This window comes from Dendrobates tinctorius, unplaced genomic scaffold, assembly GCF_039654945.1.
Source record: "Dendrobates tinctorius isolate UK_male_01 unplaced genomic scaffold, ASM3965494v1 ptg000069l, whole genome shotgun sequence".
NCBI classification, from domain to species: domain Eukaryota; kingdom Metazoa; phylum Chordata; class Amphibia; order Anura; family Dendrobatidae; genus Dendrobates; species Dendrobates tinctorius.
The window spans coordinates 31,419,839-31,491,927 of record NW_027361737.1 but is presented as its reverse complement, the minus strand read 5'-3'; the positions used below and the strand labels follow the sequence as shown (position 1 = coordinate 31,491,927).

Genomic DNA, 72,089 nt, shown 5'->3' with positions numbered 1-72,089 from the left:
ACATATTTTCTATTATGGAAGTGATATCACAGCTGAGATCAATTGGTGAAGATATTAAGGAAAGCCATGTAGCAGCAATATTATTGGGCAGTTTACTGGATTCATATACTGCTTTAATAAATGCACTGGAGACAAGACCTGAAGCAGACATTACATTAGAATTTGTGAAGACCATACTCATAAATGAATATCAAAGAAGGTAAGAACAAACAAATGATTCTTCTACTGATAAAGATAATGAGAAAGCTCTTAAAGCTACAGAATCAAAAAGACCATATAATAAAGAGACAAGAGAATGTTTCAGATGTAAGAAAAAAGGACATTTAAAGAATGACTGTACTATATGGAAAGCAGAACAACAGAAATTACACCATAAGGAGAATACACAGAAGGTGAAAAACACAATTTCTGATTCATGTGAAAATAATTGGAATGGCTCATTTAAAGTAAGTGATAAGAAATCATCATTTGGTTGGTTTATTGATTCAGGAGCAACAAGTCACATGACAAGTAATACAAATTTCTTTACTGAACTTGATTTAAATAAGAAGGAAGCCATTTATCTTGCAGATGGAAGCAAAATAACTGCAGAAGGTGTTGGACAAGGAATGCTAAACTGTTCTAACAAATTTGGGCATGATTCAAAAATACTTGTACCGGATATGTTATACGTTCCAAGATTAGAAGGAGGATTGTTATCTGTAAAACGTCAAAGCAAAGAGCTAAAGGACTTACTGTAAAATACAAAGACAATGAGTGTGCAATCCTAGCAGGAAATAAGGTAATAATCAATGTCAAGGCAGATAAACAATTATATCACATTATAGGAACAGATGAAGCTGTGTACACATGATCACAAGAATTGTATTCACATGTGGCATAGATGTCTAGGACACTGGCATCCTGAAAGTATAATGGAGCTACACAGGAATGAACTGACAAGGGATCTTTTGATATCTCATTGCTCAATTACTGTAAGATGTGAATGTTGTATAAAATCTAAAGCCACAAGGATATCTATTCCTAAAGAAAGTGAAACAAAAAGCACAAGACCACTTGATTTGGTGCATACTGACGTATGTGGACCCATGAAAGTGACTACATCAGGAGGCAATAGATATATGTTGACTTTTATGGATGACTACTCAAGATACACAGTCACATACTTAATCAAGAGCAAAAGCAAAGTTTTCAATAAACTAGTAGACTACGTGACAAAGTAGAATAACAAGTTTCAGAGGAAGCCAATTGTCATTAGAAGTGATAATGGAATTGAATTTACAGGACACGAAATAGAAAACTACTTAAGACAAAATGGTATAGAACATCAAAAGACTGTTCCATATACACCTGAACAAAATGGAGTAGCAAAAAGGAAAATCATAACTCTGACTGAAATGATAAGGTGTATGCTGACAGATTCCAAACTACCAGAGAAATATTGGGGTGAAGCAGCAATGACAGCTACATAGCTACAAAACCTTAATATTAACACAGGATATCATACCTATAATTAGTGTTGAGCTTTCCGATACTGCAAGTATCGGGTATTGGCCGATATTAGCTGTATCGGAATTCCGATACTGACTTCCGATACTTTTTTTGTATCGCATACCTTAATCGGAAGTTCCTATAAAGCTATCAGCCTGCTCGATTTGATTCAGCCAATGGGAATCCTCAGAAGTGTGGGCACATCCTGTTAGGCATGTTAACTATTGGCATGGCTGTGATTGGCTGCTGAAATGATGTCATCATGATGCGTGGTCTGTGCGCATCATGATGCGCGGTCTGTGCCGACTGCGGGGGGTCTGTGCCGACTGTCATGGGTCTGTACGGGCCTGCCGGGTGCCTGTGCCGGCTGCCGGTGGTCTGTGCAGGCCTCTCGGGGGTCTGTGCCGACTGCCGGGTGCCTGTGCTGGCTGCCGGTGGTCTGTGCGGGCCTGCCTGGGGTCTTGTGTGTGTGCAGGCATCGTCCGATGGGACTACAAGTCCCATCGGGCGATGCCTGCTACACTGACAGTGATTGACACATTAGCCAATGATGGGACAGTAATAGTCCCATCATCCGGCTAATGTGTTGAATGTAAAAAAAAAACCATACTACATACATACATACTACATACATACAGTCATGGCCAAAAGTTTTGAGAATGACACAAATATTAATTTTTACAAAGTCTACTGCTTCATTTTTTCTAATGGCAATTTGCATATACTCCAGAATGTTATAAAGAGTGATCAGCTTAACAGCAATTACTTGCAAAGTCAATATTTGCCTAGAAAATGAACTTTATCCCCCAAAACACATTTCAACATCATTGCAGCCCTGCCTTAAAAGGACCAGCTAACATCGTTTCAGTGATTGCTCCATTAACACAGGTGTGGGTGTTGATGAGGACAGGGCTGGAGATCAATCTGTCATGATTAAGTAAGAATGACACCACTGGACACCTTAAAAGGAGGCTGTTGCTTGGCATCATTCTTTCTCTTCTGTTAACCATGGTTATCTCTAAAGAAACACGTGCAGTCATCATTGCACTGCACAAAAATGGCCTAACAGGGAAGAGTATCGCAGCTAGAAAGATTGCACCTCAGTCAACAATCTATCGCATCATCAAGAACTTCAAGGAGAGAGGTTCCCTTGTTGCCAAAAAGGCTCCAGGGCGCCCAAGAAAGACCAGCAAGTGCCAGGACCGTCTCTTAAAAGCTGCGGGATCGGGCTACCAGCAGTGCAGAGCTTGCTCAGGAATGGCAGCAGGCAGGTGTGAGTGCATCTGCACGCACTGTGAGGCGGAGACTCTTGGAGCAAGGCCTGGTCTCAAGGAGGGCAGCAAAGAAGCCACTTCTCTCCAGGAAAAACATCATGGACAGACTGATATTCTGCAAGAGGTACAGGGAGTGGACTGCTGAGGACTGGGGTAAAGTCATTTTCTCTGATGAATCCCCTTTTCGATTGTTTGTGACGTCTGGAAAATGGCTTATTCAGAGAAGACCAGGTGAGCTCTACCACCAGTCTTGTCTCATGCCAACTGTCAAGCATCCTGAAACCATTCATGTGTGGGGTTGATTCTCAGCCAAGGGAATGGGCTCTCTCTCAGTCTTGCCTAAAAACACAGCCATGAATAAAGAATGGTACCAGAATGTCCTCCAAGAGCAACTTCTCCCAACCGTCCAAGAGCAGTTTGGCGATCAACAATGCCTTTTTCAACATGATGGAGCACCTTGCCATAAAGCGAAGGTGATAACTAAATGGCTCATGGAACAAAATATAGAGATTTTGGGACCATGGCCTGGAAACTCCCCAGATCTTAATCCCATTGAGAACTTGTGGTCAATCATCAAGAGACGGGTGGACAAACAAAAACCTTCAAATTCAGACAAAATAAAAGCATTGATTTTGCAAGAATGGACTGCTATCAGTCAGTATTTCATCCAGAAGTTGATTGAGAGCATGCCAGGGAGAATTACTGAGGTCCTGAAGAAGAAGGGTCAACACTGCAAATATTGTCTTGCTGCATTAACTCATTCTAACTGTCAATATAACCTTTTGCTACTCATAATATGATTGCAATTATATTTCTGTATGTGATAAAAGCATCTGACAAACACACATAAAAACCAGAGGGCAGCAGATCATGTGAAAAAATAATATTTGTGTCATTCTCAAAACTTTTGGCCATGACTGTACAACATACATATATACTACATACATACTACATACATGCTACATACATGCTACATATATACATACTACATACATACTATATACATACTACATACATACTACATTCATACAACATACATATATACTACATACATACTACATACATGCTACATACATACTACATATATACAACATTTATACAACATACTTACATACATGCTACATATATACAGCATACATATATACTACATACTACATACATGCTACATACAGTCATATGTAAAAGTTTGGGCACCCCTATTAATGTTAACCTTTTTTCTTTATAACAATTTTGGTTTTTGCAACTGTTATTTCAGTTTCATATATCTAATAACTGATGGACTCCGTTATATTTCTGGATTCAAATGAGGTTTATTGTACTAACAGAAAATGTGCAATCTGCATTTAAACAAAATTTCACCGGTGCAAAAGTATGGGCACCCTTATCATTTTCTTGATTTGAACACTCCTAACTACTTTTTACTGACTTCCTGAAGCACTAAATTGGTTTTGTAACCTCATTGAGCTTTGATCTTCATAGCCAGGTGTATTAAATCATGAGAAAAGGTATTTAAAGTGGCCACTTGCAAGTAGTTCTCCTATTTGATTCTCCTATGAAGAGTGGCATCATGGGCTCCTCAAAACAACTCTCAAATGATCTGAAAACACAGATTATTCAACATAGCTTTTCAGGGGAAGGATACAAAAAGTTGTCTCAGAGATTTAACCTGTCAGTTTCCACTGTGAGGAACATAGTAAGGAAATGGAAGAACACAGGTACAGTTCTTGTTAAGCCCAGAAGTGGCAGGCCAAGAAAAATATCAGAAAGGCAGAGAAGAAGAATGGTGAGAACAGTCAAGGACAATCCACAGACCACCTCCAAAGACCTGCAGCATCATCTTGCTGCAGATGGTGTCACTGTGCATCGGTCAACAATACAGCGCACTTTGCACAAGGAGAAGCTGTATCGGAGAGTGATGCGAAAGAAGCCGTTTCTGCAAGCACGCCACAAACAGAGTCGCCTGAGGTATGCAAAAGCACATTTGGACAAGCCAGTTACATTTTGGAAGAAGGTCCTGTGGACTGATGAAACAAAGATTGAGTTGTTTGGTCATACAAAAAGGCGTTATGCATGCGCTGTATTGTTGACCGATGCACAGTGACACCATCTGCAGCAAGATGATGCTGCAGGTCTTTGGAGGTGGTCTGTGGATTGTCCTTGACTGTTCTCACCATTCTTCTTCTCTGCCTTTCTGATATTTTTCTTGGCCTGCCACTTCTGGGCTTAACAAGAACTGTACCTGTGTTCTTCCATTTCCTTACTATGTTCCTCACAGTGGAAACTGACAGGTTAAATCTCTGAGACAACTTTTTGTATCCTTCCCCTGAAAAGCTATGTTGAATAATCTTTGTTTTCAGATCATTTGAGAGTTGTTTTGAGGAGCCCATGATGCCACTCTTCATAGGAGAATCAAATAGGAGAACTACTTGCAAGTGGCCACTTTAAATACCTTTTCTCATGATTTGATACACCTGGCTATGAAGTTCAAAGCTCAATGAGGTTACAAAACCAATTTAGTGCTTCAGGAAGTCAGTAAAAAGTAGTTAGGAGTGTTCAAATCAAGAAAATGATAAGGGTGCCCATACTTTTGCACCGGTCAAATTTTGTTTAAATGCAGATTGCACATTTTCTGTTAGTACAATAAACCTCATTTGAATCCAGAAATATAACTGAGTCCATCAGTTATTAGATATATAAAACTGAAATAGCTGTTGCAAAAACCAAAATTGTTATAAAGAAAAAAGGTTAACATTAATAGGGGTGCCCAAACTTTTACATATGACTGTATATACTACATTCATACAACATACATATATACTACATGCTACATATATACTACATACAACATACATACTACATACATGCTTCATATATACTACATTCATACAATATACATATATACTACATGCCACATACATGCTTCATATATACTACATTCATACAACATACATATTGCATACAACATACATACATAGTACATACATACTACATACATACTACATACACTCACTGGCCACTTTATTAGGTACACCTGTCCAACTGTGTGTTAAGACTTAATTTCTAATCAGCCAATCACATGGCGGCAACTCAGTGCATTTAGGCATGTAGACATGGTCAAGACAATCTCCTGCAGTTCAAACCGAGCATCAGTATGGGGAAGAAAGGTGATTTGAGTGCCTTTGAACGTGGCATGATTGTTGGTGCCAGAAGGGCTGGTCTGAGAATTTCAGAAACTGCTGATCTTCTGGGATTTTCACGCACAACCATCTCTAGGGTTTACAGAGAATGGTCCGAAAAAGAAAAAAAAACCAGTGAGCGGCAGTTCTGTGGCCGGAAATGCCTTGTTGATGCCAGAGGTCAGAGGAGAATGGGCAGACTGGTTCGAGCTGATAGAAAGGCAACAGTGACTCAAATTGCCACCCGTTACAACCAAGGTAGGCAGAAGAGCATCTCTGAACGCACAGTGCGTCGAACTTTGAGGCAGATGGGCTACAGCAGCAGAAGACCACACTGGGTACCACTCCTCTCAGCTAAGAACAGGAAACTGAGGCTACAATTTGCACAAGCTCATCGAAATTGGACAGTAGAAGATTGGAAAAACGTTGCCTGGTCTGATGAGTCTCGATTTCTGCTGCGACATTCGGATGGTAGGGTCAGAATTTGGCGTAAACAACATGAAAGCATGGATCCATCCTGCCTTGTATCAACGGTTCAGGCTGGTGGTGGTGTCATGGTGTGGGGAATTTTTTCTTGGCACTCTTTGGGCCCCTTGGTACCAATTGAGCATCGTTGCAACGCCACAGCCTACCTGAGTATTGTTGCTGACCATGTCCATCCCTTTATGACCACAATGTACCCAACATCTGATGGCTACTTTCAGCAGGATAATGCGCCATGTCATAAAGCTCGAATCATCTCAGATTGGTTTCTTGAACATGACAATGAGTTCACTGTACTCAAATGGCCTCCTCAGTCACCAGATCTCAATCCAATAGAGCATCTTTGGGATGAGGTGGAACGGGAGATTCGCATCAGGGATGTGCAGCCGACAAATCTGCGCCAACTGTGTGATGCCATCATGTCAATATGGTCCAAAATCTCTGAGGAATGCTTCCAGCACCTTGTTGAATCTCTGCCACGAAGAATTGAGGCAGTTCTGAAGGCAAAAGGGGGTCCAACCCCTTACTAGCATGGTGTACCTAATAAAGTGGCCAGTGAGTGTACATGCTGCATATATACTACATTCATACAACATACATACATACTACATATATACTACATTCATACATACATACTACATACATGCTACATATTTACTACATTCATGCAACATACATACATACTACATACATGCTACATATATACTACATTCATGCAACATACATAGATGCTACATACATACTACATATATACTACATTCATACAACATACATACATACTACATACATACAACATGCTACAGACATACAACATACATACATACTACATACTGCATACATACAACATACATACATTCATACAATACATGCATACTACATACAATACATTCATACATTCATACAATACATACATAGACATACAGTACATATAACACAGAGTACATACTCACCAATACTTGTCACATTGTTCCCCGAAGCCAGTGTCATCTAAGGAAAAATATGAAAATAACAAACAAGCCATATACTCCCTGATCCACAGAAATCCACGCGTGTCCCACGCCGATCTCCCGTGGAGAGCAGCAGCATTAGCTGATGCGACCGCTCTCTAGGGGCTCAAGGAATCCAGTGTTGGGAGGTAGGTATCCTTCCGCACTGTATTCCTCCGCAACTGTAAAAAAATAGTCCCTAGTCTCACTTTTGGCATTGCTGTGTGAAAAAGTTCTCACGCAGCATTTGCCATAAAGTGAGACGAGGGACTATTTTTTTACAGTGGCGGAGGAATGCAGTGCGGAAGGATACCTACCTCCTGACACTGGATTCTTGAGCCCTGTAGAGAGCGGTCGCATCAGCTGATGCTGCTGCTTTCCATGGAAGATCGGCGTGGGACACTCACTCGTGGATTTCTGCGGATCAGGGAGTATTTGGTGGTTTGTTATTTTCATATTTTTCCTTAGATGACACTGGCTTTGGGGATCAAAGTGACAAGTAATGGTGAGTATGTACTGTATGTCTATATGTATGTATTGTATGAATGTACTGTATGTAGTATGTATGTTGTATGTCTGTAGCATGTTGTATGCATGTAGTATATATGTATATTGTATGAATGTAGTATATATGTAACATGTATGTAGTATGTATGTATGTACTATGTATGTATGTATGTTGTATGTAGTATGTATGTTGTATGTATGTAGTATATATGTATGTTGTATGAAAGTAGTATATATGTAGTATGTATGTAGTATGTATGCAGTATGTATATATGTAGTATGTATGTAGTATGTATATATGTAGTATGTACAGTGGGGCAAAAAAGTATTTAGTCAGTCAGCAATAGTGCAAGTTCCACCACTTAAAAAGATGAGAGGCATCTGTAATTTACATCATAGGTAGACCTCAACTATGGGAGACAAACTGAGAAAAAAAATCCAGAAAATCACATTGTCTGTTTTTTTTCATTTTATTTGCATATTATGGTGGAAAATAAGTATTTGGTCAGAAACAAAATTTCATCTCAATACTTTGTGATATATCCTTTGTTGGCAATGACAGAGGTCAAACGTTTTCTGTAAGTCTTCACAAGGTTGCCACACACTGTTGTTGGTATGTTGGCCCATTCCTCCATGCAGATCTCCTCTAGAGCAGTGATGTTTTTGGCTTTTCGCTTGGCAACACGGACTTTCAACTCCCTCCAAAGGTTTTCTATAGGGTTGAGATCTGGAGACTGGCTAGGCCACTCCAGGACCTTGAAATGCTTCTTACGAAGCCACTCCTTCGTTGCCCTGGCGGTGTGCTTTGGATCATTGTCATGTTGAAAGACCCAGCCACGTTTCATCTTCAATGCCCTTGCTGATGGAAGGAGGTTTGCACTCAAAATCTCACGATACATGGCCCCATTCATTCTTTCATGTACCCGGATCAGTCGTCCTGGCCCCTTTGCAGAGAAACAGCCCCAAAGCATGATGTTTCCACCACCATGCTTTACAGTAGGTATGGTGTTTGATGGATGCAACTCAGTATTCTTTTTCCTCCAAACACGACAAGTTGTGTTTCTACCAAACAGTTCCAGTTTGGTTTCATCAGACCATAGGACATTCTCCCAAAACTCCTCTGGATCATCCAAATGCTCTCTAGCAAACTTCAGACGGGCCCGGACATGTACAGGCTTAAGCAGTGGGACACGTCTGGCACTGCAGGATCTGAGTCCATGGTGGCGTAGTGTGTTACTTATGGTAGGCCTTGTTACATTGGTCCCAGCTCTCTGCAGTTCATTCACTAGGTCCCCCCGCGTGGTTCTGGGATTTTTGCTCACCGTTCTTGTGATCATTCTGACCCCACAGGGTGGGATTTTGCGTGGAGCACCAGATCGAGGGAGATTATCAGTGGTCTTGTATGTCTTCCATTTTCTAATTATTGCTCTCACAGTTGATTTCTTCACTCCAAGCTGGTTGGCTATTGCAGATTCAGTCTTCCCAGCCTGGTGCAGGGCTACAATTTTGTTTCTGGTGTCCTTTGACAGCTCTTTGGTCTTCACCATAGTGGAGTTTGGAGTCAGACTGTTTGAGGGTGTGCACAGGTGTCTTTTTATACTGATAACAAGTTTAAACAGGTGCCATTACTACAGGTAATGAGTGGAGGAAAGAGGAGACTCTTAAAGAAGAAGTTACAGGTCTGTGAGAGCCAGAAATCTTGATTGCTTGTTTCTGACCAAATACTTATTTTCCACCATAATATGCAAATAAAATGAAAAAAAAACAGACAATGTGATTTTCTGGATTTTTTTTCTCAGTTTGTCTCCCATAGTTGAGGTCTACCTATGATGTAAATTACAGACGCCTCTCATCTTTTTAAGTGGTGGAACTTGCACTATTGCTGACTGACTAAATACTTTTTTGCCCCACTGTATATATGTAGTATGTAGTATGTATGTAGTATGTATATATGTAGTATGTATGCAGTATGTATGTAGTATGTATGTAGTATGTATATATGTAGTATGTATGTAGTATGTATATATGTAGTATGTATGTAGTATGTATATATGTAGTATGTATGTAGTATGAATATATGTAGTATGTTGGTAGTATGTATATATGTAGTATGTATGTAGTATGTATGTAGTATATATGTAGTATGTATGTAGTATGTATATATGTAGTATGTATGTAGTATGTATATATGTAGTATGTATGTTGTATGTGTGTAGTATGTATATATGTAGTATGTATGTAGTATGTATGTAGCATGTATGTAGTATGTATATATGTAGTATGTATGTAGTATGTTTTTTTTTTTTTTACATTCAACACATTAGCCGGATGATGGGACTACTACTGTCCCATCATTGGCTAATGTGTCAATCACCGTCATGGTAGCAGGCATAGCCCGATGGGACTTGTAGTCCCATCGGACGATGCCTGCACAGACCCCCGGACAGTTGGCACAGCCCCCCGGACAGTTGGCACAGCCCCCCCGGCAGGCCGGTACAGACCCCCAGCAGTCCGCACAGACCCCCGGGCAGTCGGCATAGACCCCCGGCAGGCCGGCACAGACCCCCGGAAGGTCCGTACACTCCCCCGAGAGGCTGTACAAGGACAGAAAAGGGTTTTTCTTATTCCGATACCGGAAGTCCCATAGACTTGAATGGGACTTCCAGTATCTGAATCGGCGATACCCGATACTTTTTTTAGATCGGCCGATCCATTCCGATACGATATTTTTCAGTATCGGCTGGTATCGCTCAATGCTACCTATAATTGATCAGTATATTAGAATCCAGTCTAGAAAAAGGGAAACGCTATAATCAATCAAACCTCCAAAGAACCAAATGAGTTCAAAAAATACCCAAATAGTTAATAGTACATTTTTATAGAGTTAAACACACAAAAACTTTTTCTTGTGCAAAAAGTGTAAACATTTTATTCAAAAAATTACATCTCCATAAAATATCAGTAAATACAAAATATGAGTCATATATGGTGGAAAACAATATGGCCAGGCCACCCGACATGAATAATTAGTAAAGCTACCGAATGGTAAAAAGTTAGGGATATCGTTCAGGAAGGGGTTAAGGATAAACTAGGAGTAATTCCTACTTCCTAGTAAGGCACTTGTCGGGTTAAATTTCCCAGTCTCAATACATAATGTGTGAGTGCCATGGAGTACAGAAGATTCCTATGTGCAAAGCAAGTGCAAGGCTCAGTGGCCAACAAAAGCCCCCAATAGTGCGTCCTGAACCCGATCATTAAACCACCGGTGTAAATATAAAAAAGAGAATTTCTTACCCATAGTGGGAGTCGGGGGGTCCAGCCTATGCCCCTACGTGTTTCGCACACAAGGGCTTCCTTTACTATTTGGGCATTTTTTGAACTCATTTGGTTCTTTGGAGGTTTGATAGCTACAAAACCGACTTTTTTCCGGAAAACTGAAAAAAAAAACTCCATATGAACTGTGGCAAGGTAAGAAACCAAGTGTGAATCATTTAAGAGTTTTTGGTTGTAAAGTTTTAGTATTCATTCCAACAGAAAAACGTTCCAAACTTCAAATCAGGTCCATAGAAGGAATATTTGTTGGATATAGTGAAAATTGCAAAGGATATACAGTTGTGGCCAAAAGTATTGACACCCCTGCAATTCTGTCAGATAATACTCAGTTTCTTCCTGAAAATGATTGCAAACACAAATTCTTTGGTATTATTATCTTCATTTAATTTGTCTTAAATGAAAAAACACAAAAAGAATTGTCTTAAAGCCAAATTGGATATAATTCCACACCAAACATAAAAAAGAGCGTGGACAAAAGTATTGGCACTGTTCGAAAAATCATGTGATGCTTCTCTAATTTGTGTAATTAACAGCACCTGTAACTTACCTGTGGCACCTAACAGGTGTTGGCAATAACTAAATCACACTTGCAGCCAGTTGACATGGATTAAAGTTGACTCAACCTCTGTCCTGTGTCCTTTTGTGTTCCACATTGAGCATGGAGAAAAGAAAGAAGACCAAAGAACTGTCTGAGGACTTGAGAAACCAAATTGTGAGGAAGCATGAGCAATCTCAAGGCTACAAGTCCATCTCCAAAGACCTGAATGTTCCTGTGTCTACCGTGTGCAGTGTCATCAAGAAGTTCAAAGCCCATGGTACTATGGCTTACTGAGATCCCAACATTACTGTGAGTTTTGACCCAGTTTGGGCACATGCTAGGGCTTAGGATAGGCTGCAATAGACAGAGCACGGCAGCCGTGTGGCCTGTATAGCAGAGGCAAGATAGGCTATAGTTAGAGTAGCATCATACTGTATTTTATTGTGTTGTTATGCCTGTTAGAAAGTATATTGATCTGTGATAGTTGGAGCACCGTGCTATTTGACGACCCAGCTAAAGAATATCACTCTTGTAAATTGTCTTTTGTCATTGCATACCCCTGTTTTTACTTTCTTACCACTGCACTCCTTGCCTGTTAATTAATTAACCCTTTTTTGTTTGCACCTCATCTTGTGTACTGTAGTCTCCCTGCATGGTGGTGGCTTCCCCAGCTATCGCTTCAAGTGGCACTGCGAGCAGGGTTACTGTCACCAAGATGGAGGCAGCAGGCAGCAATGGCGAGAATGGTAGTGGTAGTGGGGATGCTGTGGGCATTGGTGGAACCCCTGCAAGGACACTCCCTATTGGCAACATATTTAGTGTGCTACCAAAGTTTGACGACAATAATATTCCCCTATCTGATTGGGTGTCCCAGCTGCAAAGCACCCTGATGATTTATAACATCAGCCCAGACCTTAAGGTGGACATCGCTTTGACTGCCTTGGAGGGAGAGGCCTGTGAAAACATCTGTCTACAGCCAGAACTCACCCGTAGTACCCTGAAAGAGCTAGTGAAGCTCCTGGAAGAGATCTACGGTGAGAATGCTAGCACGGGACACCTCCGCGCCAAATTTTTCTCTACACTGCAGCGGTATGCGACAGCACTGCAAGAAGTGTTAGCAGAAGTGCAGAGAAAGGAGTCGGATGGGCTTAGTGGCATGGGCTCTAAAGACCGGATAATTCGGGAACAATTCATTCTGGGACTGCACATCACATCCTTGAGGAGAGCACTGCCAGAATGGGTCCATGCAGATCCGACTCTTTCATTTCTTGAAATCCTGGCAGAAGCAGTGGCCCGCAGCAAATAAGATAGTTACGCGTCCGGGGTGATGCATATCCAGGGCACCAATACCAGAGGGGACCCAAATCATCAGGAGGTGCTGGTCCAGGTGGTGCAAGACTTGCAGCGGTCTCTTGACGGTATGTAAGACAAATTAACCTGTATGGAGCAAAGAATGGGAGAATAACAGTCTGACCCATCGTACTCATACAAACATTCTTCGACCCGACCTATAAGGGACCAGTGGGTGCAAGCTCCCTCCTGTCAGGCATCGGAAGCACGGAGACAGGCTCGGGGTGCCCCTTGGCGAAGAGGAGGCATCCAATGCTGGGAATGTGGAGGACGGGGGGACCTTGCCAGAAACTGCCGGAATTATGCTCAAAGCCAGCCACAGCCACCGTTAAACTACCAACCCCCCGCAGTAACGCTGCACTCTGTGGGGGAGGCAAGGAGAGAGGCCACTCCTTATCATAATGAACACTTGATTGCTGGGAGTCCCATCCAGTGTGCTGAATTTGAGGGTGTTCAAGTGGACTGCTTGATAGATACCAGGTCACAAGTGACAACGATGCCAGAAACATATTTCAAACAGCATTTTCAGGCCATGGCCAAGCCAGAGACGGAGACATTGATTCGGTTGTTTGCTGCCAGTCAACAACTGATCCCGGTCACAGGGGTTGTGTGGATGAATATTTGAATCTGTGGGCAGGAAGTGGAGAAAAAGGGATCCTGCTAGTCTCTGAGACCATCACAGAAGATGTGCCTGTAGTACTGGAAATATCCTACGAGAACTCGATCAGATAATGTTTGCCAAGCGGGGACCCAGTTATTGGAAGAAGGCTGCTACACACAAGCCTATTCAAGAAGCCCTTCAGTGACTGATCTGCGTCTGTGGGACGCAGAACAGTGTGCCGTCTTTTCAGATGGTAGGGGTCATCAGGGCCCCTGGGAAAGAGCCTGTAATCATGCCTCCCGAGCGAGAAAGTATATTACACCTTCCAGTGGGGACTCATCTCAACCTTGACGGGCTGGAAGTGATCGTTCAGTGTTCAGCCTGTGGTAAGCGGAGGGGTGGACCAAGAAGTCATGATAGCTCATACAATAGCTGTGGTCAAGCGAGGACTCGTCCCCATAAGAGCTTTGAACGTGGGCCCCGGGGAGGTCACTTTGCCACGAGGGACAGGTCTGGCCCTGGTGTACCTACATAAGGGCTAAGTGGTGAGTCAGAAGGAGACGTCTTTATCGCCGATAGAAGATACGGGGTGGACCCTGGCAGTCGCGATGGGGCCCGAACAGACGCCATCTCCAGAGTGGAATGGGTGGGTCATCCTTTATCAAATGGAAGTGGATGTGAAGGCTCTAGGCCCTGAGCGTATGTAAGCGATAGAAGCTATGCTGTGGGAAAATCATGCCGCATTCGTCTGTCACGTCGAAGATTTCGGCTTTACAGAAGCGATCACACGCGAAATACTGACTGGAGACGCTCGTCCAATTCAAGAATTATACTGGCAAATCCCACCCAAGATGCACCAAGAGGTAAAGACATTACTGAGGGAAATGCTTGATTCAGGAGTATTGAAGAGTAGTCAGAGCCCTTGGGCGGCCCGGTGGTGCTCAATAAGAAGGATGGGACCATCTGGTTTTGTGTAGATTACAGGAAACTCAATGCCTGCACTGTGTGAGACTCATACCCGTTACCCCGCATTGAGGAATCTTTGACAGCATTGGAGAAAGCCAAGTACTTCTCCACCTTGGACCTAGCAATCGGATACTGGCAAGTAGCCGTGGCAGAGAAAGACAAGGCAAAAACCGCCTTCATCCTCCCTATGGGATTGTTTGAGTTTAACCAGATGCCCTTCGGGCTCTCTAATGCTCCGGGCACGTTTCAACGTCTGATGGAAAAGTGTTTGGGAGACTTAAACCTTGAGGCTACCCTGATCTACCTGGATGACATCATTGTGTTTTCTACCTCGTTTGAAGAACACCTTGCCCGGTTTGGACAGGTACTCGGAAGACTGCGGGCTCATAACCTGAAAGTGAAGCCAAAGAAGTGCCACCTCTTCAAGAGGGAGATGGAGTACCTGGGCCACATAGTGCCACAAGATGGAGTTCTACCCTCACCAGAAAAAGTGGCTGCTATCCAGAAGTGGCCAGTCTCTCGAACAGTGAGGGAACTCCAGGCCTTCCTTGGGCTCGCCGGGTACTACCGACGGTTTGTCAAAGATTTTGCAAAGATGGCGGGTCCTCTGAATGAGCTGCTGAGGGGGACCGCCGGAGTGCCGAAGAACCAGTGCATCCCTTGGGAACAGAGGCATGATGAGGCCTTCCAGGCTATAAAGAATGCTCTTACTTCAGCTCCAATTTTGGCCTACGCAGATTTTGATCAACCGTTCCTGTTGTACCCAGACGGTAGCCTTCATGGACTCGGTGCAGTACTTTCTCAAATACAGGATAGACAAGAGAGAGTCATCGGGTATGCCAGTAGGTCCCTGTGAGACAGCGAAAGAAACCCCCACAATTATAGCTCTTTCCGGTTAGAGGTCCTGGCCCTGGTGTGGGCCATGACAGAGAAGTTTGCGGGCTTCCTGACAGGGACCAAGATTCAAGTTCGAATAGACAATAATCCCCTGGCCCACCTTGAGAATGATAAATTGGGGGCCTTGGAACAACGGTGGGTGGCCCGCCTAGCCAAGTTTGACTTTATCATCCGTTATCGCTCTGCTACTGAAAATGCAAATGCCAACTGGCTGTCACGAGTGATGGTGGAAGTTCCAGTGGGGGATCTCGATGAACAACTTGAAGAGGAAGAAACCCCAGACTTTCGAAAGTTTAAGCCCCCAGTGGTTGTGGTCATGTCAAGTAGGGAGGCATGCGCACTACCCTGATCCCTGGGGAGAACCAATGAGGAATGGGGATATGTTCAGGACGAAGACGAAGGGCCTAGACAGATGAAATGTTGGGTACACAGAAGTGGAAGCCAGGCAAACAAGAGAGAGATAGTCTGGACGTTGAGCTGAAGAGTGTCTTACACCAGTGGGATAGGCTGGAGGTGCGAGAATCGGTGCTATATAGTAAGAGACAACAGCCAAAAGATATGGAAGTGAGGCGGCAGGTGGTCATCCCAAGAGAAATAGCCCAAGAAGTGGCTAAAGAAGCCCACGAATTCGAAGCCCACTTTGGGTCCACAAAGACCTACCAGTGGTTACAGCGGTATGTGTACTGCCCCGGTTGGAGTCTGTGGTAGAAGAGGTTTGCCGGCAATGTCGGGTAGGCGACCTCATTAAGAGTACTGAGCAAAGGGCACCCATCCAGACCATACATATTAAGCAACCGCTAGAAGTCTTGATGATCGACTATCTCCTCGTGGGACACTCAGTCCGGGGGCCACAGTGCTGTTTGGTGATGACCAACCATTTCTCCAAGTTCGCAGTAGTCACCCCGATCAGATATCAGATTGCCGAGTTGGCGGTGCGGGCCATCTGTCAAGACTTCATCCGAGTGAATGGGTGTCCACTCTGACCAAGGTGCATGTTTCCAGGGCAAGGTGATGGAGGAACTGTATCATTTGTATGGCATCGAGAAGTCCCAGACCACCCTGTTATGAGTTCATTTTCTCCTTCACCTCTGATGTCTGATGAACTCCCTCTGCTGGTGAAAGGAGGTAGTGAAATTGATCTGGATGGGAAGAACCTGTCATCTGAACAGGTGGAGTGTGATTGGACATCCGGAATTTCTGAGTGGATATAAGGCAGCCGACGCCCTTCTGGGTTTCTGGTGATCCTTTCTGCTCTGAGCTCTGGCATCCAGTTTAGTTCCTGTCTACTAAAAGCTAAGTTTTTGCTCTGCTATTTTTCCATGAGATTTTGTCTGTTTACTTAGTGTTTGTGTTCAGCCTGCCCTGGTTGGTACGGGTTGGACTCCATTTTTGTCTCTGATCAGTTGATCTCTTTGCTCTGTCTTCAGAATATACCTGAGTGCTGATATAGAGATTTTGAAGTCTAGTGAGTTCAGGGCCTTTTCTATCAGACGTGTTGGACATTATTTTTGGCAGGGTTTTTTGCGTGATTGCAGCCAGCATCTTTTCTGTCCTTTCCTTCCTAGTTAGTTGGGCCCCATCATTTGCTCAGCCTGTCTTTCTGTCTGCGTTTGTGTTTTCATCTGTTTTTCAACGACAATACATGTTGGGGGCTGTCTATTGCTTTGGGGTCTGCTCTGGGGCAGTTTAGCTTTCCCCTTTCTTACTTTAGGCTTATGTAGCTCTCTGGCTGTGACGAGGGGGCTAGGACACAGTAAGAACCCCCACGGCTACTGTTAGTTGTGGTGAATAGGATCAGGGGTCTGCAATCCGCTAGCTACCAACCTCTCTGGTTTTCTGGACTTAGCTTGTGTTTTTGTTTTTTCCTCCTCCGGTGACTCATTCATAACAGAATCACCAGCCATACCGCAGATTCTAGGGTACTCAATAGCAGGAAAGAATTGTAAAAAAAAAAAAAAAAAAAGTGTCAGAATTTTTTTTTGTGTATATTTTTTCCTCTATTTCTCTGAGGCCATAAGGGGAATTTTTTTCTCAATGGAGATTAAGCAATTGTCTGATCGTGTGGAGCAGCTCACTGCTGAAGTGCGGGGAATTTCCGCCTATCTTGCTCATTCACATGCTGCTGAACCAAAGATCCCTATTCCTGATGTGCTTTTTGGGGATCGGTCTAAATTTTTGAATTTTAAGAATAATTGTATATTATTTTTTGCCTTGAAGCCTAACTCATCGGGGAGCTCCGCGCAGCAGGTTAAAATTGTCATCTCTTTGCTGTGCGGCGATCCCCAGGATTGGGCGTTTTCTTTAAAACCTGATGATCCTATTCTAACTAATGTGAACGCATGTTTTCAAGCCTTGGGGTTGTTGTATGATGAACCTAATGCTATTGATCAGGCTGAAAAGGCCCTGTTGGCATTGAGCCAGGGTCAGGATTCTGCAGAGTTGTACTTTCAAAAATTCCGAAAGTGGGCGGTCCTTACTATCTGGAATGATGGTGCCTTGGCAGCTCTCTTTCGGAAGGGTTTGTCAGAAACCGTAAAAGATACTATGGTTGGATTTCCTGTTCCCTCTGGTCTTGAAGATTCTATGTCATTAGCCATTCAGGTTGATCGGCGTTTGCGTGAACGCAAAACTGCACGAGAGGTGTTGCCACCTGTTGAACAAATGTCTGAACCTATGCAATGTGATGGAGTTTTGTCTAGAGCGCAATGTCAGGAGTTCAGAAGGCGTAATAAGCTGTGTTTTTTTGTGGAGATACCTCTCATATTATTTCTGTCTGCCCTAGGCGAGAGAAACATTTTGCACACACATTTGCTGTGGGTGGTGTTCAACCTAAGTTTCTTCTGGCAATTACTCTGATCTGCTCCCTGTCCACATTTTCCGCTAAGGCTTTTGTGGATTCGGGAGCGGCTCCTGATGGACTTGGATTTTGCTAAACGTTGTGGGTTTCCTATGACACCTCTGTGGACACCTATCCCTTTGAGGGGTATTGATGCTACTCCTTTGGTGAAGAATAAACCTCAGTTTTGGACCCAGGTGGTAATGCGGGTCGCCCCAGACCATCAAGAAAATTGCAGATTTTTGATGTTGCATAATTTGCATGATACCATTGTTCTGGGGTTTCCCTGGTTGCAAATCCATAATCCAGTTTTGGATTGGAAATCTTTGTCTGTGGTGAGTTGGGGTTGTCGGTGTGCCCTTAGTGACGCTCCTGTTTTCTCCACCTCTCCCCAGTCGCATGATGTTCCTGACTATTTGGCTGATTTTTATATTGTATTTAGTGAGAAAGAGTCTGCGTCTTTGCCTTCTCATAGGAGTTATGACTGTGCAATTGAGCTGAGCCCTGGGTGTAAATTTCCCAAGGGTCGACTTTTCAATTTATCTATACCCGAGCACGAGGCTATGCGATCCTATATTAAGGAGTCGTCGGAGAAGGGTCATATTAGACCATCCTCTTCACCCTTAGGTGCTGGCTTTTTTTTCGTGGCCAAGAGAGATGGTTCATTAAGGCCTTGTATTGACTATCGTTCCATCAACAAAATTACTGTTAAATATCAGTATCCGTTAACCCTGATTTCTGATCTATTCTCCAGAGTTAAAGGTGCTTGCTGGTTTACCAAGCTTGACCTCAGGGGGGCGTATAATCTTATTCGCATTAAGCATGGGGATGAATGGAAGACGGCGTTTAATACTCCGGAGGGACATTTTGAGTACCTGGTGATGCCTTTTGGGCTCACTAATGCCCCATGTGTCTTCCAGTGCATCATGAATGATATTTTCTGAGACTTTGTGGATAAATTGTTGATCATCTATCTGGATGATATTTTGATCTTTTCCAGGGATTGGGACTCTCATGTGGAACATGTTCGGACTGTGTTCTGGATTTTGAGGGAGAATTCCCTGTATGTCAAGGGATCGAAATGCCTTTTTGGGGTACAGAGGATTTCATTTTTGGGATTTATTTTGTCTCCGTCAACTATTGAAATGGACCCGGCCAAGGTGCAGGCCATTTATGATTGGGATCAGCCCACTTCTTTGAAGGCCCTCCAGAAGTTTTTGGGTTTTGCTAATTTTTATCGTAAATTTATAGCTAATTTTTCTGGTATTGCCAAACCATTGACTGATTTGACTAAGAAGGGTGCTGATGTGCTGAGTTGGTCTCCGGAGGCTGTTTCTTCCTTTCAGGAGCTGAAGCGAAAGTTCACTTCTGCTCCTGTCTTGCGGCAACCTGATGTCTCACTCCCGTTTCAGGTAGAGGTGGACGCTTCTGAGATTGGTGCAGGAGCTGTTTTGTCCCAAAAAGATCCTTTAACATCTAAAATGAATCCCTGTGCTTTCTTTTCCCGAAAGTTCTCCCCATCCGAATGTAACTATGATGTGGGGAATCGGGAACTGTTAGCCATGAAATGGGCATTTGAGGAGTGGAGACATTGGTTGGAGGGAGCTAAACATCAAGTCATGGTCCTTACTGACCACAAGAATTTGATTTACCTGGAGTCGGCCAAACACTTGAATCCTAGACAGGCTAGGTGGGCCTTGTTTTTCACACGTTTTGATTTTGTGGTTTCTTTTCTTCTGGGCACTAAGAATGTCAAGGCAGGTGCCCTCTCTAGGAGTTTCTTTTCTGATTCTCCTATTGTGACCAAGCCTGCTACCATCTTAGGTGAGGGGGTAGTTCTTTCTGCTATCTCACCCGATTTGAGACATGCTCTGGAAGAGTTTCAGGAGGACAAACCTGAGCGTTGTCCCATTGGAAAATTGTATGTTGCTGACCAGTGGAGGAAGAGAGTAATGACTGAAGTTCATTGCTCCACATTGGCTGGTCATCCAGGTTTTATTGGTACTAGAGATTTGGTGAGTCGGTCTTTTTGGTGGCCTGCCTTGTCTCATGATGTCAGGAATTTTGTGCAGTCCTGTGGGACTTGCTCCCGGTCTAAACCTTGTTCTCGTTCTAGTGGGTTGTTGATGCCTTTGCCGGTGCCCAGGAGGCCATGGACCCATATTTCAATGGATTTTATCTCTGATATGCCTGTCTCTCAGAGAATGACTGTTATTTGGGTGATTTGTGATAGATTCTCTAAGATGGTCCATCTTGTACCACTCCCTAAGTTGCCATCTTCCTCAGAGTTGGTGCCCTTGTTTTTGCAACAGGTGGTTCGCTTGCACGGGATTCCTGAGAACATTGTATCTGACAGAGGAGTTCAGTTTGTTTCTAGATTTTGGAAGACTTTCTGTTCCAAGCTGGGAATTCAGTTTTCCTTCTCCTCTGCGTTTCACCCTCAGACCAATGGGCAGACGGAGAGAACAAACCAGACTTTGGAGTCGTATTTGAGATGTTTTATTTCTGCTGATCAGGATGATTGGGTTTCATTTTTGCCCTTGGCCGAATTTACTTTAAATAATAGAGCTAGTTCTGCCACTTTGATGTCACCTTTTTTTTGTAACTTTGGGTTTCATCCTCGATTCTCTTCAGGGCAGGTGGAGTCTTCTGCCCAGGTGTTGACACTGTGGTGGAGAGAATGCACCAGATCTGGGACCAAGTGGTGGATAAGTTGTCTCTCTCCCAGGAAAAGGCCCAGCGGTTTTCCAACCGGCATAGGACCATTGGTCCCCGGTTTAAGGTGGGTGATATGGTTTGGTTGTCATCAAAGAATATCTCTATGAAAGTGGCTTCTCCAAAGTTTAAACCTAGATTTATTGGACCTTTCAAGATTTTGGAGATTCTTAATCCAGTCTCTTTTCGATTGGCTCTTCCTGTTACATTCAAGATCCATAACGTGTTTCATAAGTCTCTGTTAAAGAGGTTTGTTGAGCCAGTAGTTCCTGTGGTGGCTCCTCCTGACCCTGTATTGGTTGAAGGTAATGTGGAATATGAGGTTGAGAAGATACTGGACTCTTGTCTGGCTAGACGTAGACTCCAATATTTGGTTAAATGGAAGGGTTATGGCCAGGAGGATAATTCTTGGGTCTCTGCATCCGATATTCATGCTGAAAGATTGGTTCGTGCTTTTCATCGGGCCCATCCTGATCACCCTGGTGGTGTGGATGAGGCTTCGGTGACCCCTCCTCAAGGGGGAGGTACTGTTATGAGTTCATTTTCTCCTTCACCTCTGATGTCTGATGAACTCCCTCTGCTGGTGAAAGTAGGTATTGAAATTTTTCTGGATGGGAAGAACCTGTCATCTGCACAGGTGGAGTGTGATTGGACATCCGGAATTTCTGAGTGGATATAAGACAGCTGACGCCCTTCTGGGTTGCTGGTGATCCTTTCGGCTCTGAGCTCTGTCATCCAGTTTAGTTCCTGTCTACTAAAAGCTAAGTTTTTGCTCTGCTATTTTTCCATGAGATTTTTTCTGTTTACTTAGTGTTTGTGTCAGCCTGCCCTGGTTGGGACGGGCTGGACTCCATTTTTGTCTCTGATCTGTTGATCTCTTTGCTCTGTCTTCAGAATATACCTGAGTGCTGATATAGAGATTTTGAAGTCTAGTGACTTCAGGGCCTTTTCTATCAGACGTGTTGGACATTATTTTTGGCAGGGTTTTTTGCGTGATTGCAGCCAGCATCTTTTCTTTCCTATCTAGTTTGTTGGGCCCCATCATTTGCTCAGCCTGTCTTTCTGTCTGCGTTTGTGTTTTCATCTGTTTTTCAACGACAATACATGTTGGGGGCTGTCTATTGCTTTGGGGTCTGCTCTGAGGCAGTTTAGCTTTCCCCTTTCTTACTTTAGGCTTATGTAGCTCTCCGGCTGTGACGAGGGGTCTAGGGCACCGTAGGAACCCCCCACGGCTACTTTTAGTTGTGGTGAATAGGATCAGGGGTCTGCAATCCGCTAGCTACCAACCTCTCCGGTTTTCTGGACTTAGCTTGTGTTTATGTTTTTTCCTCCTCCGGTGACTCATTCATAACACCACCCCTTACCATCCTCAATGCAACGGAGCATATGAACACTTCAACCGAACCTTACTTCAAATGCTGAGGATGTTGGAGGAGGATAAGAAGGCATGCTGGCCAGACTACCTGCCAGAGTTGGTCTGGACCTACAACAATCGGGTCTACTCCACCACGGGTTACACCCCATATCTACTGCTGTTTGGAAGAGCTGGACGAGAGATTATTGAGTTGAAGTTGGAACAGTCAGAGGAGCTGATGGAGCGAACTGTCACTTCATGGGTGAAAGAACATCTGCAATGATTGCAAATGATACCGCAGTTTGTAGGTCAGCAGCTACAGGAAAAAGAACATATGAGCCGTAAACCGATTCAAGAGATAGTGCTTCAGCCTGGGGACCGAGTATTAGTCAGAGAGAAATGCCCAAGGGTAAACTAAGCGAGAGATGGGAAGGACAGCCCTACAGGGTACTCCAGCGAGTGTATGCTGATGGCCCAGTCTACAAGGTGCAGATTGAGAGTGGGATGTCTGCCCCTAGAGTACTCCACAGAAATATGCTGCAGCGATGCTGGTCTGAGGCCCATTCTGTGCCATTGCCACCTGAAGGCACTATTCCACTTCCTGAACCTGTCTTGCCTGCTGGTGAAATCAATGATGAATGGTGGACCGTCTCTGACACCATGGGGGGTCCTCATCCGGAAAGACATGGTAATCTTTTGGATGTACCACTACCTCCACGTGAGGAAGAGATCTGACAAGAGCCTACTATGTCTCCTGCAGCAATTGTTCCTCTGGAAGATAGCCAAAAACTTCAGAGATCCCAGAGGTCTACTGCAGGGGTTCCACCAGTCCGATACATTGAACAGTGTTCTCTGTCTGTTTTTCTGATTTTCTTGCCGCCTCTATAGGTGCTGTTCCCGCTTTGCAAGTTTCTTCATTTCTCTGCAACCTTGATGCTGTGATGGCCAAGGACGACCATCTTTAAGTAGGGAGGCATGTAAGGGGGTGTTGTTGCTATGGTCAGTAAGAGACACACTGCCACTTTAAGAGACAGCACCCCCATTGGCTGGTGCGATGGTACAGTCTGTCTCCCCTGCAAAAGACTGTGTGTGTTATTCTGCAAAGACTGGAGAGGGGAGGAGCTTTGCTCCTGTGTGGAGATTCTGAGCTGAAGACACTGCCTGCAGCTGTGAGAAGAAGACACATAGCTTGAGACTTACTGAACTTATGAGATTGTGTAGACTCTTCTGGGGATAACAAAGGTGGCTGTCCTGTGTTATCGTGAGGAGCCACGTATAAATACAAGACAGGAATATACAGTTTCTAGGAGCATTTCCAGGATTCTCAAGCAAGGAGAAGACCATGTTTCTCAGAGATTCCAGAAAGACATGCACACCATCTTACAGGACTGCTGGGGGCCCACGGGACTAGACTGAGATCTCAACATTACTGTGATTTTTGACCCTGTTTGGGCACATGCTAAGGCTTAGGATAGGCTGCAATAGACAGAGCACGGCAGCCATGTGGCCTGTGTAGCAGAGACCAGATAGGCTATAGTTAGAGTAGCATCATACTGTATTTTATTGTGTTGTTTTGCCTGTTGGAAAATATATTGATCTGTAGTAGTTGGAGCACCATACTATTTGACGGCCCAGCTAAAGAATATCACTCTTGTAAATTGTCTTTTGTCATTGCATACCCCTGTTTTCACCTTCCTATCACTGCATTCCTTTCCTGTCAATAAATTAACCCTTTGTTGTTTGCACCTCATCTTGTGCATCGTAGTATCCCTGCATGGTGGTGGCTTCCCCAGCCATCGCTTCACCATTATCAGTGAAAAAATTGCCATGATAAAGCTGACAGCTAAAGGTTGCGCCTGTAGCTGTCAGTTTTGCCTGCTTTAGTTATCAAAAATGGAAGACACCCCAAGTATTTTTTTTAGTTATTTATTTATTTGTAGCACAGTCACTGACTGATGAATATTCACATCAGCGGTGCCTGCTCTCGCTGCTATCAGCAATAGGAGGCATAGGCTGATGAAAATAGTACTCTCTCATCAGCCAACACCTGTAACCGGCGGTAACCTTTTCATGATCTTACTGTCGATTAGAGCCGCCAGTGTTTTTTGCACTGTCATGCACATGACAGCATGGGAAACAAAACATCTGATGTTCAGGGTGCCGAACCAGAACAGTAAAACAGACTTCCTGGAGAAATCCATGTTCGGGGTCAACGCACGAACACTAGGTGTTCGGTACGGTCCCCGAACTTTACTGTTTGGGTTTGCCCATCTCAATACATAACCCAAAATCTAGCCTGAAAATGTGACTCTTACATCCTATTTATTGATTCACGCTTCCTTTGTAGAGGGAATGAACTGCATGGACTGAAATTCCAAATTACATCACTGGTTAAAAGTTTTATCTTTAACAATAATCTTGCAAGATTACATATAAAAATATATATTTGCTTGTCTCTTTTAGGCAATATATCTTAAAGTTTTAATTTTTTTTGGCCATGATTACATATTTTACAGATGAGTTGTAGATATTTTCATTTTTGATAGAGATGAGTGAATTTATTATAGCTGTGACTGCCATCTGAACAATAAAAGGCAGACAAAAGGTTTAAAAAAAAAACATACTCAACTCACCACTCATTTTTATGGCCACTCCCACTGTTCCCTGTCCATTGTATGGTCCTCCACACTTCCATAGCATTACAATACCAACCCAGCGTTCACTCTATGCCAGGGATTCCATATGCAATGAAATTCCAGAGCTCACTGCACATGTTCCAAGACCTACTCACGGTTGGAAGTTCCATCCTACAGTGAGCACTAGGCCGCAACTTCTAGACACAGGCCCTGGAGGTCAGTGTGCATGTCCAGTGATCTCCATGGCCCATTTGCAGCTTAAAGTTTTGGCCTAGAGTGAACACCAGGCTGGAGTTGTGAAGCAACAGAGGTGTGGAGAACCAGACAGTCACAGGGAGCGGTGGGGATGGCCAGAAAGGTGAGTGCATGTTTTCTTTTTTTAACCTTTTGCCAGCCACTTACATCTTTGCTGCTCCCTGCCTGGTCCTCAATGCCTCTGTCCCACCCCATCTCTGGCCCCGTTAAGACTAAGCAGGGACCCCCTACATATGCTCTGGGAACTAAAGTGAGAACCAGGTCAAAGATGTGATGGAGGTACTCAAAACTGGATTGCAGAGGGAGTGGCCAGAGAGGTGAGAAGTGAAGTGAGAATCAGTATTTTATCAAATTTTTACATCTTACGTTTATTGTAATCATAAATAGGAGACATTCAAGTCATGGAGAATAACTTCTCTGCTAATCAAATTTTCCAATAAAATCTGTGCAAACAGGCAAATTCAAAATTTTGTATGATCCACTCATCTCTAATTATTAGTTATTAGTGATGAGCGAACATGCTCGGATAAGGTGCCCGTATACTAACCGAATGTCTTCGGCATGTTCGAAAAATATGTTTGAATCCCCGTGGCTGCATGTCTCACGGCTGTTCAACAGCCGGAACAGATGCCGTGATTACCTGTTTGTTAGATATGCAGGCGCCGAAGACACATGGTTAGCACCCGAACATTCTCAGATAGCATCTTATTCGAGGATGTTTGCTCATCACTATTAGCTACCAGTAGAATACAGAGGAGTAAGCTGTCTCATAGTGTACATTATCAGTGTTAGATGTTTTTAGACTCCAGTATATGGTAAGCATTGCTTACATGGGTATACGTTATATATCTAATATACAGTATTTAGCTAATGTATTATACTAATCTTTACATCATGCCAATCTCAGGTTATCGTAATCTCAACTTGTGTCATACTTGAATATGTCCTTTTAACTAATTTGCTTTGAAATTCCTTTCCCATAAAATAGTAGGTGATGGCATCAAGACAGCAGTTAATGTTAGCAATGCAGAGAGCCACTTGCACAAAGAGACTGATGTGTTTTCTAGCCATGCAGTTTGAAATGACATGCTTTCTGACCAAAAACTGCAGAAAAATACCAATATGACTGAGAAAAAAGGAAAGCATGAACACGACCAAATTAGAGATAATGATTCGTATGACAATAGTCTTCGATCTCTCACACTGTATGGATGAGGATGACACTGGAACCATCAGAGCTCTGATACTCTGGATAGAACAGTACAGCATGACTGTCATAGGGATGAGAAATCCAAAAATCTCTAGAGGTACAATAATGTGGGTACTCCAGACGTTGTCTGACATATTGTGGAAACAGCTTCCACTCCTGTAGTTATTGGAAAAATCAAAAGTGCAGAGAGCCACTGTCCACACAAAAATCCAGACAAGAATGCATATGCATAAAGTTTTCTTGGGTGAACGTAACACCTTGGACAGGAAGGGATGTTTGATGGCAATATATCTATCCACACTGATGAACATGATTGTGAAGATACTTCCATAGATATTAGTGAAGTAAAGGGACTCAAACAAGCTGCATAACCGTCCATCTATAACAATCCTATATATCGTGAAGTAGAGTCGGAAAGGTAAAGACAGAACAAGAAAAAAATCTAACACTGCCAAATTCAGAAGATATATTGAGGCTTCTGTATGCTTTTTCATGGAGGAGCAGAAAATCCATAGGGCAGATACATTGAGAATAAATCCTATGATAATTGTAGGAATGGAGATGAATAGTTGGACAGTGTTCATTGTTGATGTTACATTTTCAAGTGAGTATTTGTTCAGGCACTCGTTCATTTCTCTGTCAAGAAAACAGAAATTTCATAAAGTCAACACGTGAGGTTTAAGAATCTATCTTATAAAAAAAAACCTCTGGATTTTCTTTGTAATACTTTCATCAGACCATTATGTTACCTTTTATTAGCTACGCTTTTCTTGCACTTACTTTTGTAAAATACTTGCCTTTCCTTTTGTACAGCTGCTTTCTAAAGTACAACAAAACCAAAAAGTATCTGCTTGTGTGTGAACAGATGGAGACACTAATAGTAGCAATACTACATAGATTTACATGCTGAAAGAGTTTGCTATAGAGGAATATGTAATTTTTAGGGAAATATAGCAAAACTGTCAATAGAACTGTCCTAGTTGCCTTCATGGCTAGATAGTAGCATGAATCTCCTAGATGGCGCCTAGATATTTTACACAGATAATGCTGTAACCGGGGTTAAGGTGATAGTCATGGCGAGGGACTGCTGTTCCCTCACGCCCTGGCACCCCGCCACATAAACACAATGTCCATTCTGTTGTGTGCTGTGTGTGCAGTGCATTTCACCCATCTGTGGGTTAGAGGTCTCCTCAAACTGTAGAGTTCCAGCTTTCTTCAGCAAGACACAAAGATTTTTAAAGTCCAAGTTCATTTTCAACATAGCAACATTACTTAGCTCTTCCAGTTTAGATACAGACATCGCACAACAATAATCACATACAGTTAGGTCCATATATATTTGGACAGAGATAACATTTTTCTAATTTTGGTTCTAGACATTACCACAATGAATTTTAAGCAAAACAATTCAGATGCAGTTGAAGTTCAGACTTTCAGCTTTCATTTGAGGGTATCCAGACAGAAAGGCCCACAAACAAACAGCAACTGAAAACCACCGCAATGAAGGCCTGGCAGAGCATCAAAAAGGAGGAAACACAGCATCTGGTGATGTTCATGAGTTCAAGACTTCAGGCAGTCATTGCCAACAAAGGGTTTTCAACCAAGTACTAGAAATGAACATTTTATTTACAATTATTTAATCTGTCCAATTACTTTTGGTCCCTTTAAAAACAGGGTGGCACATGTTATGGAGCTGAAACTCCTAAACCCTTCATCCAATTGTAATGTGGATACCCTCAAATGAAAGCTGAAATTCTGAACTTCAACTGCATCTGAATTGTTTTGTTTAAAATTCATTGTGGTAATGTCTAGAACCAAAATTAGAAAAATGTTGTCTCTGTCCAAATATATATGGACCTAACTGTATAACGGATACTCCTTTCCCCGAGCTGTCCCTGGTCCTCCTGACAACACATGTTCCTGTACCATATCCTGCGGCTCCCTGAGTAGCTGGACTAGCTTGTTCCTGGTGATCCCCGTCCATCTTCCCCATCCTGGGCGAAAGTAAAGGATGCCGATGCTAATCCTCAGACCGTAGGTCTCAGACGTCACGGGAGTTTCCAATAAGCTTAGCCGCTGTTTCTCTCATGCTGCCCTGATTCACTCGTGCTCGTGTGTCTGACCACCGGTAGGGCCTGGATTCATGAGCTTCTGTCATAACACAGCTTCGGTCAATAACCTCACTGTTCCTCTTCCTATACACAACTACTTACCTCAGGAACACATGCTCCTCACCTCTCTCTAGCTCCTCCCACTAGCTACCATCCTGTTGGTTTAACTATTTCTTATCTTATCTCAATCTAATCTCCTAATCTAGAGTGCACCCCACTGTTCTAAGTCCTATGTTACCCCTTATTACTGTTAACCCATACCTTATCACTATATCTTCCTATCTCTATACCTATCTCATACAAATATGCATAACTTACACAATGCATGAACATTTTGACATGTTAATGTACAATAAAACAATATCACATTACATGACACTTTAAATGCAAAACGTACAAAACGTACCCGATTTTATTAAGAAGATGTGCACAAGGATGCAGGGCACAAATTAGCCCCCAGAATACCCCCTACAGTGCCATACATTGTGACTATAAAATCAAACATGTAGAAGAATATTTTTAACAGATATAATAAACTCAAAAAATGACCTACTCAATACAGTACACTTTAGTGTTTCAAATCCTAATTCAACCATCCAGATAGGTCAGGAAATTACTAACACAAAAAGAAAAAATCAAAAACCCTTAGTCTCTCTAAATTATATCAAAATTATATATTTTGTGTGTATTTCTATATAATAATCAAACCCCTTAAATGTATGCCTCAGGCTGGTTTCACATTTGCGTTTTTTAGCGCTGGAAAAAAACGCACACCTGCGCATGCGTTTTTTCCCCTATATTTAACATGGGTGCGCATACCTGCGCACTGGTCAGCGCATGTATGCGATTTTCATACGCTGCGTTTTTTTGGGGTGTGCGTTGGGATTTTCCAGACGCAGCATGTTGCATTTTTTGGCCCTGCAAAAAAGCGCATGCGCACATATGCGCACGTTTTGCGCTAAAAATGGCCATTATAGCCTATGGATGCGCATATGTGCGCACTGGCATGCTCATGTATGCGTTTTTTTGCATATGCGTTTTTTTTTTTAAACCATGGAATTTAGGGGTTTGGGTTAGAGTTAGGGTTAGTTAAGGGGGTTTAGGGTTAGGGTTATGGTCAGGGTCAGGGTTAGGGTTAGGGTTAGGGTCAGGGTTAGGGTTAAGTATGGTTTTGTTAAGGATTAGGGTCATGGTTAGGGTCAGGATTAGGGTTAAGTATGGTTTTGTTAAGGGTTAGGGTCAGGGTTAGGGTTAGGGTTAGGGTCAGGGTTAGGGTCAGGATTAGGGTTAAGTATGGTTTTGTTAAGGATTAGGGTCAGGGTTAGGGTCAGGATTAGGGTTAAGTATGGTTTTGTTAAGGGTTAGGGTCAGGGTTAGGGTTAGGGTTAGGGTTAGGGTCAGGGTTAGGGTTAGGGTTAGAGTCAGGGTTAGGGTCAGGATTAGGGTTAAGTATGGTTTTGTTAAGGATTAGGGTCAGGGTTAGGGTCAGGATTAGGGTTAAGTATGGTTTTGTTAAGGGTTAGGGTCAGGGTTAGGGTTAGGGTTAGGGTTAGGGTCAGGGTTAGGGTCAGGATTAGGGTTAGGGTTAGGGTTAGGGTTAGGGTTAGGGTTAAGTATGGTTTTGTTAAGGGTTAGGGTCAGGGTTAGGGTTAGGGTTAGGGTCAGGGTTAGGGTTAGGGTTAGGGTTAGGGTCAGGGTTAGGGTTAGGGTTAGGGTCAGGGTTAGGGTTAGGGTTAGGGTTAGTTAGGGTTTAGGGTTTGGGTTAGGGTTAAGTATGATTTGGTTAAGGGTTAGGGTCAGGGTTAGGGTTAGGGTTAGGGTCAGGGTTAGGGTTAGGGTCAGGGTTAGGGTTAGTAAAGTCATGGTTTGGGTAGTGTGAGGGGCCACCTAAAAATGTTGGAAAAAAACGCAAACGCGGTAAAAACGCGCTAAAAACGCATACAAACGCATAAAAACGCTGCGTTTTTTTCATGCATGCTCATAAAAATGCTTGAAAAAAACGCAGCAGTTGTATGCTTATGTATGCGTTTTTTCAATGCGTTTTTTTGCGGGAAAAACGCGCTGCAAAAAAAAGCAAGTGTGAAACTAGCCTTATCTCTACACGTTTCATCATCCCTATGACAAACTACTCATGAGGAGATAGTTGTTTTCAAAATTAGCATCTTATTTCAATATGACAGTCTCCCCTAAAAACCTGAAAAAAATAAAAGGTAATTCTACATGTCCATGTTTTGTTTTCCAAATGTTTTATTTGAGTTTCAATAAATGGGGAGGATGGGGAGGAAAGATGGGGAAAAAAAGGGGGGGGGAGGAAAAATGTAAAGGGAAAGAAGGAAAAAGGAAGGACAATAAAGTCCAAATATAAAGAAGACATAAAATGAAACAAGTTAATGCAGAAGCATATTATGCAGTGAATTATTACAAAGGTAGGTATTTAAGCATATAATATATTAATATATATGTTCCAAAGACCCAAACACAAGGGGCCTTAGGTAGGTGCACTCTGGGTGAAGACTTAAGAGAACAACCCCAGCCATCCAGACAATTTCCTAGAATATTTAGCAAATTGATCATGCACATTCACAAATTTCAATTCAAAAGAATGATGAAGGCTAAGTTTGTCTATAATTTCATTAATTTGTGGGGGTTTTGGGTTTTTCCAAAGAAAGGCAATACTATGTTTGGAGACTAGTAAAATGTGCATAATCAATAGCCTGTTAGAAGTATCAATTTTGTCTGCGTCCAGAGAAAGAAGGGCCAGACGAGGAGATAAAATAAGTCGTGTTCCTAGGATAAAATCGATAAGGTTAGAAATCTTTCTCCAAAAGGGAACAATTTTAGGACATTGCAAAAATATATGCAAGATATTTCCTGGCCTTCCACAACCCCTTCAACAGAGCGAGAATAGTCAGCGTTGATTCTATGAAGTCTAACGGGGGTATAATACCATCTCGTTAAAAGCTTGAAGTGGGTCTCTTGTAGTGATAAGGAAATGGAAGAGGCATACGAGAGGGTACATGCCTGTTCAAGGTCAGAAGGGTCAATTGTCGTGTGCAATTCGGATTCACATTTGACAATATTTTGAGTCTTTACAGCTTCAAAGCTATTGTTACACCATTTGTACGTGTATTCAAAACTCCAAAAATGTTATGATCTATATTACAAATAAGGTTAACTGCTGCTTCAGAGATTCTCGGGTAGATAGTAAGGAACTCATGGATTATGTCTTTGAGGATAACATATTGTAAGAAAGCAGGGGTAGTAGATTGAAATCTTTCCTTGAGTTTATTGTAAGGTGTACAAGTAACGCCATCGTATAAATCTTTAATTTTTTTAAGTCCAAGTTCAGACCAAATGGGGTCAAAGGTCTGATTAGACGCTTGAAAGATAACTGATAGAGCCAGATTTTTTATTGTGACTTCTTTGTTAGAGCCTCTTTTTGGAGCAGAAAATTTTTTCCAAGCTTCAGAAATAGCTTGAAAAATCGGATGAGATTTTGTAATTAATTTTTTATGAAGGAGTTGGTTCAGAATTAGTAGGTGAAGAGGTTTATAATTATTAAAGAACAGTTCTAGTTCATGCCAAGCTGGTGTCGTATCATGAGGCCACCAGTATGAGCTTTGTTTGACTAAATTTGCAATCTAATAGGCCGTAATATTTGGGGAACCAGCTCCACCATAAGATTTATGGTTGTATAGAATATTTTTTGCTATTCTGGGTCTTTTGTTATTCCATATAAAGGAGTTTAATGAGGCTTGAAGGTTTGTGAGAGAGGAAGTGGGTATTTTTAAAGGCAGTGAGCGAAGTAGGTATAGGATTTTTGGGAAAATATACGACTTGACCATCATGATTCTTCCCCACCAAGAAAGCCCATCATCTCTAGATGTATGGAATTCATTAAAAAGCTTTTTAGTAAGCAGCTCTAAGTTTATTTTTATTAGAGAGTTTACGCTTTTGACGAATTTTAGGCCTAGATATGTCAGCCCATCAGTAGCCCACCCCCAAGGTGAGAGGCCCTCAATTTCCTCTTGGTCTGATCCTAGGTTAAAGCCAAGTATTTTGGATTTTGAGTTGTTTATTTTAAAATAAGAGATTTTAGCAAAAGTCTGGATTAAGGTTTGTAAGGCAGAGATAGAGTTGCTTGGATCTGTGAGGGTAAGAATAATATCGTCTGCATACAATGCTATTTTAAAATTTCTGTGAAAAGTTTTGATTCCCGAGATCTTTGTGCTGTTCCTCATTAGTTGGGCCAGAGGTTCAATAGCTAATGCAAAAATCAATGGTGACAATGGGCAATCCTGTCTGGTCCCATTAGCTATATTAAACATAGAGGAAAGATGATTGTTGGAATAAACCCTCGCACCAGGGCCGGAGTACAAAGCCATAATACCTCTCGTGATCTGAGAAGCCATTCCAAATTTTTTGAGCGTTGCTTCGAGATATGACCAATTAAGGTGGTCGAATGCTTTCTCAGCATCAAGAGAGATAACAATGGCCCTGAGTTTGTTCGAGGAAATAAGCTTAATTATGTTAATGAGTCTTCTCGTGCCATCTGTGGATTGTCTTCCTTTGAAGAAGCCTATCTGATTATGGGAAATTAAACTCGGGAGGAATTGATTTAGTCTATTGGCCAGGATCTTTGCATACATTTTTATGTCTGTATTGATAAGGGATATAGGTCTATAATTAAAAATTTGGCTAGTGTCAGAATTTGGTTTTGGGATTACGATAATTGTCGCTTCCAGCATCTCTTTAGGAAATGTTTGGAAAAGCTGAGTTAATACTTTGACAAGGTGGGGGGTTAATATGTTACTAAAAGACTTGAAATAATCATTACTAAACCCGTCTGGACCGGGTGATTTGAATGTTTTAAGTTTGTTTATAGTATCTACAGTAGGACTTCTTGTTCATTGAAGGGAGAAGACAAAAATGATAAGTCTTCAGGGTTAAGCTTTGGAAGGTTCATGCTGGAAAGAAATGATCCAATCTCTGAGGTAGATGACTGCATATTGTGGTTGTCTTGGTTGATATTGTACAGATTTTTGTAATAATCAGCAAAAGCTCCTACAATATCTTTAGGGTGGACCAGGGATGTACCATTAGAGGAAGTTATACTGTCAATTCTATTCTGTTTCCGTATATTCTTAATTCTGTTTGACATATATTTTGAAGGGCGATTTATAGGTAAGTAATGTTTGCATTTTGCTGATCTAATAGCTGAGTCGTAAAAATTGAATATGATTTTCCTTAACTGCAACCTGAGATCAGTAAGTTCTGATAATACAGCTTGTTTGTTAGAGGAAACAGAGGATCGACATAGTTCCTCTTCTTTAGATTTAATAGACTGTTGTACGGTAAGGATTTTATCCCTATTAATTTTTTTTTGTCTGGAGGAAATTTGAATCAAGACTCCCCTCAACACCGCCTTGTGAGCATTCCAATAGGTAAACGGATTGAGGAGGTTTGATTCGTTTTGACTAAAATAATTTTGTAAGGCTGAGCTGATTTCAGATTTGATGATGGGGTTATGAAGCAGAGAGGAGTTGAATTTCCACATGAATTGGGGATGAATTGGGGACCCTACTATCAGTTCTGCAGTTACCGGGGAATGATCTGAAAGATTTATTAAGTATGGAGCTGGAGGGGAACCTTGGCAAGGAGAAGACATCTGTGAGTATCAGATCTATTCTAGATGCTGACTGATGGCCATCAGAAAAATGAGTAAACTCTCTAGATATGGTGTTCAAACAGCGGAATGAGTCGAATAGCTCATGATTATAAATACAGCTATTCAAGGATTGCGTTTTTTGTCTGCTGGGAGAGGTGCAGTCTAGTACACCATCTGGCACCATATTAAAGTCCCCTAACAAAAGTAGGGTTCCTGATCGTAAGGTGTCTAATTTTTTCATTAGCTTATTCAGGAAGCTAATTTGTCTGATGGTGGGAACATAAGTATTAACTATTGTGAAGGTTTGGCCGTTCAATTTGCACAGGAGAATATGATAATGTCCTTTTTCGTCTTTTACTTCAGAAAGCAATTCAAAGGAAATAGAGTTACTAATCAGGGATAAAACCCCAGCTTTCTTTCGTGGGCCGCAAGATTCAAATACAAATGGGAAATTTTTGAGATTTGAACTTGGTTTCTTGAAGGCATACAACCTCAGGATGCATCCCGTTAATCTCCCTACCAATGGAAAATCTTTCCAAGGGCTATTTAGCCCTCTGACAATGCATGATACGAATTTTATTTTCATGTTACAAGAATGGCTGGGTTCGTATGAAGTGGGGTAGAGGAAATGCAGAAACCAGAGTGCACCTACCTTTGAAGAACTTAGTTATCCAAAAACCTCAAACTATACCTATTTGAAACCAAAAACAAAAGAGACACAAAAACAATAAGAACAAAATTGTCCTTCAGGAAGAGCCGAACCAGAAGGCTCTAATTCCTTAGTGGGGAAAGTATGTGTATGGATCCCATTGGAGGCATCCCTTAGCATAACAACACTATTCCCAGAAGGAAAATAATCTCATGTGATATATGAGTCCATAAAGTAGCAGAGAAGTCAGAAAACCTGTGGAAAGAAGAATAATAAGCAGTACAGTACAATACATTGACCAAATAATCAAGAAGTGTAGAGAGGCCTTATAACAAGGTGAGTAAATATATTGGCCAGGTCTCTCCGTTGGATCATCCCTTCTCTGACGAGGGTCTTGAGAGTTGGAGATTCTATGGCGGTCAGGTATCCTGTAGTAGGACAGGAAATCTCTTCCTTCTTTAGGTGAGAATAAGACGGTCGTCTTTCATGTGGATATTATCAAAAGTTTAAGTGGGAAGCCCCATTTATAGGGGATATTATGTTCCCTCAAGGTGGAAGTGACTGGCTTAAAAGACTTTCTTCCTTCAATTGTTTCCTTTGAAAGATCCGTAAATAGCTGAAGGTGAGCATAGGGTTCTGGAAAACCTCCTAGATCTTTAACCGATTGTTGAATTTTTGCCTTAATCTTGAAGAAGTGTACCCTTAAGATGGTATCTCTAGGTAGATCTTTATCAGTATTCCGTAGTTTGGGAAGTCTGTGGATCCTATCTATGATGAGATCTTGGTCTGTAAGTGTCGGTAGTAATTTTTTGAAAATTGTCTTGACGAAGTCTTCTAGTTTATCCGGTGAGATAGATTCTTGTATTCCTCTTATTTTCAAGTTGTTTCATCTGTTCCTGTCTTCTATATCCGCAACTTTAATTTTAAGTCTGTGAAATTCAGATTTGAGATAATGGGTGTCTTTTGATAAATCATCAGTGTGTTCTTCCACTACAGTTAGCCGTTTTTCCTGGTTGTCTAACCTGCTGCTAAATTTAACCAAGGTGGACTGTAAAATTTTATTTTGGTTTTCAAATGATTGAGACATACTGGACGTGATTTTCTGGGTGAGAGTATCCATGTAAGAGTGTATGGATATAACATCCAGATTTTGGGAAGGAGAAGGATTGGTGTTATCCATCTTAAATTTTGACCTTTCCGGCAAAAAGTTTGGTGAATTATCTCGAGACTCGGGACTTGAAGCGTCGGCTGGCGATGTGAATTTTTCAGAAGTTTTACCAGGATTTTTCCTTTTTGATGAGAGAGATGTATCCATGACCTTTTTATGAGGAGATCTGGCCTTAACGATATCCACTTGATCTTTAAAGTGAGGATTGTATGAATCCTGAAATTTTTGTGCTTTTTGAGGAGTCATATTAGACACTTTCGTTGATTTGGACACTGGAGTAGCCTTGTGACTCATCTGGTGCCCTTTTTTTGAATCCTGCCTTGCAGGGATTATATTAGAGAGAATTGATATTATTGGTGATGTGGATACTGAATAAACATTAAAAATATAGAAAATTCTTGTGTCTTCCTATGCCTTTTTATAAAAGGGACTGTGAGGAATGAGATACACCACAGAATCAGATGGCACTTTTAATATTGTATGATGCATACATTAAAATCCTTTATTAACTACGCGCCGATATAGACGCGCTCCCTGTGACTTTAAATGCAGCCATGACAGGCGGCTAGTCTTCACACAGGGCTCAGTGACGTCAGTCCCCGCTCATAAAATATGCAACAGGGGAGCCGGCAGCTGATACACGGCACCGCTGAAGAAAGGCAGATCACCCCAGTGGAGCCGCACAGGAGCGGTGGGGAGCGGAGGTAACATTGAAATAGGCACAAATCACAAACTATTTTGTGTCCTTCCGTCTCACAGATCTGTTATGACAGGAAATTGGCACACTTGAGATAGGACATTGAGATGAAAGAGATCCCTCCGCAGCCGTTATAGCTCCCGCAGCCTCGCACAAAGCAGGGGTATATAGCTAAATTAGGACACCCTGGGACTTCCAAAGGGTCTAAAACAGACAAGAGGAGATTCCAAAAAAAGTCAATGTCTTTTAATTATGCAACGAGAGAAATCCTGTCAGATTAGGCACAGGGTGGGGACTATTTTGTACCCTTCCGCCAATCAGCTGATATATGACAGGATTTTTGTAAAAAAATCTCCAAAAGACAATAAAAATCTTTAAAATGTGGTAGACAAGCATGGAGATACTTTTACTGAGGACAAGGACAACCGGTGGGTAATGGAGGGAGCAGGGAAAGGATTTTTTCACTCACGGTTCAAAATGGTGTCACCTGGCAGTAAAATGGCGGGAAATGGCCTCAGATTTCAAAAATTTCTTTTTTAATGTCCAAAGCTCAGACAAGGGGTTTCAGAATGTACCTCTGAGTAACGAGAAAACAATCCTTCCGTGGGTTATCGAAGAGAGCGATTTTCTTTTGCTTTATTTGTCGCTTTAGGAGATTCCTCCTCAGAGATCCTGAGCCATGCGTGTTACACCATCGCCAGCTCAGGCCACGCCCCTACATGTCCATGTTTTGAAACAGGTAAATAGTACAACATCTTATAGTACTGTATCATGTCTAATTTCTTAAAAAATAAGCGAGGTCCAATATAATAGGATGTGTCATCCACATGAAGCAGGGAAGGAGGATGGCATCGCAAGAAGAGAGTAGGTGCTGGATCAGGACCAGAGACACCCATCGAACTGGACCGTATCTGTCTGTGAGGATAATAAAAGCTCTTTTTATGCCTTGCAGAGAGAATTGGGGACAGGTTCCCTTGCTCTTATTGTCTACTGAATGGACATAGCGGCCGACATTTATCTGATATCACGGCAACTTTGCATAGGCAACTATGCGGTTTATGCCATTTTACAGATTGTCAGCCATCCCTAACCTTATTATTTAAAGCACCACATTTACAGATGCAGCATACTGAAGGTGCATACAACACAAATGGCATATTAAATGGGACTGTGAACACGCAGGTCATTTAAAGTATTCAATCACGCTCATACCATGACGTCACACCTATGCCGGAATCCGATTGGTTTACTAAAAACCAATCAGATAAAAAATATGGTATTTCTGAAGGAGGTGTCATAGAGGGCTCAACCCATGCGACAAATCGTAAATTAGAACGTCATCTCCAGAGCAGTGAATTTAGCAAAGGGTTGTTACTAAAGCAATAAAGATGCTGGAAAATATTACCCAGGTTTTTTTAGAGAGTAAAAAAACAGAGATAGAAACAAAGTAAACATGTACCCTGCTGTAAGAAAGTAAAAAGCAATAGTGCATATAAATAACATAGGACACTTAGTAAACACTGTTTTTTATTAAAAAAAAAAGCATAAAAGCCATCCCACTGGTGACAAGGTGTACTCAGTCAAGATAGTCCTAACCTCTAGAATTAAAACTTTGCCATGTGTGAAAAATTGCCTCAATGTGAATAAGGGCCGAGTAGGACCGGAACCCAACTATGGATACCCAGCCATGGGAAGCTACAGCTCTGGCAAAATCTAAGAGACCACTGCACAGATTTTTAAAAATCAGCTTCTCTACATGTCTTACAACTATTCCATTCCAATGTCAGTTGAATTCCAACCAGAGTACACCTCATTCTAATTAATGTGCTTCTGATTAGGTGATCACCTGAACCAAATCTTATTTAATGAAGGAAAGTATAAAAAGAAGCCTGCTGTGGTGTTCACAATCCTTTTGCAATAGGACAACCTGGATGGCAAAGCAAGTGCTAGTAATATCCCAAAAGTAATAGGAATGAAAAAATAATTTTTAACCATGCCAAAGGAGTTGAAAAGAAATGTCTTGAGTGAGGAAAAGGAGGGCTCAATTCTGGCTTTACTAGCAGAGGACTACAGTGAGTGTCATATTGTCTCCATCCTTAAAATTTCTAAGATGGCAGTCCATTACAACAAGGTCAAGCAGCAGACATTGTGGACAACAAAGCTACAGACTGGCAGAGGGTGAAAACGACTCTCCACTAACCGGGATTACCGTCATCTTATTCAAATGTCATTGAGCAACTGAGGATGACATCAAGTGACTACAAAAGGAATGGCAAATGGCATGCCAAGACACATGAAAGCTGTGATTAAAAATCATTTTTTTCTTCAAAATATTGATTTCTGAACTCTTACTGAGTTAAAACATTAGTATTGTTGTTTCTAAATGATTATGAACTTGTTTTCTTAGCATTATTTGAGGTCTGCAAGCACTGCATTTTTTTGTTATTTTGACCATTTCTCATTTTCTGAAAATAAATACAAAATTTAGTGCTTGGAAATTCGAAGACATGTTGTCAGTAGTTTATAGAATAAAGAGCAATTTACATTTTACTTGAAAATATACCTAGAAAGAGAAAAATCAGACAAGCTGAAAATTTTGCAGAGGTCTTTTAATTTTTGCCAGAGCTGTATATAAACGCAATGTCCAGCTCAAAGAAAGGGAGGCTATGCATTTACTTTCACTGCTCATGAATCTAAAGCATAACCAAAATTTGATTGGGAAGTCCTTTCCAGATTTTGACTGTGATAATGCCTCTTTCAAAACCCGATTTTAAGATGTTATCCAATTGGGAATTGAATAGATTGGTGGATTGCTATCAAGTCTCTTATAATACTGGGTCATATTTAGCTGTTGTTTTGCAACTTCTGAAAGAAAGTAAAAATAACCGTGTTATTTTTTAACCTTGTGCAGCTCACTAAACACATAATTTCATTTTTATTGTAAGGAACATCATTTATACAACAAACATCTGGACAAAACTGATAAAATTATAAAAAAGGTATAAAATGCTGATTTTAGCATTAACATTCTAGACATATATTGTTCTGAAAACCATTAAATGATATTACCATAAATGCAAAAAAAAAAAAAAAATAGGCCATATGTTGAAAACATAAACCACAAAAAGATGTGATTAAAAACTGCAGGCGGGGGAACAAACAAAACTATGATTATATGACCATTAAAAATAAGTAAGAACCAGGATAACCACAATACCAGTATATTCAAGTACAAATATATATATATATTATGACTGCAAATTCTAAATGTAAAGTATGTAAAAAAGGAAAGAATGTAAATAAGAAAATGATAAAAGAACTATTATTCAAGAACCAAAAAATACACTCATTTATAGCAATAAATGTATTGAAGACACAATTGGAAAGGTTTTGAAATGTAATGTGTAAAATTCAACCTCAATGTAGACTATAGAAGACACAGCAATAAAAAATACCCCAGATAGTCATAATAAGGGCAGAGACACACTGATTTTGATGCAGGAGAGTCGGCGTGGGACATGACTGTATGGCGGATAGGTATGGGATATTGTTGCTTTTTTATTTTTTGATTTTTTACAGGAGAACGATGGCTTTGATTGGATTGGGAGTTTAAAAAAGATGGGAAACCAGTGTGTTTAATTATTTCATTAAAATACTTTATTCTTGATGAGTTTTAACCCTTTCATAGTATTAGATTAATAATGGATGTCAATAAGACAGCTCTCCATTATTAACCAGGCTTAATGTCATCTTACAATAGCAAGGTGACATTAACCCCTTATTACCCCATATGCCACCACTACACAGCAATGGGATGAGAGAGGCTAAGTGCCTTTCAGATGCGCCTTCTCTGAGGTGGCTGGAGGCAGATGTTTTTAGTCAGGGAGGGGCCAATAACCATGGTCTCTCTCTAGGCTATTAATTTCTGCCCTCAGTCACTAGCTTTCCCTCTCAAGCGAAGAAAATTGAGCTGGAGCCCTTGCAATTTTTTTCCGTGATTTAATTATTTAATTTAACACCTACAGCTACAAATTTTTACACACTTACACTAATAATATTAGTAGTCAGGGACGTATATAAATCAAAATGAAATGCAATGGTTTACTGTATGTAAACCATGTGTCATATCCTGTTGGCTTTGCTATTATTTTACAGAAGCCAATAATTCAATTATAGGCTATTCTAATATCTATATCTCTATCAAATATAAAGATATACTGTATATATACAGTATATATATATACTGTATGTCACTGACATACGTATATATATATATCCAAAAATACCTCTAGGACAAAGGAGGACGGCACCGCTGTCACCGCTGTACTGCTCCACTGCACATGTTAAGATATGTTGCAAGCTGTACCTGAAGATACCGGGTGCTAGTCCGAAGAGCACAATATCAATGATTCCAAGCAAGAAGAAATAGACAGCACTCACCGATCTTGTGGAAAAATTATTTTCTTTCTTTATTGGCAATGATAAAACATCATGGCCGGGAGAATGAGGACAGGCGTGTGGGAGTGCTGATGACGGCCGCTTTTCGCTGAACAGTGCTTCTACGGGTCAGTGAATGAGAGGATATGACGTGGAGAAATACCCCATCACAGATGAGCCCCTCCTTCCACAACTACCTCCACAGTGTCATGAAATACATAAAAATCAATGAAAAACAACAAATAACATATACAAATACATATACATCCGAGTGGGAGAATTAATACACAAAGACTCTCTCTATATGAAAACCTTACCCCTGGAAACTACGCCTTAGCAAAAAGTATATCTTCCCCATGGGTTTACTACAAAAAAATGGACATGTCTACCCTATCATTGAAACCAATAGGGCCCATTGCACCAACATGCATAATCCACCTAGCTTCCCGTCTAAGAAAAAGTTCATGCAGATTTCCCCCTTGGGGGGGCAAGACAACTTTTTCCAAACCTGCAAACAATAATACATTGGGATCTCCACCATGAATCTCTCTAATTTGATTAATTAGATGGGGCACCCCCTTTCCTGAAACTATGGATTTGTAATGTTCTCTGAATCTTACATCCCAAGGCCGTATCGTTTTACCCATATAGTAATATTTCCACTGACAAAAATAACATAAGCGACATAATCCATTTTGCACGATATAAATTCTGAAAGTCTGCACTGGTCCATGATTCACACATTTTGACAAGTTAGGTTTTCCACGCTTGTCGAAAATAACCTTGTCTCTCATTTTACAAGTCCACAGGCCATACTGAATACCCCCTTTGCCACCAGAGGCTCGACGTGACAGTACTTCCATAGCAAACTGGGCAACTACTTGCCACTAGTCCAATTTGTTGACCATGAAATCTATGGCTCAGGTTATCTGCCTGAGAAAGGACGAAGACTAAATACGACTGAACCTGGTTGTTCCGATGGTGTGCCTGTGTTTGCGGAAGTGAGCTAGGTTGTCACAATGACAGAAAAAACATCTGGTGCTGCTTGTCAAATATTCTGTAGGTGTTGCTGCTGCATTGGTTACTTGTTGAAGGCCTAACTCTGACACAGGCAGGAGATTGCTGTGCTTGTGTGGATCACAGAGAGGTCTGCTGATTAGTCGTGTGGGCGTCAGGCATTTGCTCAGTGAAACCTTCACAGTGGAAGTAACAGAGCTTTTTTTCTTCCTGAGCCTGCAAGAAGAAAATCATTCATGTCTTTCAAAATATCAACTGGAAGAATTTTTTCTGGTGCAGTATGTTCCTCAGTCCCAAAGGTACAGTGGGTTAGGGGACTTTGGGGCAGAATATAAGCAGGTGTCATTGACGGATTTCAAATTCTGCTGTGTACAACATTAATTGTGATGGTGGCATAGGTGGTGGACTGAGTCGAATGTTGACTGCAGCTGATAGCGTTGCTCTCAGAGGTTACATCATCCTGCTGTGATTGAGATGAAGGATATATGCTTCTTTACACCCTCCACTTCCTCACTGCTATGTGTTTACCATAGCTAAAAGAGGCCAAATGTGCCTTGGTTTGGATACTACAACAGCTGGGACGGTTGCAGCCACAAGTACTGTTGATAGTACAACTGATGCTTGTGGAGCGCCCCGCAGGGCCTTAGGTTACTCGGTACCGGGCCCGTTGACTTCAATGGGGGATGTCACTGTGGCAGTGACCCGGTCTGTGGCCCTTGGTATCCAGTAATAAAATTGAGGATAGTTGTGTGATGTTTAAGTGTGACGCCACCCGTGGTGTTCAGCAATGAGTGGCCAACGCTGCGGTTTTGGTCCACTGGGGCTGATGGTGACGCAGCAAAGAATGGTTCAGCTCCCCACGGGTAGAGCTGGGCCCCAGGGCAAAAATATATTTGATTAATGGTTCAGATGGCAGTGAACGTTGGGGTGCAGAGAAATAAGAGAAGGACACAGAAAGGTGCAGGTTTCTTTACCTTTTACTTGCAAGTCGTTGCAATCCGGGGTACCACATACAGGTGATGGATTGAGTCCGGCTCACCTGAAGGCATTCAGGGGATCCACCCTGCCAGGTGGGGTTTTGGACCTTCCTTCTGCGCTTTATTTTGGCTCCCTGCTGTTTGTAACTAAGCTGCGACCCTCTCTTGTGTGATGGTTTCTAACCTATATGGCTGACAGCGTGATCCTATATCACGGGTACTGTCCTTTTCACTGTCAGCCCCGGGCTCTTGATCTGCTGCCTTGCCTTCAGGTGTTCAGTGTCCCCAAGGAACTTGCAGTCCCCTGTACTTCCAGATTCGGTGGTTAGGGCATACAGCTCCTGTTCAGCCTAGGACTCTGGCGTCCTCTTTATATATCAGCACTTCACTCTGGGGTCAGCTATACGCAATTTTAGCTTCCCCAGTGCCTCGTGTCTTTGCTCCTTATCCTTTCCCTCTTCACAGATCAGCTCCCCGTCTCCAACTGACTGGATCTTCCAGAAAGATCCTTTACCTCAGGCTTAACTGTCTTGTCATCCGCTCAGCTGCTCACGTTTCCATGACAACTCCCCTGTTTTCTCTCACAGTTGACTGCTTGCTGACTCACTAACCTCCTCTGCTGGCCAGAATTTATAAGGCAGCTCCCCTTTCTGACCTGCAGCAGGAATTGTCATGTAATCTATGTTACCTGGCATGGGGGCCCCCTCCTGCCTCCAGGCATGACTTTACCCCTTAGAGGGAGGCAATGTCACTGTGACAACGGGACTCTGGGGTCTCACATTCCCCGCCAGTGAAGTTCAGTACTCCCGGTCTAAGGAAATATAACAAGAATTGTTAACAACAACAATTAATGAAAATCTACAAAGTCTTAAAAATGTAAAAATTATCAAAAGCCAGAAAAGAAAAAGCAACAATAACAGTTACTGCAGCGATCAGTCCTTACGCTGCTATCCAGGAATTGTCTTTGTCCTTGTACCTGGAGTTTGATTGGTGGGAACCGCTTTAGCCCACTTTGTATGTCATCCTTGGGTGTGGCTACAGGGCACTTTGTAGATGGGCCTGTTTTTCGGCCACGCCGGCAGCTTATTTTCAAGGCCAAATTGGAGTAACTATTTACAAATAAAAGTTCTGACCACACATAGTCCTGTGGCCCAATTGTCCTTTAACTGGTTATTATGAATACTTTATAAGTTCATACAGTAAGTCTCTGTAAGCTCTCATGCTTAACGGTTACAAATATACATTCTTATTAATTTATTTACATTATGTATTCTCTATAACGGATAGGGATCTGACCTCTGGTACTACGAGTGGATCTATGCAGTACAGGTATCTACGATGACCTGACCTGTTCTCTAATGTCTACTGCTGGTGCACTATTCGCTACGCTATAAGTGGACCTGTGTAATATTGGTATTCTGGACTGCCTTCTCCTGACTCTTAGACTTACCATGAGACTGACAGATTCCCCGCTAGCAGGGGACAGATTTCCGCATTCCACTGAAGATGGGGCATCTGTTACTGGAGCCGTTTCATTAAGAGTCTCTGCTTCAACCAGTGCAGTAGGCTGGTGAAAGGTTAGGACTGGTACTATGATAGCCTGATTCACTTGTGTCCACATCCAAGGAAATTCTCCAAGGATAGTATGGATCTTCTCTTCCTTCTCTACTGTGTGCTGTGGGGTGTTTTGGACTTCCTCTTTGTCTTTCAGTTGATCAGGGCACACTTTCAGATGATCTCTTAAAACTGCCTCTGAGGTTTCTCCTCCATCCTTGCTGATGAGGCATACCTTGGTGTTATTAAAGTCTGAAGGTATAATGGTGTATGGCTCTGCCTCCCACTGGTCATCTAGTTTGTGAACTCGTCTCTTTCTTTTGAGTACTTGTTCTCCTGGTGTCAAGGGTACTGCAGGGGCATGTTGATTGTAATTCCTTTCCTGCCTCTGTCTTGCCTGGGACAAACTTTTCTCCACACATTCTTGCACTTTGCGGTATTGTTGCTGCCGCTCTGTATCCCAGCCTGCATCTGGTGATGTCGTCTTAGGTGTTAAAACTCCCATGTCCAAATCAATGGGTAACTTGCCAGGTCTTGCCCTCATCAGGTAGGCCGGAGTGCAATTGGTGGAGTTTACCGGTATATGATTATATAGATCTACCAGATCTGGCAACTTCTCTGGCCACTGGTTTTGTTCTTCCAGAGGTAAAGTCTTCAATAGGTCAATTACCACCTGGTTCATCTTCTCACACATGCCATTTGTCTGTGGATGGTATGGCGTCGTCCTGATTTTCTTGCAACCGTATATGTTACAGAGCTCCTGGAACACTTCTGCCTCAAAGGCTGGACCTTGGTCGGTGAGCAGTTGTTCAGGGTATCTGTGCGGTCGACAAAAGTGTTGTTGAAATGCCTTGGCTGCTGTCTTCGCTGTTTGGTCTTTAACAGGCATCGCTATCAAGAACCTTGAGTAATGGTCAACAATGGTTAGAGCATAGGTGCAGCCATTCCTACTCAGAGTTAACTTCACATGATCCAAGGCTACCAGTTCAAGTGGCTGTTTCATGATGATTGGTTGTAATGGGGTTCGCTGGCTGTTACGGTCTTTTCTGCACAGGTTGCATGGGCCACATTCTCGGCACCACTTCTCAATGGCTCTCCTCTTGCCAACCCAGTAGAATCTTTCACGAAGTAGGACCTCCATCTTCTTCCACCCGAAGTGTCCTGCTCCATTGTGGAACGCCTCCAAGACCATTGGCACATCCCTCTTCGGGACTACCACCTGCCAGACCAGTTCGTGTGTGCACGAGTTGATGTTCCTCCAACACAGTTTACCCTCGTAGATGAACAGCTTGCTTCTCTCCTTCCATAACTGCTGTGCTTCCTGTGGGTCATCTGGACCAGGGTGTGAATCAGCTTGTGCCAGCCACTCCTTTACTAGGTGAATAGCTGGGTCACTATCTTGTGTCTCTGCCCACTCATGATGGGGTAATGGGTTCAACGTTGCCTTTCGTACGATATAGTGCTTATTCCTCACCCTTTGGGAGCGCTGGGCTGCAACTGGACGATGGAAGGCTGGTAACTCGATTTCTTCGAGCTCTTCTGGATCTTCTGCCCCGTCTGGTGAATTGGGCATCCTGGACAGCGCATCCACATTAGCGTTCTTATGTCCTGCTCGGTACTTGATGGTAAACTCGTAGTTGGACAGCCGGGCCATCCATCGCTGCTCAAGTGCCCCTAGCTTTGCCGTTTCAAGGTGGGTTAGCGGATTATTGTCAGTGTAGATGGTGAACTTTGCTGAAGCCAAGTAGTGCTTGAAGCGCTCTGTTACTGCCCAGACTATGGCGAGGAACTCCAGTTTAAAGGAACTGTAGTTGTTGGGGTTCCTCTCAGTGGGACGAAGCTTCCTGCTGGCGTAGGCAATCACTCTTTCTCTGCCTTTCTGCACTTGTGACAGCACTGCTCTCAATACCACGTTGCTGGCGTCAGTGTAAAGTACAAATGGTTGATCATAGTCAGGGTAAGCCAGGATCTCATCTCCCGTGAGGGCCAATTTCAACATGATGAAGGACTCTTCTATCCTTGTGTTCCACTCGATTGGAAGACTCTTGTTCTTGGCCTTCTTGGATTGGCCCACTAGAAGATCTTGCAGGAGTGCAGCTATTTTGGTGAAGTCCTTGATAAATTTTCGGTAGTAGCCTACTAACCCAAGAAACTGCCTTACTTCATGAATAGTGCTGGGTATTTGCCAGTCCTGGATAACGGTGACTGTTAGGGTCGGGTGCCACACCTTCCGCGCTCACCATATGGCCTAGGTACTGCACTTTGGGTTTCAAAAGGTGACATTTGGACGGCTTTACATTCAGGGCTTCGAATACCTCGGCTAGGTGCTTCAAATGGTCTTCGTAGGTTTTGGAGAAGACGATGAAGTCATCCAGGTACAGCAGAACGGTTTCAAAGTTTTTATGTCCAAGGCAGAATTCCATAAACTCCTGAAATGTTCCTGGCGCATTGCTGAGCCCGAACGGTATGTAGTTAAACTCGCAGAGCCCCATTGGTGTTGTAAATGCTGTCTTCTCTTTGTCTGCCTCTGCCACAGGAAACTGCCAATACCCACTGGTGAGATCTAAGGTAGAGAAATAATTAGCGGTTCTCAGTGTAGCTAGTGAATTCTCAATTCTAGGCAATGGGTAAGCGTCTTTATGTGTAAAGCTGTTAATTCGCCTGTAGTCTACACACATTCTCATAGTACCATCTTTCTTCTTAACGAGGACTAATGGAGCTGCCCAGGGGCTACAACTATCTCTGATTACCCCAGCCTCCTTCATCTCCCGTAACATACTCTTGGCACATTGATAGTGTGCTGGGGGTACAGGCTGGTGCTTTTCTTTAATGGGTGGATGATCTCTGGTGGGGATATGGTGTTGGACCCCTTTTGCCTGCCCAAAGTCTAGAGGATGTTTGCTGAAGACCCGTTCAAATTCTCGAGCCACCCGGTAATCCCCATGTTTTTGGTACAACGGGGTGGAGTCAGTGCCTACGTGTAGCTGGTGACACCAATCCTCCTGCTGCCCTTCAGAGCCATACTCTTCCACCTTGTCAGACGGAAGCAAGGGTTCTAGTGCCTCTATTGCATTGTTGCTGACAGTGGACAGCTTAGCAAGGATGGCATACCGGGGTAAAAGGGACTCTGCCTCCCCACAATTTAAAATGCAGATTGGTACTCTCCCCTTGCGGACATCAACTACCCCTCTGGCTGTCAGGATAGTGGGCCTACTATCAGAGTACATGGGTTCTACCAGGGCTTGGTAATCTTGACCCCTTAGACCTATTGCTGCCCGACACCAAATTAACATTTCACTTCTGGGAGGTAATGCAATGGGAAAAGGATAATTTACTCTGACACTGACGACTTCTCCACCAGACAGTTCTACCTGTTGTCTCTGCACCAGGGCTCTGATCTCCTTTTGCAGAACCCGCTGCTGACTGGAGCTGGTGGTCTCTGCTATTTGTTGTAACAAAACAATAATTTCTCCAAGACACTTTTCAATTACATTTGTTGCCTAAATTGATCATAGGATGGTATTCTCATTTGTCAATATCAACTATAATCAAACCTTGCAATTGCAATTCTACTCGGCCAATGAATTGATGATCACCTCTTTATATCCCATCTGAGGCAAGGGCTGACCATTGCTGGCAAGAATGGCAAGGGCTTTATTTGGGCTATGAGTAATGTCTGAATCAGCCCAGTACTGCTTAAAAAGAACATATGTCATCGTTGTCACCTGGGAGCCGGTGTCCAGTAAAGCGTTCATCGGAAAGCCGTCAATCACGATAGGCAGGACTGGCCGTCCCCTTACGTACTTGTCTCTCCAATTTGGTGGGCCTGGTTGTCTTACTCCTGAGGGTTGGCCCTTTGCCCCAGGGATTGCTTGTTTAAATGACAGGATCTTGCTAGGTGTCCCGCCTTGTTGCAGCGGCGACAGATGGGCTGTCCGTCCTCTTCGTAACGATCACTGTCTCTCCCTCTGGTCGGTGGGATCCTCCTCTGCTGTCGCGACGAGACATCATCTGGACTGGAGGCCAGCTGGATCTTTTTCTTTGGAGTCACTTGCAGGAACTGCACAGATTTTGTGAGTGCAGCCATACTTTTGGTTAGTTCTTTGACTTGGAGACGTAAGCCTGCAGCAGAGTCATCATCTTGGGATGGCGTGTCAGTCTCAATAGGGGTCTAGGGAAAGGATGCTACCTCCTGCTGGTATGTAATTGCTGGATGCCTAGGTCTCTGTGCTGCTAGGATTTGCTTCACGCAGCACTCAGATGGCTCTATCCTTAAAGTGTGCAAAGTCCAATTCAGGATTTTGAAGGGCCATTATGAGCAGCTGTGTCCTTTGATTATTAGACTGGAGACCCTCTATAAACTGCTCCTTTAGTAATCTATCTTAATCTTGCACGCTCTTAGGGTCAACCTGCTTTATGGCCCGTAGCGCCTCCTGAAGGTTAAGAGCATAGTCCCGTATGCTGCCCTGCACCCTCTGTTTGCACCCAAAGAATCTCATTTTAATCTCTGTTGCAGTGCGGGTATCAAAAGTGTTCTTCAGTCTGGCCAAGATTTGTTTGACAGTTCCTTTATCAGTGTCCGGACAGGACTTTACTTCCCTCTGGGCCGCACCAGTTAACGGGCCAATGAGGATACTGACTTTTTGACTCTCAGACAGGGGGTACACTTTGAACAAACTACATAGTCTTTCCTTAAAATCGCTCAGGGTGTGTGACTCCCCTGAGTATTGTGGTAACCAGGCTGCTCCTGGTATATATGGCATTGATAGCGCCATTATGGAGGCTGCGGCTGCGACCGCTGCTGAATCTTCACCCGAGTTGGGCATTTTCTTTCTGCTTTTCACTTGCTCACAATAGAGCACAGCTCCAGCTTCACTTTGCCCACTGACATCAGAGTGTGGGAAGGGCTTCGCGTCGTGCTTTATTTCTGGCTCCGCCCACAATGGCATGCCCCTCTCTGCTCGCACGCACTGTATGACGCAGTTATGGCGGTTATTTGAAAGCTCATTAAAGTCTCTAGCACTCAATTTTATAAAGTCTATGGCACAGTACCCAGCTTTGCCAGGCTCCTTGTACCCAGCTTTGCTAGGCTCAATAAATCCTGTTCGTCGTGACACCAGTTGGAGCGCCCTGCAGGGCCTAAGGTTACTCGGAACCGGGCCCGTTGACTTCAATGGGGGATATCATGGTGGCAGTAACCCGGTCCATGGCCCTGGGTGTCCAGTAAAAAAATTGAGGATAGTTGTGTGATGTTTAAGTGTGACGCCACCCGTGGTGTTCGGCAATGAGTGGCCGACGCTGCGGTTTTGTTCCTCTGGGGCTGATGGTGACGCAGCAAACAATGGTTCAGCTCTCCACGGGTAGAGTGGGGTCCTAGGGCAAAGATATATTTGATTAATGGTTCAGATGGCAGTGAACGTTGGGGTGCAGAGAAATAAGAGAAGGACACAGAAAGGTGCAGGTTTCTTTACCTTTTACTTGCAAGTCGTTGCAATCCGGGGTACCACATACAGGTGATGGATTGAGTCCGGCTCACCGAGAGGCATTCAGGGGATCCACCCTGCCAGGTGGGGTTTGGGACCTTCCTTCTGCGCTTTATTTTCGGGTCCCTGCTGTTTGTAACTAAGCTGCGACCCTCTCTTGTGTGATGTTTCTAACCTTTATGGCTGATAGCGTGAGCTTATATCACGGGTACTGTCCTTTTCACTGTCAGCCCCGGGCTCTTGATCTGCTGCCGTGCCTTCAGGTGTTCAATGTCCCTAAGGAACTTGCAGTCCCCTGTACTTCCAGATTCGGCGGTCAGGGCATACAGCTCCTGTTCAGCCTAGGACTCTGGCGTCCTCTTTTTATATCAGTGCTTCGCTCTGGGGTCAGCTATACGCAATTTCAGCTTCCCCAGAGCCTCTTGTCTTCACTCCTTGTCCTTTCCCTCGTCACAGATCAGCTCCCCGTCTCCAACTGACTGGATCTTCCAGAAAGATCCTTTACCTCGGGCTTAACTGTCTTGTCATCCGCTCAGCTGCTCTCGTTTCCATGACACTCCCCTGTTTTCTCTCACAGCTGACTGCTTGCTGACTCACTAACCCCCTCTGCTGGCCAGAATTTATAAGGCAGCTCCCCTTTCTGACCTGCAGCAGGAATTGTCATGTAATCTATGTTACCTGGCATGAGGGCCCCCCTCCTGCCTCCAGGCATGACTTTACCCCTTAGAGGGAGGCAATGTCACTGTGACAACTGGACTCTGGGGTGTCACACTTGGAGCGACTGATTATTACATGTGATATTAGTTTAGATATTACATATTAGACATCTGTCATGTTTGGGATTATGTTTTGTTGGACAAAAGAATAATGTTTAATTTGTCTATACACTTTGTAACAAACAATCAATTTTTGGTTTAAAATTTTTCCACCTTTGACAAAAAAGCTAAACCCGAAAAGAGAGGTCCATGCATAAGTACATGCACGGACAGTAATTTGCGGAAACAGGCAGCAGTATGATTGTGTCTATGATTGTAACATGTAACAAACAGTTGCAAAACCTTAACCACTTATTGTTGTTTCTGTTTCATGAATATTGATGTTGAACCAACATGCAAAGTACTAAAATAAAACCTAAAAATATTATTTTGCATAAAGTTGCTGCACGTAGGTTCATGACTAGAGTTGAGCGACTTTTGGTTTTTTAGGGTCGCGTTTCGTTTCGTGAAACTCGACTTTTCCAAAAGTCGGGTCGAGCAAGATCGTCCGATTATAGGGAAAAGTCGGGGTCGTCCCGAAACACGAAACCCAATGTAAGTCAATGGGGAATAAAAGTCGGCAGTGAGAGGAGGACAGGAAACACACCTACAGTGCCCATTTGAATGCCAAAAGCATCAATTCTTCTTACTTAAGCTTGTCAACCTTAATTAACTTCATAATACAAGTTACGCACTGAAAAATGGGGGTTATTTGGCTACAGTTGTGGGGGGGGGAGGGCTGGCTCCAGGTTTTCATGTGCCCTGGGCGAAAGAGCGCCCCTTTAACACATACCACAACTCATCATGATCCGATACGGCAGAGAAATAGCGGTATAGTACAATGAAAAATACTTCACTTTTTACATCTCATGACGAGGCCCATCTATTTCTCCATACAGAATCATTGGTCCCATATAATGTTTGAAACAGTATATGATGAGCTCCACATAATGCTACAGTATATGTTGGTCCCCATGGATGAAGCTCCACTGTCTTATGGGCCCAAATAATGCTCCAAACATAATGGGCCCCATTTCTAATGCTCTAGTGTATAATGGGCCCTGTAAATGCTGCTCCAGTGTCTGATGTCCACCTTTGGAATGTTCCAGTGTATGGTGGGCCCCATCTATCATTCTCCAGAGTATAGTGCTCCCCAAAAATTGCTGTCCCAACATTGAAAACAATCAAATAAGTCTCCTCGCTAGGGAATCCCTGTACTTGTCTGGACTCCTCGTCGTCCCCATCTTCCATCTCACTGCACAGTATTTCAACTTTGCAAGTGCTGTGATCCTGAGCAAGCGGGGGGGGCCCACTCGTTGGCGACGGCACTGGCACAGGGCCCCTGATAGTACGGTGGTGTGTCTGATGGCGGGTGGGCCGAACCTGCACTTTCATCTGCAGCTTCCTCTTTGTCACCGTGTAAGATGGAACTGTATATGGGAAGGGTAACCTGAGTTTCATCAGGGTCAGATTCAGGCCGTGTAGCGTGCGAGGGGAATGTAGTGGTCTGGGTCAATGTACCAGCAGATTCATCGAGCAGTGGCTGGGCATCAGTGCACTTGTGTCGCCCCCAGGAGTACGGTCGCCACAGTGGCATTACCTTCCTCCTAGGGAGTGTGATGTCATGCTTGGGAGCAACGAAGGATCTCTCTAGCAGGTTAACTGATTGGGCGGCGTTATTCCCACGAGTCATGACCCTCCAAACAGCGTTCATGAAGGCAAAGTGTTTGTTTTACATGGGCAGTATGGTTGCAAAGCTGAACCTTAAAGGAATGTCCAGAAGGGCACCACCAGGAGTGGAGCCTACGGTTAAATTCGACTCCACCTGGGAAACCTCAAACATGCCAGCTACAGAACAGATGCACACATTGCAAGCTTAATTCCGTTAACGAACGAGACTCCGTCATGCCCCGCGGTCCGAGTCCGGCTTACTAGAGGGACACGTGAGGCTCTAGCACATGAGATTGGCCAATAAATGGTTTGTCATGCCCTTACATGTACGTGGCTGCATGTGCGCTACACTGAAAAGGCCAGTGTTTGTCGCTTACAGGTGCAGATAACCCGCTGAACAACGTTAGTGATGGGGATCACTGATTACAATTATTACCCGCGAACAATGATTTCCCAGTAAGTGCAGGTCAACCGCAGTTCCGGAATTAGGCCTAACCGTCATTCCTGAAAAAATGAAAAACTTACGTGTGCAAACCACAGGTGCTGTAGCTTCCTTAACAGCTCGCCAGCCGTTCTTACGCCCAGTATGGATTACACGTGATTGCACAAAGGTGAGAAAGGGTACCGTATCCCCAGATAACATGTATGGATAGCGTACACATTCAAAATATATGTCTATACATCAGGAGGCAGGCTCAAACGGTGTCAGGCCCAGTACGGATTGCACGTGATTGCACAAAGGTTAGAAAGGGTACCGTATCCCCGGATAACATGTATGGATAGCGTACACATTCAAAATATATGTCTATACATCAGGAGGCAGGCTCAGACGGTGTTAGGCCCAGTATGGATTGCACGTGATTGCACAAAGGTTAGAAAGGGTACCGTATCCCCGGATAACATGTATGGATAGCGTACACATTCAAAAGATATGTCTATACATCAGGAGGCAGGCTCAGACGGTGTTAGGCCCAGTATGGATTGCACGTGATTGCACAAAGGTTAGAAAGGGTACCGTATCCCCGGATAACATGTATGGATAGCGTACACATTCAAAATATATGTCTATACATCAGGAGGCAGGCTCAGACGGTGTTAGGCCCAGTATGGATTGCACGTGATTGCACAAAGGTTAGAAAGGGTACCGTATCAACGGATAACATGTATGGATAGCGTACACATTCAAAATATATGTCTATACATCAGGAGGCAGGCTCAGACGGTGTTAGGCCCAGTATGGATTGCACGTGATTGCACAAAGGTTAGAAAGGGTACCGTATCCCCGGATAACATGTATGGATAGCGTACACATTCAAAATATATGTCTATACATCAGGAGGCAGGCTCAGATGGTATTAGGCCCAGTATGGATTGCACATGATTGCACAAAGGTTAGAAAGGGTACCGTATCCCCAGATAACATGTATGGATAGCGTACACATTCAAAATATATGTCTATACATCAGGAGGCAAGCTCAGAGGGTGTTAGGCCCAGTATGGATTGCACGTGATTGCACAAAGGTTAGAAAGGGTACCGTATCCCCGGATAACATGTATGGATAGCATAGTGTACACATTCAAAATATATGTCTATACATCAGGAGGCAGGCTCAGACGGTGTTAGGCCCAGTATGGATTGCACGTGATTGCACAAAGGTTAGAAAGGGTACCATATCCCCGGATAACATGTATGGATAGCATAGTGTACACATTCAAAATATATGTCTATACATCAGGAGGCAGGCTCAGATGGTGTTAGGCCCAGTATGGATTGCACGTGATTGCACAAAGGTTAGAAAGGGTACCGTATCCCCGGATACCATGTATGGATAGCGTACACATTCAAAATATATGTCTATACATCAGGAGGCAGGCTCAGACGGTATTAGGCCCTGTATGGATTGCACATGATTGCACAAAGGTTAGAAAGGGTACTGTATCCCCAGATAACATGTGTGGATAGCGTACACATTCAAAATATATGTCTATACATCAGGAGGCAGGCTCAGACGGTGTTAGGCCCAGTATGGATTGCACGTGATTGCACAAAGGTTAGAAAGGGTACCGTATCCCCGGATAACATGTATGGATAGCATAGTGTACACATTCAAAATATATGTCTATACATCAGGAGGCAGGCTCAGACGGTGTTAGGCCCAGTATGGATTGCACGTGATTGCACAAAGGTTAGAAAGGGTACCGTATCCCCGGATAACATGTATGGATAGCATAGTGTACACATTCAAAATATATGTCTATACATCAGGAGGCAGGCTCAGACGGTGTTAGGCCCAGTATGGATTGCACGTGATTGCACAAAGGTTAGAAAGGGTACCGTATCCCCGGATAACATGTATGGATAGCGTACACATTCAAAATATATGTCTATACATCAGGAGGCAGGCTCAGACGGTGTTAGGCCCAGTATGGATTGCACGTGATTGCACAAAGGTTAGAAAGGGTACCGTATCCCCAGATAACATGTATGGATAGCGTACACATTCAAAATATATGTCTATACATCAGGAGGCAGGCTCAGACGGTGTTAGGCCCAGTATGGATTGCACATGATTGCACAAAGGTTAGAAAGGGTACCGTATCCCCGGATAACATGTATGGATAGCGTACACATTCAAAATATATGTCTATACATCAGGAGGCAGGCTCAAACGGTGTCAGGCACAATATGGATTTAACGGCCCAGACTACACAGGGGAGGAGCAGGGAGAGGTAAAGATTGCAAATGCTGGGGCCCTGCCCAAGCAAGGGGGCCCACTCGTGGGCGTCGGCACTGGCACTGGGCCCCTCATAGTACGGCGGTGTGTCTGACGGCGGGTGTGCACCACCACCGTCAGAGACACTTGATTGCACTATGAGGGACCCTGTGCCAGTGCCCGCGCCCAAGAGTCGGCCTACCCACCTGTCCAGGGCAACGGCACTCGCACGGTGTCGTGCGCTAGGTGGTGACCCCGGCCATGGGGGGGGGGAGGCAGCACAGTTAGGGAGTTTTAGAAAGTGGCATATGTTGATGTTGGACATTCAGCTGATGCAAAAGGTGAAATAGGTCAAGTCCCAGGAAGAGGTGGACCAAAGCAAGCCATTTTTCTGTCACCCTATGTGTCATCAGGGGAAGGTGGGACAAAATCCTTGGAAACCCATGCGTGGTTCATTTTAATGAAGGTTAGATCATCCACATTTTGGGTTGACAGACGGGTCCTTTTTTCTGTCAGGATTGATCCAGCTGCACTGAAGACTCTTTCCGATAGCACACTTGCAGCTGGGCAAGCGAGCTCCTGTAAGGCATATTGGGCCAATTCAGGCCAGGTGTCCAGTTTAGCGGCCCAATAGTCAAAGAGGAATTACCTGTGTGGGAGAACATCGATATGGGAGGAAAAGTATTTTGTAACCATAGTTGACAACTGCTGTCTCCTGTCACTTTCCATTGATGCAGTATTACCAGTTGTGTGAGCGGTCCGTGAAAAATCAGTCCACAACATTGTCATGAAACCCCTGTCTCCAACGCCACTTCTGCTGTGTGCACCACAAACACCTCTGGCAAGCTGCCCCCGGCCCGTACGGCTCGTGTGAGAACCATCACCGCTGCTGTGTGCTGGGAATGCCTCAAGCAACCGATTTACCAGAGTTGCTTGTTTATTAGCCAATATTAGGTCAAGGTTCTCCTGTGGCATGATGTTTTGTAATTTGCCTTTATAGCGTGGATCCAGGATGCTGGCCAACCAGTAGTCGTCATCGTTCATCATTTTGGCAATGCGGGGGTTCCTTTTTAGGATCAGCAAGGCATAATCTGACATGTGGGCCAATGTTCCCAGTGTCAATGATGCACTGCGAGTGCTGGTTGGAGGAGCACTTTCTGGCAAATCCACATCCCTCCAGTCACGCACAAACCCTGTACCAGACCTTGCCATGCCAACATTTTCACTTGCCCCACGAGATGCATCCTCCTCCCCTAAGTAATCATCCCCATCATCCTCCTCCTCCTCTTCTTCCTCCACCTTGTCCAGGAGAGGTCCCTGAGCAGACAATGGCTGAATGTCATCAAGGATTCCCTCCTCCTCTTCCTCCTCATCAACATTGGCTGCAGAAGCCTGCTCCTTAAGGTGCGTCAAAGTTTGCATGAGCAGACGCATAAGTGGGATGCTCATGCTTAGGATGGCGTCGTCTGCGCCTACCAGCCGTGTGCATTCCTCAAAACACTGAAGGACTTTACAAAGGTCTTTCAGCTTCGACCACTGCACACCTGTCAACTCCATGTCTGCTCTCAAAGTGCCTGGCCGTGTATCCTCCCACAAATGCATTATGGCCTGCCTCTGCTCGCACAGCCGCTCCACCATGTGCAGGGTGGAGTTCCACCTTGTTGCAATGTCGATAATGAGGCGGTGGTTGGGAAGGTGGAGCAATCGCTGCAGCTTCTGCATACGAACGGAGTGTACAGGCGACCGGCGGATGTGCGCGCACAGTCTTCGCACCTTCTGGAGCAGGGCTGTTAACTCCGGATAATTTTTGAGGAAGCACTGCACCACCAGGTTCAAGGTGTGAGCCAAGCAAGGTATGTGGCTGAGTTTTGAAAGGGCTATGGCTGCCACAAAATTACGGCCGTTATCACTAACTACCTTGCCTGCCTCAAGATGTACACTGCCCAGCCATGACTCAGTTTGTCGCTTCAAGTACTCGGCCAGCACCTCGGCGGTGTGTCTGTCGCCCAAACACATCATCTGCAACACAGCCTGCTGACGCTTTCCACTAGCTGCTCGATAGGGGGACACCTCGTGTGCAACAGTGGCAGCTGCAGATGGAGTGCTCGTACGACTGCGCTCTGTGGACGAGCTTTCGCTTCTGGAGGAGGAGGAGGAGGAGGAGGGTCGAACACCTACAGCCAACAGTTTCCTATACCGTGGGCTAGGCAGCACAGTCCCACCACCGCTGTCCCCTGTGGACCCTGCATCCACCACATTAACCCAGTGCGCAGTGATGGACACGTAACGGCCCTGGCCATGCTGACTGGACCATGCATCAGTTGTGAGGTGAACCTTTCCGCTCACTGACTGCTTGAGTGCATGGACAATGCGGTCTTTCACATGATGGTGGAGGGCTGGGATGGCTTTGCGAGAGAAGAAGTGGCGACTGGGTAGGTCATAGCGTGGTACTGCATAGGCCATGAGTTCGCGGAAAACTGCGCTTTCCACCAACCGAAAGGGCATCATCTCAAACGAGATTAGTTTGGCAATGTGGGCGTTCAAACCCAGTGTACGCGGATGAGAGACTGAGTACTTTCTTGACCTACTCATAGTGTATGGGAGGGTGAGCTGGACTTGAGAGCTGCATATGGTGGAAGTAGCGGTGGACAGGGCGGACTGAGAGAGGGTTGATGATGGTGATGGAGTTGTTGTTCTTTCTGATGGCCTAGAATCAGTCTTTCGTTGATATAACAGTGGGATTCCCTGACTGCTGTGGCCTTGCAACGACACCTCAACATTTGCTGCTGTGCTAACCGGTGGGCTTACAGTGGGGGAAACAATGTAGCGTTGCTGACTACCTTCGTTGTGATCAGTTGCACGTGTGGCACTTGAGGTTTGGTGTTGTGTCCACGCTTGCAAGTGCATGGTGTTTAAATGTCTAAGCATGCAACTGGTATTCAAATTTTTCAGATTTTTCCCTCAGCTAAAGGTCTTTGCGCACTTCTTACAGATAACCTTGGCCTGATCATGAGGATTTTGTTCAAAAAAGGGCCACACTGCACTCTTCCTACTTTGGCAGACATTTTGCGGCCTAGCACGCTGTGATCTTTTGACCCTCTGGACAAGCTGTCCAGCAACTCTTTTGATTTTTGGAACCTGTCTTTGGAGTGCTCCGGGCCTGCCGGATAACAGCTGTTGCGATGTCGATGTCTGCTGTGGATGCTCCTCATCTGAGCTATTGTAAGCAGCACCCTCTTCCACCAATGGATGCCAATCTGGGTCAACAACTGGGTCATCCATCACCTCCTCTTCAATGTCATGTGCACCTTCCTCTGTGTCACCGTGTATGGTGGTATAGTGTGCGGGAAGGGGCACCTGAGTCTCATCAGGGTCAGAATCTGGCTCTGTACACTGCGAGGACAATGTAGTGCTCTGAGTGAATGTACCAGCAGAATCATCCATCAGCGGCTGTGCATCAGTGCACTCCATGTCAGATTCATCTTGGCCTGGGTAATTCACCATTTGACTTGATAATCCAGGCATGGTATGTGAAAACAGCTCCATGGAGTAATCAGTAGTATGGCCTGCGTCATCCTTCAATCTTGGTTGGGGTGAAGGACACAAAGAAAGGTGTGGTTCATGAACATGAGCCTCCAATGATGACTCAGTGCTTTTACTTTTTACAACTGAAGAAGAGGAGGCGATAGAGCTGGAGGCTGAGTCAGCAATGTAAGACAAAACTTTTTCCTGATGCTCTGCCTTTAAAAGCGGTTTGCCAACTCCTAGAAAACTAAGCGTTCGAGGCCTTATGTAGCCAGACGATGACGCAGGGTCAGCACCTCCTGCATTCGGTCCTATTTTGCTCTTGCCACTACCATCAGATCCACCACCAACACCATCATTACCAGCTGCCAACCCCCGCCCAATTCCACGGCCTCTTCCACCAGCCTTCCTCATTTTTGGTAGAAATGTAGACAAAATCCAACAAACTATATAGTAATGTAAAACAAGGTACAAGGTGTCTATAGGACAGGGGAGATTTTGAATTTCTGCTCACACTAGTGGACACTGGACACTTTTGGATTGTGTGAGGCCCACTGAATATCTGAGCACTATGTCACAGGCTCGATGGCACAGCTGTGACCAAAGTGACTAGAGGATAAGTGAGATTTTGAATTTCTGCAGACACTGGACACTTTTGGATTGTGTGAGGCCCACTGAATATATGAGCGCTATGTCACAGGCTCGATGGCATAGCTGTGACCAAAGTGACTAGAGGATAAGGGAGATTTTGAATTTCTGCAGACACTTGTGGACACTGGACACTTTTGGATTGTGTGAGGCCCACTGAATATCTGAGCGCTATGTCACAGGCTCGATGGCACAGCTGTGACCAAAGTGACTAGAGGATAAGTGAGATTTTGAATTTCTGCAGACACTGGTCACTTTTGGATCGTGTGAGGCCCACTGAATATCTGAGCGCTATGTCACAGGCTCGATGGCACAGCTGTGACCAAAGTGACTAGAGGATAAGGGAGATTTTGAATTTCTGCAGACACTTGTGGAAACTGGACACTTTTGGATTGTGTGAGGCCCACTGAATATCTGAGCGCTATGTCACAAGCTCGATGGCACAGCTGTGACCAAAGTGGCTAGAGGATAAGTGAGATTTTGAATTTCTGCAGACACTGGACACTTTTGGATTGTGTGAGGCCCACTGAATATCTGAGCGCTATGTCACAGGCAGAAATTGGCTAGTGTATCACAAACTACAAGGTGTATGTAGAATTGGGCAGAGTAGGAATCTCCCTAGAGTGCAGGTCTGTAAGAACGGAACATGTCCTCGACTTATTCTCAGAGTGACACAGATAGCTTCACTGTGGCTGTGATAACAGCCGTTACACGGTACTGTGTGAGGAGCGTACACCGCTGTATGGTGTGAAAAAATGTCTGGAGATAAATATTTTTCAACCTGGATGTTGCCAAGATGCAACCGTCCAGGCTGAGAACCATTGGTGAATGAGTTGCTGCGAGCTGAGACTCAGAACTACTCATTATAGGCATGCTAAAAAAACCTGATACACTCTTAGCAAACAAACTAAGATCAATAGAGGGAATTAACATTATCTTCATTTGAAATTAGCAAATGCTGCCTGAGAATAATGCAAAGAAACACCAGAACTCCAATCCGAATGATGGTCCTCCAATTCAAATGATGGAGATCAAACATCTATTCTTTTTACTTAAATGACAGTTAGTAGGGGGTCACATAATAATCAAAAAGAAAAGGTTGTGAGATAAAGGGGGTTTCTAGCAATATCGCTAAAACGTCACTGATTTTGTGATGTTATAGCGATATTGTTAACGATATTGCTATGTGTGATACCTGCGACCGCTCCCCCGCTGGTTATTGCTGATCACGCGAGATCGGGCGGCTCCACTTCTCGTCATCAGCTTCCTGCTGGGCTTCCTGCTGTGTGAGACGAGCGACGCTGGACGCGGGTGGGAGGACGTCAGGATCGCTGTGTGTGAAAGGTGAGTATCGTCCGCTGCGTCGTTGCTGCATCGCTGTGAGATCTTCCTGTGTGAAAGCTCACTAGCGATCATTTAGCGATGCACCAGCGATCCTGACCGGGTCGTATCGCTGGTGCATCGCTAAATGTACAAGGGCCTTTAATCAAACCACATAACACAGACCTGTGATTGTATCATTGGTGATGAGATGCATGACTAGAAGTGGTTGAAATTTTGTTGCTCAAGAAACTATATTATTTACGTTATGTGTGATTGGTCCCCTGATGACTCCAAAGGGAAGAAATGTGTTGGAACAGATGTATGGAGAGTGTAGGGCCTCCTACTTAGAGCTAGGTGTGGACTGGCTTTGTCAGGGTGGGAGCAAAGGGGCTTCATAATAAATCAGCCTATTGTAGGGATCTATAGGACTAATTCCTATCTTAATCAGGACCTTGGGAAGCATTGAACATTCCTGCACCCATCCATCATTGATTAAGCATTGAATGGGTGATGAGATGACGTTATTTTGTGCATGCTTCTCCACATCTAACGTTATTGCATGTTATACAATTTATATTTCTATATGGATGTTCATTATATTATTATTATTATTTGACCACTGTCAATGTAACCTAATAAAATTAGTTATTTGTCTTGATCATTAAAATTGGTGTTATTCATCCATATGGGCCACTCCAGTGGGTTCTTTATTGACCATGCCAAGGAATCCCTTTTATGACAAACCTACAATGTTTGTCCAATAATATATTTCTTCATCTTTATATTTATTGGATGGACAAGGCATTCTTTGAGTAAACAGGGTCGTTATTAGCATCTAGATGCGATCACAGATGTGGATTATGTGGTTTGAATTATCTTGCAAGTTTTTCTTGATTATTATCTGGCCACACTAACTTTGCCAGTCTTTTAAATAGAAAGGATAGACAGATACTTTATCTCCTTATATTGGATCCATCAACTAGATTGGAGCTCTGGTTTATTACTAACCTTATTCTCAGGCAGCATTTGCTAATATTAATTAAACTTACTAAAAGTTGCGTTTTTATTTGACCTATCCCTGATTGCTATGTAAATCTCATTGAATGTGAGTTGTACTATGCCAGTAGAGATTACTCTACTTTCTTCCTGTTTTTCCTTTCTGTCTTCAATTGAGATACAAACAGGGGGACATCACAAGCAATCCAGATCAAACATATAAAACCTTTTTAGCTTTTCACATTGACTTAGGGCCCCGTCACACATAGCGACTCACCAGCGATCCTGACAACGATATCAACTTGTCAGGATCGCTGGTAGTCGCTACATGATCGCTGGTGAGCTGCCAAACAGACAGCTTCACCAGTGAGCAGCACCAGCGACGCCGAGCACGCAGTGTCGCTGTGTACTTTAGTTACCAGCGCGCTGATGCAGGGAGCTGGTAACTAAGGTACACATCGTGTTTCTAAGGGATGTGCGTCACTTAGAAACCTGATGTGTACCTTAGTTACCAGCTCCCTGCATCAGCACGCTGGTATCTAAGGTACACATCGGGTTTCTAAGCACCGCCCGGTGCTTAGAAACCCTGCGTTTACCTTAGTTACCAGCTAATCGCTGGTCTCCCGCCTGTCACACGCAGCGATGCGTGCTGGCCAGCGGGAGCCCAGCCATCAAAAAAATGTCCAGGGCTTTCCAACAGCGATCAGCGATACCGGCAGGGGGGCCGGCCGCTGATAGGTGTCACACACAGCGATCTCGCTGGTGAGATCGCTGTCGCGTCACAAAACTTGCGACTCAGCAGCGATCTCGCTAGCGAGATCGCTATGTGTGACAGGGCCCTTATATTCTGCCCGCACAGACATAATTTTAAATGCTCTGACTTTACCATCATTTAAGGCCCCATCTCACATAACGAGATCGTTAGCGAGATCGTTGAAACGTCACCGATTTTGTGACGCAACAGCGACCTCGCCAGTGATCGCGCTACGTGTGACACATAGCGGCGACCGCCCCCCCCGCTGGATATCGCTGATCCCAGGCCATTTTTTGATCATTGGCATCCCGCTGGCCAGCATGCATCGCTGTGTTTAACGCCGACGACCGACCTCGTTGGCGAGGCAGAATTCATGGACACAGGCGTGAGTCATCAGAATAGCTGCTGTGTGACAAGGTACCAATGACAGCCTAGGTCATTATATGGATCGCCGGATCGTTGCTGCGTCGTTGAATAAATCTGCCTGTTTGATGGCTTACTAGCGACCATGTAGCGACGCACCAGTGATCCTTACCAGGTTGTACCATTGTGGGGATCGCTAGAGCGTCGCTAAGTGTAACGGGACCCTTACTAGTAAAGTTTATCAGTTATTATTGACACAGTAACTGATGAGGAGGTAGCAGACACAACACTTGGACCTGATAGTTTATTTGCAGCTTACTATAAAATGAGCATTCCAAAACTTCCATTGCATATTGTTTCCTATTGTAACCAGCTGCTTCAAAACAATAAGGTGCCAAGTGAATGCAATGGTACTCTCAGAACTGTAATAGCAAAACCAAAGAAAGATTCACCAATGCCTAAAAATTATACAACAATTTAGCTGCTAAATAGATCTCATTTCCATAATGTCTACAAGAGTTAACTCATTACTTCTCCATAAAATCAAGTCAGTTTCATACCATCTCAACAGGCGCCAAACAATAGTAGGCAAAACCTAAATCTTATCCATGCACCACAATCCAAGATGAGGCCCATATTGGTCCATTCTGTTGATATAGAAAAGACATTTGACAGCTTAGTGTGGCTGTACCCTCCTTAAAATTATTTTTCTTTAGTGCGTCTAAAAACTTTAAGCCTTCTCTATAACTCACCAGCTGCCTACCTAAAATTGCCCACAACTTTGCCTAGACTCACACTTATCAATAGAGGGACAAGAAAAGACTGCCCCTTATCTTTAACATTATTCACACTAGCGATAGAACCTTTAGTCAAACCCATAAGATAAAATCCTTCTATAGATGGTCTCACTCGCAATATCATTATTTATAAAGTTAGCTTACTTGTGGATGACTTCTTCCTCTCTCTCACACACAACCTCTCATTTCCCTCCTATCTTAATTTCTGTTTCCAATATCCTCCAACAAATTTCAGGCCTCAAAATTAATGTTGAAAAATCAGAAGCTTTATTTATTCACACCTCAAATTGTAATCGCTCACACATATTATTAAGGGATCATTACATAACATATCTCATTATAAAGCTATCTCTTTTCTCTATAAATGAAATTATACTAGCGTCTTAAGCCCCCGTTACACACTGCGATATCACTAGCAATATCGCTGCAAAGTCACCGATTTTGTGACGTTGCAGCGATATTGCTAGCGATATCGCTGCATGTGATACTTACCTCCGACCGGCTCCCCCTCTGGTTATCGCTGATCGAGCGAGAAGCTGCTGGATCATTTCTCGTCATCAGCTTCCTGCGGCGCTTCCTGCTGTGACGACGAGCGACGCGTGGAGCCGGGCGGGAGGACGCAGGATCGCCGCGTCTGACAGGTAAGTAGCGATCCCCGTCCCCAGCGATGTCGCTGGTGAGATCTGCCTGTGTGGCAGCTCAATAGCGACCACCCAGCGATGCACCAGCAATCCTGACCACGTCATATCGCTAGTCGGGATCGCTGGTGCATCGCTAGGTGTAACGGTACGCTTAGAACAATTAAAAGCCTTCTTGATGAAGTGGTCCACGCCATGTCTACCCTAAGTGGGTCCTATCTATTCCATGCCTCTTATCTGATATATTGTCAGATATTATGTCTAAGCTCTTCTTAAAGACATAATATCTTTTCAAACTGCCATTATTAAATTTATTTGGAATCATAAAAAAGTTTACATTGCCAGAAATGTTATAACCTTCATAAAAGGGTGAAAAGTTTATCAGTTCCACATTTTATGTGGTACTGTAGGGCAACACAAATAGCTTAACTTTCTACAGTTTGAACTTCAAACCTTGCACGGTGAAAATCAACCCTCTTATCTCCTTATACCTTAGTGGGCTTAATGTGAGCCGCAGGACCATTGCCCATCAAACATTTAAAGAACTCACCCTTCTTGGCTCATTCCTTACACATGGAGAACACAAAGGTTCCAATGATCCCACTATGTATCTACTTACATTTATAGAATTTATGATATGATTTCTCCAGACTGTTTTCAAGGATATAAAGGGATATGTTACATATCTGGTGGACATGCCCAGTTGTCCATCACGTTGGTGAAATGTCTGGAGTCTGTTCTTAACCAACATCTGAATCTTGATCCCTTTGTACTTTTCTTATGGGAAAACCCCCACATGTAAATTAATAAAATTTTCCTCTATGGCAACCACAATTCATATAATAAATAGATGGCATAATCCATTCTTATCACTTTAAGTGGTCAAAGAATGAGTCCATACAATTATTCTTTTTTAAAAAACTGAAGCCACCAGAACTGACTCTAAAAAGTGTTTTGATAAAAAATTGAATCCATGGACAGAAAACGCTATTTATCCAAGCCACCAATCTGACTTATGAGTACTGCGAAGAGTCTGTAGTGATGTGTGTGTATATCTACATATATAACACATAATACACTTCAACTGCTGCAGAACCTTAGTCTATAGTGATCTGTGTATGGATGGATGAGGGAGGGATGGATGGATTGATGAGGGATGGATGGATGGATGGATGAATGGATGGATGAGGGAGGAATGGATGTATGTATGTATGAGGGAAGGGTGGATGAACACAGCCCATTATACTCGCCTATGTAGAAGCCTTTTCCTTCCTGGTTCCTCCAACCAGCTGAGTTATTCCCCTGCTGCCTTACTTCGTGTGCTGCACAAGGGGGCTGGAGCAGGAGACAGGAGGGGTGAGGGTCTGTCAGAGACTGGGTATGATTAGGACCAGACTCTGCCAGACAGAAAAACTCTAGTCAATGAGTGAGCAACTATATATATATATATATATATATATTGTGTATATATATATATATATATATATATATATATATATTTATTCATATTGTAGTATAATATAAATGGTATAAATGGTACACAAATGCTTGAATGCTACCTATTTGTATAATATTTGTAGTAATTTATTACTAAGAAATCAGCAATAAAAACATTGAAACTAAATGTCTTTATTTGTGTCATAAAAGTATTTTTCCAATAACTAATGTTTATTTAAAATAAAAATTAGAAACCTTCAATTTTTCCACTGACCACTGGGGCTTTTTTAGACTCTAACTTCCCATTGTTTCAAGAAATGTACATGTACATTAGCCACAATGAATAGACTCTGACCTATCTTTTGTATTGAAGCATCTAATGAGCAAGGTCATCTGTGTAGGGAGGGGGAGCTCTGACATCACCTATTGCAATTGGTGGATCCAGTGTTGTGGATCCAGTGCTGTCCTTGTAATCCACCCAGTGATGATAATGAGCTCGCTAAAAAACTCTTCATGAAATTTACGATAGTATACAAGTATAAAGTGACCCCAGTATCAAATGTGAAAATTGCCATATTTCTAATTTTGTTAATTAATAGAGATTATGATATGGAAAAAGAACATTGGCAAAAATGTTTAATAAAAGACATTGTACACATAAAACTGATTTTAACAATAGGTTATTCCCATTAAAATCAGACTGAAATGCACCACTGTCTGTTGAGGATCCACATAAAAAGCCACAAGTCAAAATATATATAAAAAAAAATGGAAAAGTAAAAATAAAAGAAAAAAACTCTCCCAAAAATAAAACTCCTTTCTTTGAATGTAATAATCTCCATCTATTTAATCAATATTAATCAAATATCTCATTTTATATTAAACCAAAGCTAAACATAATTACCTGCAGATGAAGCTTTCTTGTAACGTGTGTATCAGTAAGTGAGCTAAACTCTATGCATGCCATCAACCTCAGACATTCTAAACCCTATCTTACCATTCATAAGCACTTCCCGTGGAGGATGAGCAGGCTGGCCCACCATTGCATGTGTACAGAGCTAGGTTTGTAATTGGGGAAGGATGTTATGTGCTGATTTGTGCAAATAGATGTGGTAATGTGTTTTATCACCACTTACCGGCGCACACAAGCAAAAGAGAAGATGTAGGTTCATAAGAGGCAAACACTGTGCTGTATTTTTATTGGCTTTCTTAATCCTATAGAAAATGCAACTTTTTTTAAAACCTTATTTTGACTTTTTTTTACACAAAAGACAAGGTTCATACTGCGTTAAAGCAACCCGTTCAACGCATAGCGTTGACAGGCTGCGTGAAATCTATAGCATAACGCGATCATGTTATGCTATACCGCTAGCGCAGATGCTTCATCTGCGCAAGCGGGGACGGACCCTCAGACGCTGCAGCCCGCGACCGAGGGTCCGTTACTGAGTGACGGCCATCGCTAATGCATGCCGATTATGGCATGCGTTGGCGATGTGCCCAACAATGGGGGTTAATGGCAGTGTTAACGGATTGTGTTACACCGCATTATGTCGCGGTGTAATGCAATCCGTTAATGGACTGCCTTAGCGCAGTGTGACCCCAGCCTTAGAGACAGATACTTCAGTGCTGTATTTTCATATATCTCATCTCTTCCTCCACAAGCATGTGAGCAGAGCATTTTGAACAAATTAAAAATTAACATAGAACCACCATGGCCTATATCTTAGATCCTCTAGCAGACTATTCCCCTGTTGGGCAGCTGGATTACACTTACCGTATATACTCGTGTATAAGCTGACCTGTGTATAAGCCGACCCCCTAATTTTGCCACAAAATAACTGGGAAAACTTATTGACATATGAGTCAATAAGTTTTCCCAGTTTTTTGTGGCAAAATTAAGCCTAGGGTGGAAAATGCAGCAGCTACTGGTAAATTTGAAAAATAAAAAACGATACCAATAAAAGTAAAATTAATTGAGATATCAGTAGGTTAAATGTTTTTGAATATCCACATGAATCAGGTGCCCCATATAATGCTTCATACAGTTCATGATGGGCCCCATAAGATGCTCCATATTAAATACGCCCCATATAATGCTGCACAAAGGTTAATAATGGCTCCATAAGATGCTCCATAGAATAATATGCCCCATATGCTGCTCCATAAAGGTTATGGCCCCATAAGATGCTCCATAGCATAATATGCCCCATAAGAAGCTCCATAGAATCCCCCCATGTGCAGCCCCATAAGGTGCTCCATAGTATACTCCCCATATGCTGCTGCTACCGCAAATACCGCTGGCTCAGGACCCCGGCACTGGCGATATTTACCGATCCTCCATCCATCGCTGCTGCAACTGTGTCTGCCAGGTCTCACTGTCAGCGACATTCAGGCAGAGGGTGTGCACTGACTACATCATCGCCCCCTCTGCCTGAACATCACAGAGGACGGAAAACAGCAGAGCAGTGCGCAGCGATGGAATAGGGATCGGTAAATATAGCATATACTTACCCCCTCCTGGTGCGGTCTCTGTGCAGCCCCTTCTCCCGGTCTCAGGCTCCGTCCTGCAAAGGTCACATGGCACCGCTCAATAAAGTCATGAATATGCTCATATTCATGACTTTAATGAGCGGTAGTGTGATATACAATGTCTGAAAAATATGTTTTCTGTTGGACTGTGCTAGAAATCCTCCATCCTAGGACATTGTAAACTGTCAGTAGTAGGAATTCCTTCCCCCCAGGTTTTATCAACCCTGCCACTTCCTCTGGCAGAGCAGGAATGTTAATTAGCAGGACACTTCCCATCACACCATTTGGCTCCTCTTCTCTCAGCTGAAAGAGAAAAAAAGTGCGGGAAAAAAAACTCTTTGTTTGAAATCAGGAGTTAGAAGTAAACCTTTAAGAGCCTGCCCTGCGAAAGCCCTATAACATAGAGATATAATAACCATATCTCCGTGATCCGAGCGGTCCCAGCTCCGCTACAGTGTCATTCCGAAGTCCTAACATGTCGAGAACCTGAGATATGATTTGCGCCCAAATGGACGGTCATATCGCATAGATGTTTGATGTTTTCTTGATGGGCTCATTACGCTGGGAAACATGATACCACTGATGAGTCCATACCAGCTTCTCCCATAAAGTTATAGCTAATCTAAGTTTTGTAGCCAAAACATAACTTGGATGAGAGAGGTGGGACCAACCCAGAATGCATCTCTCCGTGATGTCACAAAGCAAAGCCTATAAGGCCTTCCCTTGGCAAAACCAGCTCAGAAGAGCTCCAATCCTTGTGCTGACAAGAACTCCAGAGGAGTGGAGATGTGTGGCTCCGCCTTCTTTCTCAGCCGCATGGGTTTGCCTAAAGAGTCATGAACAACCGTGAGTGTACCTCTGTTTTTAATCCCTTTATTTTATATCTGTACTGTACATAATTAATGTCTCAATTTTATAGCAACTTTTATCTGTAACCACTGCCCTACTTTTTCGGGGAATAAATGATAAAATTATTTAGTTCTGTCTCTATGCTCTAAGAATCGAACTATACGCCTTTGATAGATAATCGCTACTAATTCAAGGGGTTTGCCACGGACCCTCTTAATTTAACACTGTGAATTAAGTAACCGTGACTGGTGGCAGCGCGTTGTGTACGGCTATTGCGGCTTGCTGGCAGTACAGAAGGGTCTTATATTGCTGAATAAGGGGCTGCGGCCACAGCATTGATAATTCCCTTACTGCAGAAGCCTAATTGCCGGTTCACAACAGGCAGCCCGTCCGGCGACTAATTATCCTAGGTGCAGTTCCCTGACTGACCTGAGGGTAAGGGGGGCGCCGGAGAGCTGCGAGTTCCAAAGTGGAACTGAGAAAGTGGGATATACATAAATCCCCGCAGTACTTGGAAGATTGATAGCAGTGGTGGGGCATCCAAATTAAACTCCCCCTGCGGCAAATTGTAGAGCGAGATTATCTTGCTGGATATTTTTGGTCACATGGTGCCAGTGGAGGGATAACTAAGATAAGCCCCACTGCGCCTGTGATAGCCGTGTGCCGGCATTGTGTCACGTCCCTCCGTCCGCTGATACACCGGTGTCAGTGGTGGGATTGTGACATAGTGGTGACACAGGGTCCGCTGTCCTTCGCATTTTGGTGGCAGCGGGACCCCCGTTAGTCGCCCCCGTAAGTGGCGAACGGCGGTTCGTGCTGTTCGTCACAGGTAGCACATGACCGCTGAAGGAAGGAGCCTGAGTCCTGGGAGAAGTGGGGGGGGCTGCAGAGACGTGCTAGGAGGGGGTAAGTATGATCGGTCACCCCTGTCCACCTTCCCCCACCGACCCCCTGGTATATGACTCGCATTTAAGCTGAGAGGGGGACTTTCAATCCCCAAAAATGCGCTGAAAATCTTGGCTTATACGCGAGTATATACGGTATATAGAAATTACATGCATATGAGAGCCTGGATGAAGAGCTATGAGATCCTGGATGAAGCACTTGGCAGCAAGGAACTTCCATAGCTCTTTTTCCTGTCTGTCTCCTCCCTCCAGTATACAATAAAGGAATATTTTTTTAGCCACAGGGTGAGTGCCCCAGTGTTTCTTTGCTCCTATCCACATTTGGCTGGAGTCACACTTAACGTATGAAAAATCGGACCGATTCTCTCGGCCGAGAGTCGCACAAATGTTCTCCGTAAGGACATCCGTGTGTAATGCATTTGCAATGCGATGATGCGATTTCCTCGCACATGTGTATCCGTATGACATCCATATGACATGTGTATGGCTTTACATTTCTCGCTGATTTTCTCCATTGAATTTAATGGCTCAATGGGTTGAAATGAGGAAAATGTGTGCGTATTTCTCTCAAGTCACACAGATGGTCTCAGACGATATACGAGTACAGTCGCAGCATGCTGCAATTTCACTCGCACGCTGAATACGCCCAAGAAAAAAAACAGTGATGTGAGCTGCCCCATATATTGACAGTGGTCTGAGCGCTATGCGACGTTTTATCGCATAGCACTCGCCGTGTTCAACGCTAGTATGACTCCGGCCTTTCCCTGTTTTCTGTTGAGCACCACCTGTGGCTATCATAACAGTCTCAAGATTTAAGCAATGATACCATCTCCATATACTACTCCATTAATTAAGTTGCAAATATTAGTAATACCAATCTATCCTCCTTTTTTACTTTTAAGGGAGTTGTTTACCACTGGACAACCCCAGCTTGATCAATTCACGACTATAGGTAAAATAAGAACAGTAATATTTCCCTCTGGCAGCGGCGCTGTTCCAGTGATGCTTCTGTTCCCGGAGAGTAGCGTGACTTGTAGTGTCATGTGAAGAGTGCAACCAATGACGGCTCTTTGTCAGTTGCAGATTTTACTATTTCATCAGAGTGCACTACTGCACTGATGGAATATTGATGAGTTGCACTGACCTTGCTGAAAATACGCAGTTACATGACGTCAGTATATACTGTTTTAATTATGATTAGGGTCCTAGATTCACTGAGTGCTTGTTAAACTGCCATGTTAACTCTATGTGTAATCATAGTGTAGATCTAGAATGAAGCATTGGTAGCTGAATGCATTACAACAGAAGCTGGGCTGAGCTGTCACTCAAGGAAGAAAGCCCACCCTGATGGAAACCGGTAAGTAAGAACATTTCACTGCTCTCAGCTGCTCTGGAGACAACTTGAGAATGCTCGCTTCATTTATCCATTACATCCTTCACTGATGGAGGAGTTTCTGATCTCCAGTACTTGAATGGTATCACATAAATAATTTGTACATTTTAAGTTTTTCCACCTCTTTTCAATCCCCATGTTTCCCCCTTGTAAAATAATAACAGCTATACTCACCTCCAATGTCAGCGCCGTTCCAGTGGTGTCGGCTTAGTCTTTCCCTGGGGAACTTTCTCTCTTCTTCTGTAGGTATGCGGTTTGTCTGAAGGTGGGATGAGTGGAGCCAGCACTTATTGGTCACAGGAATTGCATAACATTGCTATGGGGAGAGCCAGTGCTGACACAGCTGAACGGGTCCAACACTGTAGACGAGTATAGGCGTTAATATCTTACAAGGAGGAAATTTAAGAATTGAGAAGGGGTTGT

General features: G+C 43.5%; 1 protein-coding gene across 1 annotated transcript; it reads right to left on the bottom strand.

The window, feature by feature from the left end:
• Nucleotides 1-25,975: 25,975 nt before the first annotated feature.
• LOC141095374 (G-protein coupled receptor 55-like) lies at nucleotides 25,976-66,931 on the bottom strand. The gene is made up of 2 exons (XM_073581336.1): nucleotides 66,895-66,931; nucleotides 25,976-27,244 (listed from the first exon to the last, which is right to left on the bottom strand). Exon 2 carries the CDS (start codon nucleotides 27,238-27,240, stop codon nucleotides 26,302-26,304), a length of 939 nt encoding a protein of 312 aa, XP_073437437.1. The 5' UTR covers nucleotides 27,241-27,244; nucleotides 66,895-66,931; the 3' UTR covers nucleotides 25,976-26,301.
• Nucleotides 66,932-72,089: the final 5,158 nt, after the last annotated feature.

Coding starts and splice junctions, on each gene's coding strand:
- LOC141095374 (XM_073581336.1), bottom strand. CDS start 27,240: ATGAACGAGTGCCTGAACAAATACTCACTTGAAAATGTAACATCAACA.